Source organism: Bos taurus, chromosome 7 (genome assembly GCF_002263795.3).
Source record: "Bos taurus isolate L1 Dominette 01449 registration number 42190680 breed Hereford chromosome 7, ARS-UCD2.0, whole genome shotgun sequence".
Classification (NCBI taxonomy): Eukaryota; Metazoa; Chordata; class Mammalia; order Artiodactyla; family Bovidae; genus Bos; species Bos taurus.
In genome coordinates, this window is record NC_037334.1 from 103,179,801 (window position 1) to 103,251,889 (window position 72,089).

General features: G+C 37.2%; 1 long non-coding RNA gene across 1 annotated transcript; it reads left to right on the plus strand.

Moving 5' to 3' along the window:
• Positions 1–11,125: 11,125 nt before the first annotated feature.
• On the plus strand, positions 11,126–51,223 carry LOC132345803 (uncharacterized). Its single transcript, XR_009495370.1, has 2 exons — positions 11,126–14,040; positions 48,772–51,223. It is a non-coding gene; the product is annotated as an uncharacterized lncRNA (long non-coding RNA).
• The last annotated feature ends 20,866 nt before the right edge of the window (positions 51,224–72,089 follow it).

Below are 72,089 nucleotides of genomic sequence, written 5' to 3' on the forward strand. Positions count from 1 at the left end.
TGCCAGTCTTTCTCACATTCTTCCTAAGAATTTGAAGGGAAGGAACACTTGTAAAATAATTAATTTTGCAAGGCAAACATTACCCTGGCACCAAAGCCAGGTATGAACACTACACAAAAAGAAAACTGCAGACCAATATTCTTAATGAAATTATGTTTAAAAGTTCTCAACAAAGTATAACAAACCAAATTGACTAGCTTGCTACAAACAGCTTACATCGTAATCAAAAACTTGTCCCATAAGTGGCTGCAAAATGGTTCATCATGTGCAAGTCAATGAAAATCATATACCATATTAACAGAATAAAATATTATAATACAATCACAATAGATATAGAAAAAGCATTTGATAAAGCATAACATTTTTTCATGATAAAAACACTGAAAAAATTGGGTATCAAAGTAAGATATCGCAACAGAAAAAAGGTCAATATAGCAAGCCTACAACTAACATCATACTCAAAAGGTGAAATATTGAAAGATCTTCCTCTAAGATTATGAACAATAATTAATATTGTTGAAATGTTTATATTACCCAAATCCATCTATACATTCAATGCAATCTCTATCAAAATTCCAATGGCACTTTTCACAGAAATAGAAAAAAATGAAATCCTAAGGTTTAAATGGAGCCAAAAAAGACCCCAAACATCTGAAGCAATACTGAGAAAGAATAAATCTGGAGACTTTACATTTCCTGATTTCAAGCTATACTACCAGGTATATACTGATACTGCCATAAAAACACAAGTAGACCAACAGAATGGAAAAGAGATCCCAGAAATAAATTCTCACAAATATACAGTCTTCTAATATTTTCACAAGAGAGCTAAGAAAACTCAGCGGAGAAAGGATAATCTCTTCAGTAAATGACGTTGAGAAAGCTAGGTAACTATAAGCAGAAGAATGAATCTGGACCTCACAAAAGTCAGCTTAAAATGGATTAAAGACTTAAACACAAGACCTGAAACTGTAGAGTCCTGGATGAAAATATAGAGAAAAAGCTCCTTAATGTTGTTCTTGGCAATGATTTTTTTGCATATGACACCAAAAGCAAAAGCAAGAAAAGCAAAAATTAGTGGGACTACATCAATCTAAAAAATGGCACAGCAGAGAGACAATCAAGAAAGTTAAGAGGCAACCTAAGGAATGGGAGGAATATGTGCCAGTTATACTAATATGTCTGCAAAGGGGTTCATACACAACATATATACAGAACTCATGCAACTCAGTACATAAAACAAGCAAACAGTTCAATTAAAATTCAGCAGAGGTACTGCATAGACTATCTATCCAGAGCAGATATTCAAACACCTGCAGATTACGTGAAAAGGTGTGCAACTTCACGAGTCATCAGGGAAATAGGAATCAAAGTCGCAGTGAGATATCATCTCACACGTGTTAGGATGACTATCACACTAAAAAATAGATAACAAATGGTGAGGATATGGAGAAAAGGGAATGCTTTTTATTCATTGATCATAATGTAAATTGGTGCAACCAATAAGGAAAACAGTATGGAGGCTTCTCAACAATTTAAAAATAGAATTGCCATATAATCCAGCAACCCTATTTCTGGCTATATACCCACAGGAATTGAAAACAGGATCTCAAAGAGTTACCTGTACCCCTGTGTCCATTGAAATGGTATTCACAATAGCCAAGGTGTGAATTATGGGGACAACCTAGTGTCCATCTGTCAAGAGGCTTAAGGATATGGCACAATGGAGTGTTACTCAGCCATGAGAAAGAAGGAAATCCCATGGCAACATGCACAGACCGGGAGGGCATCATGCTAAATAACACATCAGACAGAGAGAGACAAATACTGTGCAGTATCACTTACATGTGAAACCTAAAAAAGCTAAACAGTGAGAGAGTAGAATGCTAGTTGCCAGGGTTGATGGTGGTGGTGGCGATAGTGGAAATGGGGATGTGCTGGTCCGAACACAAACTCCCAGTTATAAAATGAGTAAGCTTGGGGATCTAAAACTGCAGCATGGTGACTAAATAATAGTGTATTATATATCGGAAAGATGCTAAGAGAGTAGATCTCAAATATTCTCACCACAAAAAGAAGTGGAAATTATAAGACGTGAGGGAGGTGTCACCTAAGTTATGGCGGTAATTATTTTGTGATATATGTATATTAAATCAACATGTTGTACTTTGTAGACTTCTGCAGTATTTCATGGTGATTACTTCTCAGTAAACCTAGAGGGAAAATGTATGCATTTTCAATTCCAGGTAAAGGATTTTGATTGGTTCTGTTAGGTCACACAAGTAGAGTCCTCTGATTCACCAGAGTGAGTCAAGTGCCACCTGTCTGGCAGAAAAAGACAAGCCTTGACACACACTCCTGCCCGAGGCAGGTGTAGGTCCCAACAATAACATGGCAGTGTTAGCAGACATTCAAGCAAAAATGCCACAGTCGTATTCTGTGTATGAATGTTCTAAGTTTTACCCCAGGTTTATTTCTGGTTAAAATCCTTGTGGTTTTTAAATTTTATTTATTTATTTTTGCTCTTTCCTCTAACTTATACCATAGTGTTTCTAAATAGTTTACATTATTTTAAAATGTATTTGCTGATAGGCTCTTTCTGCAGTTTTTTTTTTTTTTTTTTTGTATTTACATTTTGGAAAATGGCTCATTTCTTCATACTTACTTCTGTCTTTGCATGTTGATTAGTCACCTTCATTTCAGTAAAATCACTATGTCTGATATTAACATTGGTTAGAATTGCCACTTTTTGTGGGTTAACTACTTTTATTAAAATCAGAAGGGTCCTAGAGATAGTGGATAGAATGTCTATCAATCAAATTTTTTTATGCCGTTGATTTAGCCACTAACAGTTCTCTGAAGTTGTCTCTCTGTACACTAGGTGTCAGACTCTTTAGCTTCATTTTTTCTCTTTTCTTTCATTTTTTTAATCTAGTAAATTGTGTATTGGCAATGCTGCTGCTGTTGCTGCTAGGTCGCTCCAGTCGTGTCCGACTCTGTGCGATCCCGTAGACGGCAGCCCACCAGGCTCCCCCGTCCCTAGGACTCTCCAGGCAAGAACACTGGAGTGGGTTGCCATTTCCTTCTCCAATGCAGGAAAGTGAAAAGTGAAAGTGAAGTCGCTCAGTCGTGCCTGACTCTTAGCAACCCCATGGACTGCAGCCCACCGGGCTCCTCCATCCATGGGACTTTGCAGGCAAGAGTACTGAAGTGGGGTGCCATTGCCTTCTCCGGTATTGGCAATAGGTATTAATATTAATGAAAGTGTTACAGGCTGAACGTTAAAATACTTACCTAAGGGGCCCTTTGAATCGGCCCTAATTAACTTTCTCATTCTCTACCAGTGCTCACTTCATATTCTTTGGGATATTCAAGATGTAACTCACATCATATACTTAATGAAACTTGCATATACATGAGATGTTGCCTTCAGTGATATTTATGTTACTAGGAGTTGTGCCTGAGAAGACAGCCTCTTCACCTGTTAAGGTAAAACCCTGTAACTGGGGAGGAGTATTGTGGTTGGACACAACTTTCACTGGTAGAGTTTCTACTTAGTTAGGAATGTCAGGGAGTAATTTATAGAGCTTGTGGCACACGCATGTTGATTAATCTTGAAATCTAGCCACTCATCATGAAGTGAAGTGAAGTCACTCAGTCGTGTCCTACTCTTTGTGATCCCATGAACTGCAGCCCACCAGGGTCCTCTGTCCATGGAATTTTCCAGGCAAGATACTGGAGTGGGTTGACATTTCCTTCTCCAGGGAATCTTCCAGACCCAGAGATAAAACCTGGGTCTCCTGCATTGCAGGTAGACACTTTACTGTCTGAGCCACCAGGCCACTCATCATAATGAACAATATTTTGCTGAAGGGGCAATAAAGAATGCTAATTTATTTTCAAATACCAAATACAGAGCCAGTTGTCAATTAACTGTATTAATGGCAGACATAGAACATTAAAAATTCCCAGCATTATTTTGACAAATAATTGAAATTTGTCCTTCATTATTTATTCCCCTGCAAGAAGCAAAATTGAATGGCTTGAATTGCACAATTTTTAGTTCCTCTGAATTTCCCAATGCTAATGAAGGGAAAATGGACAAAAGTCACTCAGCGGAAGGGAGGAGAAGTCAATGGCCTGGATAATTTGCAAACTGTATAATCAGTTCTTGAATAATCAAGCATTCACTGTCTCCTCTGAAAATAGATAAAAGGAAAAATAATATTTGTGTTAAATAATGAAGCCAGAAAGTACATTTTATGATGTATTTATTTTGTAACTTTCATCAATTTTGCTAATTGTCCTTAAAGTTACCCACATTGAACTTAAAAATTTTGTAATAACTTTTCAAAACAGGTCACATATAAAGGAAGGGACTCTGGCATGGGAAGTTCTGAACTGAAGTCCCAGGGAACACTAGTGTGATAACTTACTTTGAATCCTTCAAGTAAATGTAACCTATTGAATATCAGTTCTGTATATATCATACAATTTATCAAAGTTAGATACACATACAATTAAATTATCTCTCTAGAGGAATGTGTAAGTTTTTTTAGAGGAAAAAAAAATGTATATAAATAAATGTAGTGTGTTACTATAAAGCAATACACTAAGGAACAATAAAAATTACTAATTGCTCATTACTTTGTAGAAGGAAAAAACTGTCAATTTTTCAAGGAAGAAGCAGTATCTAAAATGCCCCTTATGGGAAGTATTAAAAGTTAGGCATCATGAAGAGGGACAATGAAAACAAAATTACATAATGATAATAATGGAGGATGAAATCAGAAAGCATGCTCGCGGATTAGCATACATTACAACTTGATAAAAGATCTGAAGTAATGAAGTTTTGAACATCTTTTTTATTTATTTTAAAATTTATGCATTTATTTATTTTCATCCTTGCTTTGCACAGCTTTCCGGTCGTGGCGAGCAGGTGAGCGGAAGCTCCTCTCGGTGGCGGCGTGTGGGCTTCCCAGTGCGGTGGCTTCTCTCACTGTGGAGCACAGGCTCGGTGTGTAGGCTTCAGAGCTACACCTGCTGTGAGCTGGCTCGTTGGTTGAGGTGCACGGGTTTAGTTGCTCTACGGCATGTGAGATCTTCCCGGACCAGGGGTCAAACCCATGTCCCCTGCATCACCAGGAAAGTCTTAAAAATCTTTTTTAAAGACCACTTACCAAATAAAGTCTACTGCTGCTGCTGCTGCTAAGTCGCTTCAGTCGTGTCCGACTCTGTGTGACCCCATAGACGGCAGCCCACCAGGCTCCCCCGTCCCTGGGATTCTCCAGGCAAGAACACTGGAGTGGGTTGCCATTTCCTTCTCCAATTCGTGAAAGTGAAAAGTGAAAGTGAAGTCGCTCAGTCGTATCCGACTCTTTGCGACCCCATGGACTGTAGCCCACCAGGCTCCTCTGTCCATGGGATTCTCCAGGCAAGAATACTGGAGCGGGTTGCCATTCCCTTCTCCAGGGGATCTTCCCTACCCAGGGATCGAACCTGGGCCTCCAGCATTGCAGGCAGACTCTTTACCATCTGCTGAGCCAAAGGGAAGCCCCCAGTGAAACTGAAGTAGGAAAAAAAAAAAACAAAACACAATTGGAGCCAACTCAATAGAGGGCTTTCATTATCATAGACTTTAATGGGAAATGCCTTTTTTAAAGTTTTATTTTATATTGAGATATAGTTGATTAACAATGTTGTGTTAGTTTCAGGCGCATAGCAAAATGATTTAGTTATACATATGTATATATCTCGGAGAAGGCAACGGCACCCCACTCCAGTACTCTTGCCTGGAAAATCCCATGGATGAAGGAGCCTGGTAGGCTGTAGTCCATGGGGTCGCTAAGAGTTGGACACGAATGAGCGACTTCCCTTTCACTTTTAACTTTCGTGCATTGGAGAAGGAAATGACAACCCACTCCAGTGTTCTTGCCTGGAGAATCCCAGGGACGGGGGAGCCTGGTGGGCTTCTGTCTATGGGGTCACACAGAGTCGGACACGACTGAAGCGACTTAGCAGTAGCAGTAATGTATATATCTACTCCTCAGATTCTTTTCCCATTTAGGTTATTACAGAGTAGTGAGCAGAGTTCCCTGTCCTTTGAAGTAGATCCCTGTTGGTAATCTATTTTCAATATGCATGCTCAGTCGCTCAGCTGTGTCCAAAGTTTTGTGACCCCCATGGACTGTAGCTCACCAGGCTCCTCTGTTCATGGAATTTCCAAGGCAAGAATACTGGAGGGGGTTGCCATTTCCTCCTCCAGGGGATGTTCCCAACCCAGAGATCCAACCTGCATCTCCTGCATCCCCTGCGTAGGCAGGCGGACTCTTTACTGCTGCACCTAGCAGTGTGTATGTGTCAATCCCAGACTCAATCTGTCTCCCCCACCCTTCTTCCCTGGTAACCATGAATTAGTTTTAAAAGTGTGTGGTCTGTGTCTGTTTTGTAAATAAGTTCATTTGTATCATTTTTTTTTTCGATCCCTCATATAAGTGATATCATGTATTTGTCTGACTTGCTTCACTTAGTGTGATAATCTACAGGTCCATCCGGGTTGCAGCAAATGGCATTATTTCATTCTTTTTAATGACTCGAGTGATATTCCATTGTACATACACATTGCATCTACTTTACCCATTTCTCTGCCGATGGATATTTAGGTGGCTTCCGTGTCCTGGCTACTGTAAATAGTGCTTCAAAGACACTGAGGCACACGTGTCCTTTCTAACTGTTTTTCTCTGGATACATGCCCAGAAGTGGTGCTGCTGGATCATATGGTAGCTCCAGTTTTAGTTTCTTAAAAATCTTTATGCTGTTCTCCATAGTGGCTGTACCAATTTCCATTCCCACCAGGTCTAGGAGGGTTCCGTTTTCTCCATGCCCTCTCCAGCATTTACTGTCTGTAGACTTTTTGATGACCATTTTGACTGTGTGAAGGGATAGCTCACTGCACTTTTGATTTGCACTTCTCTGGTAGTTAGCAATGTTAAACATCCTTTCATGTGCTCCTTGGCCATCTGTATGTCATCTTTGGAGAAATGTCTATTTAGATATTTTGCCCATTTGTTGATTGGGGTGTTTATTATTATTTTTTTTAAAATTTGAGCCACATGAGCTGTTTGTAAATTTGGGTGATTAATGCCTTGTTGGTTTCATTGTTTGCAAATATTTTCTCCCAATCTGTGTGTTGTCTTTTCATTTTGTTTGTGGATTCCTGTGCTATGAAAAAGCTTTTGAGTTTAAATAGGTCCCATTTCTTTATTTTTGTTTTTATTTCTGTTACTCTAGAAGTTGGATCCAAAAAGATACTGCTGGGATTTATGTTAGAGTGTTCTACCTATCTTTTCTGCTAAGTGTTTTATAGTTTCTAGCCTTACTTTTAGGTTTTTAATGCATTTTGAGTTTACTTTTGTGTATGGTGTTAGAGTGTCCTAATTTCATTTTTTTTTTTAAATGCAGCTCTCCAGGGTTCCCAGTTTATTTATTGAAAAGCCTGTCTTTTCTCTATTGTATAATCTTGTTTCCCTTGTTGTAGATGAATTGACAATAGGTGGATTTATTACTGGACTTTCTGCCCTGTTCCATTGATCTATATTTGTATTTTTTGTGCCAGTACCATATTCTTTTGATTATTGTAACTTTGTAGCATAGTCTGAAGTCTTGGCATGTGCGGTCCATGGGGTCAAAAGAGTCAGACAGGACTGAGCGACTGAACCAAACTGAACTGAATGGCAACTAAGACAAAGAAACAGTGCCTTCCTTATGCCATTCCCCAGACAATCGCCATGCAGAATGCAGTTACAGTGCGTTGTCTACATCATATAAAAACGAAAACCAAGCGAAGTGTAGTGTAGAAGGTAAGAATGTTTCTAGAAAATAATCTGAGTATCTTCATGATTTTTAGGTAAGCAATGTTTTCTTAAGTGTGACACAGAAATACTAAGTATAAAGGAAAATATTATGCCACATTGAATATAAGAATTATGTTTATCTGAATACAGTAGTAAAAGGGAATAGCTAACCAACGATTGATTATTTTCAATACATGCCACCAAGAGATTTTATACAAAGAATATACAAACAATTCCTTTAATAGGAAAATGTAGGCAACCTGAGAGAGTTACTGCCTTGCATTTTGAACAGTGACATCATAAAAAAAGATACCCAAATGGCTATTAAATGTATGATAAATTTCTTAACTTTTCCATCAGATGAAAATGCACATTATAAGCAAATAGTGCCTGTCATTATAGGTAAAATAAAAAAAAAATAAGACAGTGTGGGAGTATAAATTTTAAAACACATTGGCATAGTCATTTGTTATTATCTATTAAAATTGATATGTGTACTCTATGACCCACCAATTCCATCCCAAGTTATCAAGGTATACATACAACCAGCAAAATCTCAAGCAGTATTTCAAAATACATGCACAGGAAAGTCATGATATAACCTGTATAATAACCCCAGATTCCCATTGACTTAGATGGTAGCTACACAGATTCTTTGTGGTCATAAATGGGCTGTATTCTTATTTCAGTCCTCCTTTCTGAGTAAACACTATACTCCAAAAAGTGTTAATAAAATAGCAACTAAAATTATGACATAACGTTTCTAATTTTCTTCTTACTAAATTATTAATCTGGTAATAGCACACATAAAATGACTGCTGCCTCTCTGGTCTATTATCTTCATGAAAATGAAGAGGGGAAAAAATAAAGTTGCTCAGAGAGTATACAGGTCCACAAAATTATGAATAAAAGGCTACATATTCAAGGCATAGGAGTTAGAAGAATGAATAGAAGGGAAAGAAAGAAGAGTTAACAAAGGTTTCTCTCTTATTTACAAAATATACACACAGAAAGTATCTTACGCCTTCAAAAATTATGCTTTCTGTAAAAAAATACTCTCAAAGTATGTTTTCTGTCTTCTCATTTTATCTTCCTTAGATCTAATTGTTTAAAGTGAACCTTGGCTCTTATGATATCCAGGTAGTTCTGATTCACTAGATTTCATTCTGCAAGATAGATCACTCTTCTAATTGGAGAACGCAGCCTGTATTCTGAGTTAATATCTGGTAGGATTTAGCTGGTGTGTAATGTTCAAATGCTGCTGGAGTGATCTTGTGCCTTAAACTCTTCAGGATCTTTACTCCAATAGTTGGCTATTAACTTAGTGCTTTCGCTATTTTGAGTTTGAAAGAAAAAAATAACAGGGGAAAAAAGATAAACTGTTTGAAGAGTTAAAGATACTTTAAGATACTATTATAAGATTGACTATTTCCAAACTTGATTGTATGAAGAGGTTTAGGTGATACCTACTGACTTCACACTGTCTTCCAACTCAGAAACTCTCTTACACTTGTGAGTAACATAGCTAAACTCCCAACAATATGAAATATAGTCCATTAAGTTAGAGATTTTTCTCTAGGAGTACATCATTTTGATACATTTCTTTCAGGGGCAAGATATCCTGACCCAGTTAGCTGGGATTTATTAATTAAATTATTATATTCATTTCCTGGGGCTGTTGTAACAAATTATCCCAACCTGGTGGTGTATAACAGAAAGAATTTATTATTTTCCATATCTGGAGTTCAGAGGTTTAAAATTAAGATGTAGAAAGGGTTGCAGCCATTTGAGGCTCTCTAACAGATTCCATTCCTTGCCTCTTGCAGCTTTGGTTACTACTGCTGTTCCTTTCTCTGAACTGAGTCACTTTAAATTTTGCCTTCATTTGTTCAGTTCAGTTTGGTTGCTCAGTCGTGTCTGACTCTTTGAGACATCATGGACTACCACATGCCAGGCTTCCCTGTCCATCCCTAACTCCCAGAATCGCTCAAATTCATGTACAAATTGCTCAAATTCAGTCTGTCATACCATCCAACCATCTCATCCTCTATTGTCCCCTTCTCTTCCTGCCTTCAATCTTTCCCAGCATCAGGGTCTTTTCCAATGAGTCGGTTCTTCCCATCAGGTGTCCAAAGTATTGGAGTTTCAGCTTCAGCATCAGTTCTTCCAAAGAATATTCAGGACTGATTTCTTTAGGATGGACTGGTTGGATCTCCTTGCAGTCCAAGGGACTCTCAAAAGTCTTCTCCAACACCACAGTTCAAAAGCATCAATTCTTCAGTGTTCAGCTTTCTTTACAGTCCAACTCTCACATCCATACATGACTACTGGAAAAACCATAGCTTTGACTGCATGGACCTCTGCCTTCATTTGTATATAGTGTTGAACCTCCGTCTGTTTCTCTCTTATAAGGATACTTGCTATGGTCTTTAAGGCCCACTCAGGTAAACTAGGATAACTTCCTATATCCAGAGTTTTAATTGAATCATATCTGCAATGACATTTTTCTTTAAAATAATATTTACAGATCCCGGGGATTGAAGGCAATGGCAACCCACTCCAGTACTCTTGCCTGGCAAATTCCATGGATGGAGGAGCCTGGTAGGCTGCAGTCCATGGGGTCGCTAGGAGTCGGACATGATTGAGCGACTTCACTTTCACTTTTCACTTTCACGAATTGGAGAAGGAAATGGCAACCCACTCCAGTGTTCTTGCCTGGAGAATCCCAGGGACGGAGGAGCCTATGGGGTTACACAGAGTCTGACGTGACTGAAGCGACTTAGCAGCAGCAGCAGGGATTGAAACCTGATGCCTTTGAGAGGACTTTATTAAGCTTCTCGTCTGTTTAAGAGATTTCTCCTGTAGGTAAGAAAGCAAAACATTTGCAGCTATATTTTAATAGGAAAAGTGGGGGAATGGTTCAAATGGTAGATTCTCTCTTGGGAGATGGTGGTTGAAACCACCATGAACATTAAGATGATGGAAAAGAAAGATCTTTAAGTGAGATATATGATAATGATATAGCACTGTTTTAGCATTTAGTGGAAGCCTGGCACTGTCTTTGAAACCAGAAGATAAGAGTTTTGTTTTGTTTTTGTTTTTGTAGAAGGAATTAGAGATATCACTCTATTCTGGTTATAGTTCTGCTCTTTCCCTGATTCCAGTGAAACAGTAGAAATACAGAGTGGGCATAGGTAACTGATATATCTCTTAGTATTAGCTACTCTATAATGCAATGTAGTTTAAAAAATGGATACTTGAGGAATTTTAAATTTGGCTCTTGGTCAGTGATACATTATATAATGTAGGAAGTGTGTTTATGTGGTTCAGTCATGTCTGACTCTTTCTGACCCTATGGACTGTAGCCCTCCTGGCTCCTCTGTCCATGTATTTCTCCAGGCACAAATACTAGAGTGGGTTGCCATGCCCTCCGACAGGGGGATCTTCCTGACCCAGGGACTGTAACTGCATCTCTCGTATCTCCTGCATTGTAGACAAATTCTTTACCCACAGAGTCACCTGGGAAGCCCATGGAAGGAAGCATTTCCATGCAAAACAATTCTAGTTTACTGTTTTATTTGAATACTCATGCAGCTTTTATTTGCTTCTATGCTCTTGTGTAACATTTTGAGTATGCTGTATCTAGTTCAATAGAGCCAGCTGCCTTCAGTATTATAGCAGAAATATTTAATGCATATCCTATCAGTTGGGCTGCACCATGCAGGTGGCCCACAAGCCCAAGAAGAGGGCTAGGGGTCAACAGCAGAGCCATCAGTGGTTTAACGGCTGAGGAAGCCTGCATGTCTAAAGCAAGGTCTTGGAGCAATCCTCCACTGTGTGCTGCAGAAGGTGGGCAGGGCATGGGGGCAGCCTTCGCTCAGGGGCAGGGAGCAGGGAAGGTAAACAATTATATGTGAATCAATGTCAGGTTAGCTCATCATTTTCTTGGGAAACCAGAAGGGGGACACAATCTATCACAGTGGCTGAAGTTAGACCGGTCATTAGTTGGGGTCTGGAGCAAGTATGTAAAAGATTAGTTAGGTGAGTAGGATATAGATGAGGCACTGGAGTGTATAGAGAGCAAGAGAACAGCCATCTTGAGTGGCTTGATCTTACACTATCTGTATGAAAAATGTGGGTAGATAATATATACAACTCAGAAACATCACACTTATGAAACTTCCAGGGTGATTTTTTTTTTCCAGACCAGTGGCCATCTGCTTGGCCTTTTTACTTATTAGAACATGAAATTTGAAGGGGAGACCACTGGAAAATGACTGTGCTACTAAGGCTATCAGTTTTGGACGTTTTGAAACTCGATAATTTCTTTTTTGTTGTTGTCACTCCTTTGATGGACAGTTTGCCTTATTTCCTCTTAATGGTTGTGATATAACAGTCATCAACCCAGTCTTTCAGTTTTTTTACTTACTGTGAAATGCAAAAAAAAAAAAAAAAAGATGAGCCAGGCTATACAGAGTTACAGAGTTTGAGACAGAGTGATGATTTCCCACTGCAGTCCTCATTTAGTTACTAAGATATATAACTTCAGAAAATATGGCATTTCCTCAGAACTTCCCATCTTAGAATGACAGCCAGGACCTGTGTAATTTACTAGAGTCAACTTTCCACGCTTAATGATTTCAGTTCTTTAAATTTATGAGGCAATTTATGATAAGGATATTTCTCTTTAAGCAGCTGGATAGTAAAATACAATGAGATAAGAGTCATACTTTTTCATGTATTTGTTCATGACCTTTTGCCAGGAGTATTTTAGTAGCCTCCCGACTGGTCTCTGTCTACAGTTTTCTACTTATGCACCTGCTCTGTATCTCCGAGCAATACCAATCTGCTCTCACTGTAATAATTCTAAGCCTATATATGTATGTTCCAAATATAGAATTAAACATTGATTTATTAATTCATCAGATTATTAGTACATTAAGACAATTAGCATCACTGACTCAATAGACATGAATTTTAGCAAATTCTGGGAGATGGAGAAGGAGAGGGGAGCCTAGCATGCTGCAGTCCATAGGGTGGCAAAGAGTCGGATACGACTGAGAGGCTGAACAACAAAGAAAATTGAAGACGCTCACCATTTTGACTTACGTATTTGACTTGCATATTGTACATAGGATGTGCACATAAACAGTTATAGCATAAGATTGAAAGTGAAAAGCATGATGAGAAAAATAAAAATAAATTCTAAGGCATTAAGAAGAGGGAGAGATTGTTTCCTAATATGGGGGAAAATGTCAGTTTGGAGGAAGTACTTAAGCTGAGACATGACATCAGAGTGAGATTTGCACACAAAGAGTTAGGAGCTACAGAGAACAAACAAGAAATTTGAACTTAATTTGTTAAATAACTTTTTAACTATTGGCACATTTTAACTGGAGGTATTCCACATACTTTTTAAATAAGATAATATTTCTGAAAATATGACAAGTCTCCATGGTCAGGGGATGGTATATAAAGGAGGAGCAATGAATTATACCCTCTTATTCATTGTGATTATTATTATTCAAACTTATTACAGTAATGAGTATCTACATTAAGAAATTACCCCTTAAAATGCAGAGGAATTAGAATTTTTTAAAAAGTAAAGTTAACAAAATTGGTGAACAATTATATCTGGAATGATGAAAACGAGAGCAGAAGGCAAAGCAGTTTTCTATATTGGTGGATGTGATGAGTGGTAATGACATTCTCTGACAAAGAAAATTAAAGGGGAGGTTTGTGGCAGAAGAAAGAGCAGAGCAAGATCTGAAAACACTGAAAATTCTAATTTGGTAGCCTTTCAGGCATATGTCCTTTAAATACATTTTTTTTTCATCTTTTAATTAGAGAAGACCTTGAGTGTTGCCTTGGGATGGAGTGAAAAGGGAAGGCTCCTTCTGATACTACCTTACCTTTTACTGCCTACTTAATAGAATGAATTTTGTAGTTAGCAGGACATATCCACCTCAGGAGGCATTTAAGAGATATCAGTTACTACTAAAAATGCATCTTCATTAGCAATCTTGCCTCAATTCTCAAATGTTTTATTCAGTTATCACGTCCAATCATAGAATTCTAGACATAGTTACCCAAGGTATTATATTTACAGAGATGTTTCTTATCCCCTGTAGACTACAGGCGACTCCTGGAAACTGCTGGGCAGGCTGGACATTTAAAACAGACATAGGTAAGAAATCATATACTCTGGTGGTTGTGTGTGTGTGTTTGTTTGTTTTAAGTTTTAAAGGCTTGGCAATGGAGATGGCCAGTCTGGAAATAAAGAAGTAGGAGATAATGTAAAAGCTTTCATGGTGTTGAGAGTTAAAACCATTTTTGCTGATGTGTTGGTGAAGTGAAGTGAAATGAAAGTCCTTCAATCATTCCAACTCCTCGTGACCCCATGGACTATACAGTCCATGGAATTTCCAGGCCAGAACACTGGAGTGGGTAGACTTTCCCTTCTCCAGGGGATCTTCCCAACCCGGGGATCGAACTCAGGTTTCCTGAATTGCATGTGGATTCTTTAGCAATTGAGCTATCAGGAAAGCCCGATTTGTTGTTGGTAAGATAAGATAAAATATAGAAAATTATTATAAGATTAAAAGACTTGGGGATACTAAGATTTCAGGGGTGGAAATGGAAGAGCACTTGGGAAATAAAATTGAAAAACACGTGAGAAATGGAAATTAAATTTTTGGTGTTAAGTATGCTATTATGTATATAGAAGTAGAAATGTAACATTATACACAGGAAACTTACATGATGTTGTAAACCAATGTTACCACAATACAAATACATAAATAAATAAATAGGCAGGATAAGTTTTGGGTTCTTACATTCCAAAGTTAAAAAATAAACTGAAAAGCACTAGCCTGAATTGTAGAAGAGGTTAGCAAGATTATATAAGGTTTAAGACTGGGAAAAAGACAAACATTGCAAGACTACAGTGGTAAACAGTGTGGGAAGTTGAGGAGAAATTTTTAGATAAAGACACAGAGGAGGTCATCAAAGCTAATAACTAGGATAACCTGGGGAGAAATTTCAGTAGAATTGTTTGTTTAAGACACCTAGGAAGGACTGTGAGAAGGCAAAGAATACAGATCAACGGATAGAAAATTCTCTTTCAAAGTTAGGAGGTAAAATGAATAATACAAATTATTTAATAGGGACAGGATTTAGAGAGTATTTTGTCAGTAGTAAGATTCAGTTTTGTTTATAGGATTAGGAGAAGGAGTAGGGAGGTAGAGCCCAAGAACATGGGAAAAAAATTTTTTTTTTTTGATATGGAAATCTGAGGAAGTCTACACCAACAAAATAGGAAAGCTAATATTAAAGGAATTTGTTTTGCATATCTAGAGTTCTTTTAGTTTCTAGTTAAAGATAGGTAAGTGCAGGCTATTTCTCTACAGTCTTACTTCCATGTTATTAAGACCAAGGCCACATTCTACTGCACATTTATTTATTAGGTAGCATACTCAAAAAAGTCATTCAAGCTATTTAGCAACTTTGGTGAATTTTCAGTTTTATGTTTTTTAAGATGTTTGATTCAAATATATAAGAAAGTTTCACTGAAGACATAGATAAATATAGTCTAAAATCAGCATTCTTTTATTTTGCATTAGACAACTAAATTGCTCACCTGTATGACTGGATACAGGAATATTAGGGATTAACTCTAAAGTGTTTCTATGTTCTCAATAATTTATTTTAACATAATTCAACATATACAAGTATAATATTCATATACATGTGTGTATATACATATTTATAAAATTTAGTCTCCATTTCATCTCTAGATACAGTTTTCCTGAGCCATATTCCATGAGTGATCAGCTACTATTTTTTTATAAGGGAATTTCCAGAGCCTCTGTTATCTATATCAACATTTTTTGACTTTTAAAATAAAATAAAATCCTAGAAATTGTCATTGTTGCAAATTTGCTGTCGTTCAGTCGCTCAGTCGTGTCCAAGTTTAGTAGCCTATTACTGCTCATGTTGAGTGTGGAACTGTTAACACAGCATCTTGGAATAATTAGTGATATTCAAGATATGTGCGTCGGATACTCCCCCGCCCCGTAGGACCAGGTGGTAAGCGTCCTGAAACATCTGGTACCCGAAGCTTGAGTCCTGTGTGTGCCTGTGCCTCTATCTGTTTAGAAGAATTTCTGGCTCCCTGATGCTTGCCATGCAATGTAATGGAGTTCCTCCTCTGGAATACTGTCTGATCTGACTCTAGAGAATCTTTCATGAAAAGAGTTGATCAGAGAACATAAAAAAAAAAGAGACTGAAAAGTAATATAGCTGGCAGAATATAAACTGTTTGTGTCTCCTTGCTGAGGAGTGATTGTTTAATAAATGTTGGTATGTGTGACAGAATTTGCTTTGAGGCAGCTTTCATTACAGCATAGTTGGGAACTTATAGTAAAATAGCGGAATCTTGCCCTTTTCAAAGTTCTCCAGTGTCTGCACGAGCCATGACTTGATTAGCAGTTTGCCATAGAAATCATTCCTATTTTGCAAGGATGGGAAGGGTCTCTAAAATATTTCAGCCTGTCCACTGTGTTGACCACCATTAGTTCCATGACTGACCATCCATTTGTTTAGGCTTCCAGTAATTCAGCAAAGCCTCTTGTGTTGATAGGAACTAAAGATAACTGACTTTCTGATAAGAAGGATACCTAAAAATATTTGTTGTGTGAATTCTTGATTAATTCAAATGACTGCACCTAGGATTTAAGTGCAAATCATTAACATTACTATATATTATACCATGCTGCCTCTGCTGAAATGTTTCACAGTGAATTACAGGTATCTTAACATGTAATTTGCCTTTTAAGTAAGCTGTTCATGAGCAGTATAGCCTTACATGAACACATGACAATCTGGATAAACCTAAATGGGTTCCTAGGTTCTTGCCTTTCATAGAATTGATATTGATAGCTTTGACAGCATCCATAGACATACCTAGTAACAGTGGTTCTCCCCATTGTTACTGGGAGGTGCTTGGAAACATGAATGGGGGCTTTATGAGTTATTACCATGTATGTCATAATGATTGCAGAGTTCTACTGGAAGCCTAAATTTTACAGTGTTTAAGGAACAGTGTCTAAAGAGTACAGGGAAATCATTCCACCCAAAATACTAGTTGCATTCCTGTTGAAAAACACCTCCCAACCAAGCAATATAATTTCTCCCATAATTTTCTGGTGTTATGAATTTTAGTACATTATAATGACAATTTCGTGTGTTTATATTTCCACTCCTTTGAACAGTTTGTTGGTGGAGTGTCCTTTTAATTTTCATTTGTTAAGAGCTTTTACATTATTTGGCAAACAATAGGTTTTTAATAAATATTTGTAGTTAGTTGGATAAACAGCATCCATGTGGTCTAAGATTCTCAGCTTTTTCTCTTAAACGAGGAGATGCTGAAGTTTGCTTCTTGAAATCAGTGTAGTCATTTACAAGCAATTGAGATAAATAACATGTATCTTTAGATAGCTAAAAAATAAATACGATTGAATTTAATTTCACTACATCTAACAGAATTTTCTAATTGGTGTAATTCTGAATGAGAGTAGAGAAACACAATGAAGCAGAGGACTTCTTACACAAATTGGAGTCAAATTTCTCTAAAGTTAATCCAAAGTGATTTTTTGTTTGTTTCCTTTTTAATTTGTCCAGTACTAAAGTAAAATAAGTTTCAGCACAAATAGGAAAGCTAAATCTTCACCTGGAATTTCTAGAACACTATATTTCTTAGTTTATTTTTTCACGATGTTCCAAAAATAGACCCTTCTGATGCTAATTTTTTATCCAAATTACATTTGAATATACACGTAACTGTTGGGACAAACACAGTTTTCTGGTTAAGCATCCTGATACTTTCTAAATACATTGTATAATCATATTACAATGTTAAATTTTAATTTAGTATCTAATTGTTTTGTTTTTGAAGTATTCAATAAAATATCCAAATTCATATAAATTCATTAATTAAAATCTTTTAGCTCTTGCCATCTCCAACACTGTGGAGTGTAAGTCACATGAATGCCTTGCTAACTTACTGCAGAATAGAAAACCAGTCTCTACTGGACTGAATTTCATCTTTTTCCTGGGTCGTTTGAGATTTCTCCCTTTAGTGCACAATGTTTGGGTGAAAATTGGTTTTCTTTTTCTAGTTTCATAGTGTGCTTGTATGTGTAAGTTTTCCTTTCCAAAAACTACTTTTGATTTTCATCTTCTGTGTCTAAATCAAAAACAACAACAACAAAAAAATAGAGATTGTGACTGGAACTTTTTGCATGCTGATAATAATTTAACCTTTGAGTTTTCTAGATTTTACCTGACCTATTGCACCTCAGCAGATCCAGGGTTAAAGTACAGGTTTTAGGATATCCATCCACTGGATCATTAACCTATGATTATAGGTTATGTAAGGGGGTTGAGATAAAAATAGGTGAGAAGGCACAATTTCAGGAGTGGTATATAGCCCAGGAGAAGGTTTGAAGGTCCACATGGCAGTGATGAGTACAAGCGGGTGAATGCATCATTTGAACAGTGTCTCTGTAGGGCAAATATATATTGGATTCCACACTTCGGCATGTATGTGAAGGTAGTATGCTTGCAACTTTCTATTATATTTCATTGCTACTGTTACAGAGAATAGCTTTGACCTAACTTTACATTCTGAATTCTTTCCTTAATATAATGGTAATTACCAGAAGCTGGGCTAGGAGACCACTGAATTTCAGATTCTCCCTCTGAATTTTTAAGTTCCAGTTCATTTGCAGAATATTAGAATTCACACAGTGTGAACTGTTTCTTCTGCAAGTAGCATTATGGCAATAAACTGAAGATAGATAATTTTTTATGCAATTACTATCAAGAGATGAGAAAAAATGTTTAGTCATATTAATCCAAAAATAGGTCAAATAAATGTGACCTTACTGGTAATGCAGAAAATAATCAGTGAAAATGTGTGGACCATATTTGATGAAGTTCTTATTTTAGACAGGCCATGTAAAACTATCTTCTTTTGGAAATCATTTGGAAGTCATTGTTGTATACTAATCTGCCAACATCACAGGGAAATTCTACTCTAGATATCCAGTAGAAATTTCTACTTTAGAAAATCTCAGTTTGGTCAAGAAAATCTCTTGACCATTATCTAACATTTCTCTGCTCTTATTCCTCATTAGGACCAGTAACTGATACATTTCATATATTCTTGCAAAGTCTTAAACTCTAACATCCAACATCCAGTCAGACAATATGTTTTACAGAAGTCACAGTTCACCCATGTTTAGATAATCTGAGTTAGTAGTGGCAGGGGAGGCGGGGGGATGTCTGTAAAAGTGAGATAAGCTGAAGCCCCTGAACAGAATTGCAATGTCATTCTTGATTTTATTTTTAATAAAAATTAAAATAGTTCAGATAGTTCAGGGCATAGTTCAGATAGTTTGGTTGTATTTTTTTTTTTCCCTTCATTTATACAGGCTGTACAAACCCTTAATCAATTACGTTTTCTTTAATTTAAATGCATGCTATTATTTGGTTGCTAAGAAGGGAATATCCTACATCTAAGTGATCTTGGCCCAGCATTTTAAACATGATTTTTATGAGTTAAACACCTGTCTGCAAAGAGCTGGTGAAGTGAGGTAGCCAGCTCATGGCACATCAATCCTGGAATAGCTGTCACATGCCCTTGACATTTAGCTGCTGCAATGACTTGGATTAAACTAGAACTGGCATGGAAACCTTGCTTGAAGGCTAAGTATGTCATTCCCAGTACCTGAATTCATTCTTTGTTTTACATTTGAAAGGTGATATTCTCATGATAGAATTTGTTGCTGGAGTGTTGGTTTTTTAAGTCAGCACAATTCTTTCATTTTCTATTTCTTTTCATGATCTACTATTAATATTGTCTAATTCATTTTCAGAAAAGGAAATATGCAATGCAGGTTCATACTTTATGACAACTTTTAACTTCCCTTGCTATTCAGTTATCCATATCTCAATTTTTATTTTGAAATAAATAGAATACTGTTCATCTCATTAATAAGATACCCTTCTAATATGTTGCAGCACTAATTATTTAACTCATTTAATTTTTTAGTAATTTATTTTTGCTTTATTAGATGTGCATGCATGCTGTGTGCTCAGTCGTGTCCGACTCTGTGACCCCATGGACTGTAGCCCGCCATGCTCCTTTGTCCATGGGATTCTCCAGGCAAGAATTCTGGAGTGGGCTGCCATTTCTTACTTCTGGTGATCTTCTCCTCCCTAGGATGAAACACACATCTCTTGTGTCTCCTTTGTCTCCTGGAATGGGCAGACGGATTCTTTACTACTGTGCCACGGGGGAAGCCCCACTTAATTAGATGTTAGTGTCTAAACTATCTGCAGGGAGCTTCTGATGCAGTGTTTAATTTAAATATATTGTGAGACACAGTGGCTTCTCGGGGGCTACGTCTATCATGTTGCTATAGTTGGTTTTGCTTTGAGTAAAACCTAAGTTCATTTTCCTCTGCAGGCTGCAGTCCATGGGGTCGCTAAAAGTCGGACACGACTGAGCGACTTCACTTTCACTTTTCACTTTCACGCATTGGAGAAGGAAATGGCAACCCACTCCAGTGTTGTTGCCTGGAGAATCCCAGGGCCGGGGGAGCCTGGTTGGCTGCTGTCTGTGGGGTCGCACAGAGTCGGACACGACTGAAGCGACTTAGCAGCAGCAGCAGCAGTAAAAATGAATTAGCTCAGTCTCCTGTCTCATGTCTCTCTATATGTGTGTGTGTGTGTGTGTGAGAGAGAGAGAAAGAAAAAAAATATATACATACACACATATTTAAATTGTCTTTATATAATAAAATATAGTTTCTCCTCTTTAGTTATCTACCCAACTTATTGATACATGAAAACAATTTTGGAGAAACTTTGTTGTGTCAAGATGCATCCCTATATAACCAATAAAAATATAAAAATCTCCAGTGAAATGCAAAAGGTAAAATGGTGAATAGCTTTTTTGCACCTAAACATCTCCAAGGAAAGTTGAAGTGCTCATAATTCTTTATGAGTAGTGCACTTCACATACACACACACACTCACCCACACAAACCACAAAGAATGTACACTGTTGTTAGTTAAAAAAAAAAAAAAAAGCCTTGGAACATTTGTGTATTTGAAGTACTATTTAAATGGAATAACATCTGAGATTTTTATCCTTGGATAATTCTTTTATCAATTGTTTGATAAAATGTAACAACTATTTATGACATGATGCTGTTGGAATGGATTCACTAGACAAATAATAGTCTAAACTTCTCTTCTTTATTCTAATCCATGACTTCTGTATTTTTCCTTCAGATGAAAAGTTCATTTAGTGACATAGAAGAGGAACATATTCTTTCCTGAATGGAATGTAATATAGAACAGCATCTGAAAGGGAAACAATCATGCTCACAGCAGAATTAGTCTCTGACCACGCTGCATTGTCCACAAAAACACAGAAATGGAGGGGAAATTATCTTATCAATAAAAGAAAGATTGAAGATGGGACATTACTTTAAATGTCCCAGCTTTGTCTCTCGTTTTCTCTATAAGCATTGTTAGGTATATTCCATATCCCACTTCATGGAAAGCATTCTGCCTTACTTGTCATCTGAGTTAGCATGTTCTCATCACAGTTCGTCAGATTCTTCTCGCTGTGGCAAACATCTGCTTATCAGCTTGTAATGTTTTGCTGAGTGCAGACTGTCCATACTTTTCTGACCCAAATCAATTTTATATAAAAAAAGATGTTTGAGAGATGAAAATAAAATAAATTAAGAGGTAGTAAAACAAGATAACTATATAGTAAATACACTAATTATTAGGACTGAGAACACATGACGAGAGTACAGTATCCCAAATCTAGGTTATAACAACAACTTTTTTCTGTCACCAGCTTCCCAAATCTTAATATCATTTTTCTTTCTTCTGCTCTTAATCATTGATGGATTGAAAATAACTCTAACTGAAAATCACATGGTAATGGGTCACATAGAATTTATATGGCTATTATATGCCACAAAATGCCTTCTTCTCATCGTCATCTTCAGTGTAAAAATGTTAGACAGTGAACACATTTTTTTATCCTGGAAAGTTAGTTACTTTTCCATTGTTGAGAGAGCATGAGAGTTTTTTTTTTTTTTCCCCCCCCACTGAATGATTAGCAAACCAAAATTCAAAGTATATTTTTTGCCTTAGAAGTTAGTCTGTTCAAAATAAAGTGGGAGAGTTTGAACCGGTTTTGCTATACTATTATTGCACTTTCATTTCCAGTTCTAATCACATATTACCTATCACCAGTCCTATTAGCTTGCAAATGAGTATGCTGTCTTCAGTCATAAATTTAAAGGAATACTGGATGGAAGTGCAAAACAGAAAAAGAATGAGGATGTAAAACATATCTGATGGCAATATTCATTGGTGCAGCATGGGGAAACACTGCTTATTTTTATTGCAAAACTGTCTTCTGCTCAGAGCTTCTACTTTGTTTGATGTTATGATCTTCACAGTGAGCTTTTCCATAATACAAGCTTGTATGGATATACAGTATCTCTTCCCCTCTCTAGATCTACTGATCCCTAGGGTGTGGATTGTCTGAACTTCATCATTCTGGTGATTTTCTTTCCAATTTTCTGTTCAGTTTGACTAATCAAAAGAGCTAGCAGGAGATGGGAGATAGAGAAGAAAGGTAGATGACTGGATTTTGGATGATTATTTTCCTGTTTCTCTGCCTGGCAGTTGATACTTGTTTTGCTTTGTTTTGCTTTGTTTCGCTATTGCTTTTTCTCTGAACAGACAGCCTTGGTTTGTGCCAGGTAGTTTATGCTATAAAGCCATCTCATTTGCTAGATACTGTGAAGACTTTTTGTTCTTTTTATCCCTAGAGTAACATACTATCCTCTGTAGGTCGCTTTAATGCCTCCCTATGAATCAGTAATGCTTTCTTTAAAGTGCTCTTCCAAACACCCAGTTTCAATGCACCATATAAAGGTCCGTCTAGTCAAGGCTATGGTTTTTCCTGTGGTCATGTATGGATGTGAAAGTTGGACTGTGAAGAAGGCTGAGCGCCGAAGAATTGATGCTTTTGAACTGTGGTGTTGGAGAAGACTCTTGAGAGTCCCTTGGACTGCAAGGAGATCCAACCAGTCCATTCTGAAGGAGATCATCCCTGGGATTTCTTTGGAAGGAATGATGCTAAAGCTGAAACTCCAGTACTTTGGCCACCTCATGTGAAGAGTTGACTCATTGGAAAAGACTCTGATGCTGGGAGGGATTGGGGGCAGGAGGAGAAGGAGACGACAGAGGATGAGATGGCTGGATGGCATCACTGACTCGATGGACGTGAGTCTGAGTGAACTCCGGGAGTTGGTGATGGACAGGGAGGCCTGGCGTGCTGCAATTCATGGGGTTGCAGAGTCGGACACGACTGAGCGACTGATCTGATCTGATCTGATATTTCTTGCCTGGTACCTGATTTATACAAGGAGGAGGATGATAGATGTACTTCTAAACGGAGCTGTTTACAACTGGAACCACGAGTAGGGTACTTACTATGAGCCGTTTTGATACTTAATCTAAGAAATGAGTTCTGAAAAATGTTGTTTTTGTTCTTTGGAAGATATACCAAAAAAATCAATTAATTATGGGGGGCGTACTTGGACAGCTATAGTGACATGTATTTCATGTATACACACATATGTGTGTATGTGTATTTGTGAAACTTGATTTCTATAACAATACCAATTAAGATATTTTCATTTTATTTTTATTTTTTCTTTCATCTTTTTGGACTATGAAACCCTATCTAGAACCAAAGTACAGCCAATCCACTGTCTATTTGAGAATATCCATCTCCTTAACAGTAAGAGCTTTATTAAAAAAGAATTCATGATATAAGGAAAAAAATTTAACAAAGAAGAGAAATTAAATCTGTCTTTACACTTCCTGCTTCTAAGTCTAGCTTTCAGATTTTTTTTTCCTACACAGCTACAAAATCTAGTAAATAGTAGGAGTAGCTTAGGCAATGATAGCTATTAATCTCAACACCCCCAAAATTTAATTTTTTGTTAGAACACAATAGTTTAAAAAGAAGAAAGACAAGTACATAAAACCTACACCCTCATCGTACCTAATGTGATCTAAATTTCTGATTGCCCACAAGTTGAAAAAACTTTCAAAGAAATAAGCAAATAAACTCATTGGTGTGAACCTTTGTGAAATGCAAGAGGAAAACGGAAGAAAAAACTGCATGGAAGAGAGATGGAAACTAAGATAGATTCTAAAATAAATCCCAAACTAAGGCAATCCCAAAGATAGTGCAGCCACTGTGGAAAACAGTATGTGGGGTCCTTAAAAAACCAAAAATCAACTAAAACTACCGTATCATCTAGAAATTCCACTCTTGGTTATAAATGCAGAAACAAACAAAAGAAAACTTGAAACATCGTGAATAGCAGCATTCTTTATAATAATCAAGATATGGAGACAACCCAAGTGCCCACCACAGATAAATGCATAAAGAAGATGTGGTATATATACCTATGCAGTTCAGTTCAGTCACTCAGCTGTGTCCGACTCTGTGACCCCATGGACCGCAGCCCGCCAAGCCTCCCTGTCCATCATTAACGTCCAGAGCTTACTCAAACTCATGTTCATCAAGTTGGTGATGCCATCCAACCATCTCATCCTCTGTCAACTCCTTCTCCTCCTGCCTTCAATCTTTCCCAGCATCAGGGTCTTTTCCAATGAGTCAGTTCTTCGTATCAGGTGCCCAAAGTATCAGAGCTTCAGCTCCAGCATCAGTCCTTCCAATGAATATTCAGGATTGATTTCCTTTAGGATGGACTGGTTGGATCTCCTTGCAGTCCAAGGGACTCTCAAGAGTCTTCTCCAACACCACAGTTGAAAAGCATCAATTCTCTGATGCTCAGCTTTCTTTATGGTCGAGTTCTCACATCCATGACTATTGGAAAAACCATAGCGTTGACTAGATGGATCTTTGTCAGTATAGTAACGTCTCTGCTTTTTAACATGCTGTCTAGGTTGGTCATAGCTTTTCTTCCAAGGAGTTAGGCTCTTTTAGTTTCATGGTTGCAGTCACCATCTACAGTGATTTTGGAGCCCAAGAAAATAAATCTGTCTCTGTTTCCAATGTTTCTCCTCCTGTTTGCCATTAAGTGATGGGACTTGATACCATGGTCTTCATTTTTTGAATTTTGAGTTTTAAGCCAGATTTTTCACTCTCCTCTGTCACTTTCATCAATAGGCTCTTCAGTTCGTCTTCGTTTTCTGCCATAGGGTGGTGTCATCTGCATATCTGAGGTTATTGATATTTCTCCTGGCAATCTTGATTCCAGCTTGTGCTTCATCTAGCCTGGTATTTCGCATGATGTACTCTGCATATAGGAGTTCCCTAGTGGCTCAGCTGGTAAGGAATCCACCCATAATGCAGGAGACTTGGGTTCAATCCCTGGGTTAGGAAGATCCCCTGGAGAAGGGAAAGGCTACCCACTCCAATATTCTGGCCTGGAGAATTCCATGGACTCTATAGTCCGTGGGGTCGCAAAGAGTTGGACATGACTGAGCAACTTTCACACACACACTCTGCATGTGACTTAAATAATCAAGGTGACAATGTACAGCCTTGACATACTCCTTTCCTAATTTGGAATCCATTCCATTGTTCCATATCTGGTTCTAACTGTTACTTCTTGACCTGCATACAAATTTTTCAGGGGTTAGGTAAGGTGGTCTGATATTCCCATCTCTTGAAGAATTTTCCACAGTTTTTTGTGACCCACAGTCAAAGGGTTTGGTGTAATTAATAAAGCAGATGTTCGGATTATTGCTCAGCCATAAAAAAGAATGAAATTCTGTCATTTCAACAGTGTGGCTAGATCTTGAGTGTATTAGGCTTTAGTGGAGTAAATTAGACAAAGAAAGACAAATCCTCTGTTATCACTTACATGTGGAATCTGAAAAATAACGTGAATGTATATGAATATATACAGGTGGCTCAGTGATAAAGAATCTGCCTGCCAAGCAGGAGATCTGGGTTTGATCCCTGAGTTGGGAAGATCCCCTGGAGAAGGAAATGACAACCCATTCCAGTATTCTTGCCTAGGAAATCCCATGAACAGAGGAGTCTGATGAGCTACAGTCCATGAGGTTGCAAAGAGTCAGATATGACTTAGCAACAAAATAACAAGAACAAATATGAATATATGACAGAACAAAAATAGACCCACTGATAAGGAGAACGAAGTTGTGGTTAGGAGTGAGGGAAGAGAAATGGGGAAGGGGACGGTAATGGTATATGATTAAGAGATACAAATTAAGCTTTTGTAAAATAAATGAGAATAAGGATACAGTGTATAGCACAGGAAAATATAACTGTCATTTTATAATAACTTTAAATGGAAGTATACTCTATAAAATACTGAATCATTATGCTATATACCTAATACTAAGACCTTTTATCAGTAAAAAATTTTTAAATTAAAAATAAATTTTGTCTCAGTTCAAAAAGATAAATATCAAAAATTAAATGGAAACAACAGTATTAAGAAATGATATAAACACAAATTTGTGATAGATTATTAATATAAAGTTTAATAAGTTTGTGTATCAGATATTATTTGTTTTAAAAAAGTTAAACTAACTGGTAAGTTAATAAAGCCCAACATGCAAAAAAGCACACATATACAAAATTGAGTAATAAGGAGAAAATAAGCATGGAAAAAGAAGGAAAAATAGCAAAGAATATGATCATATCAGTACCTAATGAAAATGTTAATATATGTTATCAAAATTTTTCAAATGCTTTATTTGCAAAAGCATGTTATTAAGAGAGCTATGTATTTTCTGGATATGGCATCTTACACCTAAGACATATTTAAATTTACTTTTAATACTTAGTGTTAGGAGTAATTAATACTGATTGTTGATAATAAGCAGTATTAATTGAATGTATATGCAGATTGTTTTACTTGGTTTTGCTTTATTTACATTTATATGGCTTAACACATGTGGCTTGCAAATTAAATTTTGTATTCTGTTTGCTTTCATCTGTGATATAAAGGCAGTAAAAATTCAGAATAATTCAATATGCAATAATTTTATTGGATCCAAATAGATTTATTAAATATAAAATATATTTCAGTAAGATGTCACCTTTATAAATGATTAACACATTATGCTATAATTCACATATTGATTGATATATATTATTATTTAGTGTTAAAGGTTAGCAGATGATTACTTATACAGTTTAGTTAAGAATTTTGCAGTGGAGAACAGGTATAAAAATAGACTCTGTGAGTTTGGAGAAGTCCTGGACATTAACTGGAAAGTCAACTTGAATGCCTTCATTCAGAGTTACTAGAAAACTGAAAGCTTAAAATTAAAGAAATTATTATTGCGATTATTTGACTTTGCAAATTACTTTTTCTATTTTCTTTTTCTTTTTTTAAGAATGTAGAGAAATTGGTATAACAAATGCAACGACTTGAAAAAAAAATGTGGTTTATGTTCAGCCTGGCCACTGGCTGAAAATAAGGGTTTGGTGAAGCCGTTCTGCCAAGTTTAATGTGTGGCTTCCATGTAGGCTCCATCACGGTGCTTCTGTGGTCATTGTTTTTCAGGCAGCAAGAAGAGGCAGGTGGATACGGAAGGAAAGACAAATTTTGTTTAGGAAAGTCAACCTATTGTTTCTACTTACATCTTGGAGCCTAGTGTCATGGTCACACAGAGCTGAAAGTGTAGTTGTATTTCTGAAAGGGGTATGTGAGAATTGATATTGGGATGTGTGTCAGGAAGCATCTTTTGAAAGGATAAACTGTCTGTTTCCTGTCATTAAAATATTTAACAATTGATTGCTCATTGTGAAATGAAAATGAACCAGTACACCAATTCCAGACATAGCTTGATCCTGTTTATAATTAGGGAAACCCAACAGATTTTTTTAATGTCTTATATTTATGATATAGTTGATGCCAAAGAAATGCTGGTTTCTCTACATCTTGACAACTGATTTCACTATAGAAAAAAGTTATTCACAGTGCTATATTGGTTCATTATTGGTGTTCAGTTGCTAAGTCCTGTCTAGTTCTTCAGACTGCATGGACTGCAGCATGCCAGGCTTCACTGTCCTTCACTATCTCCTGAAATTTGCTCAAAGTCATGCATCGAGTTGTGATGCCATCCAACCATCTCATTTCCTGTCAGCCCCTTCTACTTCTGCCCTCAGTCCTTCTCAACCTCAGGGTCTTTTTCCAATGAGTCAGCTTTTTGCATCAGGTGACCAAAGTAGGAGCTCAGTTTCAGCTTCAGTCCTTCCAATGAACACTCAGGGTTACTTTCCTTTAGGATTGACTGGTTTGTTCTTGCTTTCCAAGCGACTCTCAAGAGTCTTCTCCAGAACAATTTGAAAGCAGCAACTCTTTGGTGCTTAGCCTCTTTTTCGTTCCCACTCTCACATCCATACATGACTACTGGAAAAACCACAGCTTTGACTGTAATGGACCTTTGTCAGCAAAGGGATGTCTCTGGTTTTTATTATACTGTCTAGGTTTGTCGTAACTTTTCTTCCAAGGAGAAAGTGTCTTTTAATTTTGTGGCTGCAGTCACTGTCTGCAGTGATTTTGGAGCCCAAGAAAATAAAATCTGCCACTGGTTTCACTTTTTCTCCATCTGTTTGCCCTAAAATGATGGGATCAGATGCCATGATCTTAGTATTTTCAATGTTGAATTTTAAACCAGCTTTTTCACTCGCCTCTGTCATCTTCATCAAGAGGCTCTTTAGTTCCTCTTTACTTTCTGCCATTTAATTAGTATCATCTGCATATCTGAAGCTGTTGATATTTTCTCTAGTAACCTTGATTCCAGCTTGTGATTCATCCAGCCCTGCATTTCTTGTGATGTACTCTGCATGTAAGTTGAATAAGCAGAGTGACAATATACAGCCTTAATGTACTCTTTATTTAGTTTATTATCATAAGTCATATTCTGAATGTGAGTAAAATGTTCATTTATTCTGTAACTGAGATGCCTGGTTTACTTTGCACCAAATAAAACTTTGTGTCATGGCTACTAAGCCTAGCTCCCAGAGAGGACAGTCAATGTTCTTTATATTCTAAGCACTTTTGGGCTAAGCTGAGATTTGGGAGTTTATTGACTAAGAAGAAAATAGCTAATAGATCCAAATAAATTAAAAAGAAGTGCTATCTGACTGCCTATGGTGAAATTAGGTTAAAAATAGGTTAAAAGTGTATCTGTGTAATCCTAGAACAAGGTATAAAATCTTATACCGAAACTGCTGTTCGATTCAAAATTCAGTGAAAGTGGTTATCTCTTTCAGCTCTAGAAGATTTTAAAATTGTGTTCTACACTCCACTATTGTAATACAAGTTAGATCCACTGTCAAATTAAGCTTGATTGGACATATAATCTTTGAAAACTCCTTCCACTTGTCTATATAACTTTATGATTTCTCTTTCAGTCCTTTAAACTTAAAGGTTTAAGGGAACAAAATTACTTTGCCTTGAACCTGCAAATGACGCCTTCTAGCAGAAAGAGTGCCCATCAGTGTCACTGATGTCTTTTAAAAGAGTGAAAATGTTGACTAGTGTTCCTATAAATGTGCTTCCAGCCATCTGGCTTCATGTGAGAAAAATATATTTCCAACTGTATTTTATTTCCAAAGCAGCAGCAAACCTTCAGGGCTCTGGGAGGTTTTGTTGATCAAGATAATTCTTTAAAGCTGTTCGTTGAGGAGTGGCCATTTGGATCATCTGTCTTGATATTACTTGTTATTCATTTCTAATTTCATTTTTCACATTCTTTCACATTTTGGTGAAAATAAACTGTCAAATAAATTTTTGTCCATTTCCTAAGTATAGAGATGCACCCTGATTAAGCCATTGGATTTACCTCAGTTTAAAAAACTAAGGAAATTTTATTTATTTTTTTTGCTATATACATATTTTGCTGTTTTTATCCATAACACACAGTAAGGACTTCACCACCATGAAAACATCTATGAAGTAGACAATGGAAATGCAGGCAATAAGAAATGTTCTAAACCTTTACTATAAATTTGTACACCAGTGAGTAATAGTGATATTTTACAAAACAGACTTTGGAATTCTGAAGTAATTTTTCAATTCTTAAGAAACACTTTTTCCCCCACTGCAACTGTTTTATTTTGCTCTGTTGAATTTCAGAGCAGAATCACTTTTGCTACTTAGTAATTAACAGATAAAATCTGTTATAATATGTCATTATAGATCATTGCCAAATAAAAAAGCAAGCACCAGATGGTGTGCTTTATGTTAAGCTACAGTGCACATGCATTAGAACTTTTCTTTTTTTTCTCTCCTAGGAAAGTTGCAATTTATTTTAGAGAGCTCCTTTACAGTATAGAAGCTGTGGAGCAAGAAGCTGTTTTGACTAGCATGAGATCCATACCAAGTGTGGCATCATCTCTGCCTTTAGTGCTCTGTAATAGATCAACTTAAGAAACAAAATAATGTTTTATTTATTTCCCTTTCTTCTTGTCTTCCTCCTCCTCTATCGTGTGGACAGTTGACATGGGGCAATAAGTCTATTGTCGGTACAGTGTTACTAAAAATATTAGAAGATCTCACAGTAGTAGCATTTCTTTATTTAGCTTTCTTTTATTGAAAACAATGTCAATATTTCATCACATCGCTATTACATTGAGAGAAAACATTCCTGTTCTCTACCGCTCAACACTGATGCGTGTCCTGCTCGTCCTGTCATTAATCCAGGCTCTTTTTACGGCCTTTGAACCACATGCCAAGACCTTTCTCGTCACTCATACCGGTCTTGAGTCCTTTTCCCCTTGTCCACTGCTGCGCGGGTCTGAGGTCGTCTTTCCTGCTCATCAGATGGGGCCGGTCGTCCCCCGTGTTAGGGTTTTCAAGCACAAAGCCTCAGCTTTCCCTCCATTCTCATGTCTCGTCAGCTGTCTGGCTCCTTCTTGTTGATTTCTCCTTAAATATCAGGAAGGCCACCCCCACCCCATCTCTGATGCTCGCACTGAAACCTCCTTCCTTGATTTATGCTAGTCATCTATTTATCTTCTGTTAAATTATTGTTGATCTTCCTCTCTATATCCAGAATGATAGGGACTGCTGCTGCTGCTTCCAAGTCACTTCAGTCGTGTCCGACTCTGTGCAACCCCAATAGACGGCAGCCCACCAGGCTCCCTCGTCCCTGGGATTCTCCAGGCAAGAACACTGGAGTGAGTTACCATCTCCTTCTCCAATGCATGAAAGTGAAAAGTGAAAGAAGTCGCTCAGTCATGTCCGACCCTCAGCGACCCCATGGACTGCAGCCCTCCAGGCTCCTCCGTCCATGGGATTTTCCAGGCAAGAGTACTGGAGTGGGGTGCCATTGCCTTCTCCATGACAGGGACTACATAACCTTTATTCACTAATACATACCCAGATCCTTTGTACATCTAATTTTTAATACATATATACTAATTTTAAATAGCTAAAATTAAAAACATAAGAAAATAATAGCTGTGATATAATACTACTAAAGAAACTTAATGTATGGTCAGTGCTTAATTATCAATACAAAGCTGATACATCTAACTCTGAAAAGAATTCAAATTGAACTGGAGTCTCTTCTCCACCCTCCATGGCCAAGGCCATTACTAGATGTAACGGAAGTGTGTGTGTGTGTGTGTGTGTGTGTGTGTGTGTCTGTCTGTCTTAGTCACTCAGTCATGTCTGACTCTTTGTGACCCCAGGGACTGTAGCCCACCAGGCTTCTCTGCCCATGAAGTTCTCCAGGCAAAAATACTGAAGTGGGTTGCCATTCCCTTCTCCAAACAGAAGTGTACAGGAGGAGTTACAGTGCTTTGCATTTGTAGAAATGTTTCCTCTGGTGAGAGCTGTTTAACTTAACGTAGTTTAATGAAACATCATTCACTATCTTTACCAAGAACTGAGTGAAGTAATTATGCAAAATTTATCAGAATGGTTTAGGTAAAAGTTGTTACTGAAATGGAAAAGGTATTCTCTCTCCTTTAAAAAGGTATTTCTTCTGCACTTGAGTTTGGTGAATACTGCATACAAAATGTTCTTTGTGAATATTTGCAACGCTGTGTGCTCTAAGAAATGCACAAAGTTGGCAGAAAGTTTCACATTAACCCAGGTTACTGTTTTCACTTCTTGTTAAAATACGAAAATTTCAGAGACATTTCTGCATAAAGTGTACTGAAGAAAATAAATCCTAACTTAAAGTACCATCGCTCTAAAGCACAGTAAACAGATACGGATCTGTCGCATTAAATGTTAATCTTCTATTTGCTGACTTACCTGCACTATAGGGAAGTGTGCTTCAACTTCCTGGCTGTTGATTGTATTGTGACTATTTTAGAGCTATTGTCTGTGGGGAATTTTAAATGTGCAAACCTTTCTATAACTCTACTTCAAAAAGTAAAATGAAAAAGGAAAGTTGAATACCATTGAATGAATAGAAGTGTCAGAATGGAGATTCGCTATGTATTGTGAATTATCTTGCTTGTATTGGCTGCAGTCAAGCTTTTGAGGTTAAATAAACAGTTCTCTGAGATGGACTGAGTGTGCTTCGTTTGTACATAAACATGCTCAAGAACCATAATGATATTAGAAGTTTCAGAGCCTTGTATACATTGAACAAATGCGCACATTGTATCTGTAGGTGTTATTTATTCAACTCTTGTCATGCATTTCAGTGAGTGAAAAGTCACATGTGGATAGAAAGCACTTCCCTCAGAATCAAGTCAGAGATTCGTGTCTTCTTGCAAGAAGAGACCTGGCAAGAGGAAAGAGTATCTGAAGCGTTCAGTGCCATTCAAGTTCAGTTACGGAATAAACTTGCTGTCAGTCAAAGCTCAGATATATGGGCGGGGGCGGGGGCTCAGTTTGTAAGTAAACTTCAATTCTGTTGGGTTGGAGGAAAAAAATGGAAAAGAGAAGCACAATGGACGAACTCACAATAGCGGCGGAAGGCTTCTGCACCGGCTCCCCTCAGAGACGGGAACGATTTTCATAGGGAAGTGGAAGAGAGAGATTTCTGTTCTTCTACCTTTTACCCCTAGATACCTAGACGGCCTCTATGCTGACTTCAGGAAGGAAGTCTAGATTTTTTGTTTGCTCTTTTGCAGATGACTTAAAACTCTACTTAGATTTTTTCTGTGGTAGAAAGATGACACATTCTTAATATCTAATAATCATTTTGTATATTTGTGTTTGCCAACTTCTTTCTCTAAGTTTTTTCTTTAAGATAGTGAATTGCTCATTATATAAAACAATATATGAAGAAGGAAAACATTTTCAACCCACATTTATACACCATGACCAACCCTTCAGAGAGTTACTGCATGCTCCCTTATGTTGCAAGAATTTTTTGCATTTTATGCTTTCAAAAGGAGAAAAAAATCCATGAGATAAATATGAAAGAATTCTTGTTCATTCCATGACATTACATGAATAGTCCTCCTCTAGTTGACAAATGAATATCTGACAACAGGGTATTCTAGGCCTGGTAGTTAATTTGTAAACATTATTGATTCTTTTTTCCAGAAATGATCATACATTATTAGACTTTGCTTAGTGTAAGTCCCAATCGAAACATATTATTCCAATTCTTATATTTCTATTTGTTAAGCACACTTAGTGGAAATTTATCATCTGCAGTGACCAATTTAAAACTATTTTGGTTCTTAGTGTACTTAGGCTGAGATTGTCATAGCAAGTGTCAAAAGCAGCTAGATATTTTTCCCTATAATAATGTCTGGAAAATTATTCAAAAACAAATTTCTCTTAAAATGTTCTTATAATTAAAATGACTTAACTCTTTATTCTAAAATACTTTGAAAGGAAGGAAAACACATCAATTAGCTTTTATTCTTCTGAAGATGCTAGTCAAATTTTGCTTTTTCATGATAAACATTATCTATATTCTGGTAGACTAAGAATGGACTTCCCTGGTAGCTCAGCTAGTAAACAATTCGCCTGCAATGCAGTAAACCCTGGTTCAATTCCTGGGTCGGGAAGGACCCCTGGAGAAGGGATAGGCTACCCACTCCAGTATTCTTGGGCTTCTCTGGTGGCTCAGTGGGTAAAGAATCTGCCTGCAACGTGGGAGACTTGGGTTTGATCCCTGGGTTGGGAAGATCCCCTGGAGGAGGGCATGGTAACCCACTCTAGTATTCTTGCCTGGAGTATTCCCACGGACAGAGGAGCTTAGCGGACTGCGGTCCATGGGGTCAGAAAGAGTCGGACACAATTGAGCAACTAAGCACAGCACAGATTGAGAATATTTTTGAAAACAATTACATTTCCCCTAGAATTAGCTATCTTACTGAATACCCACAAATTATTTTATTTATATTAATATACATACTTTGCACCTATGAAGCTACAGGTTTTTAACACCAGCCTCATAGTCCTAGCTAAAGATTATAGATATAAAATATATTGCCACTCTGTGCATACGTATATTCTAGGTGAATATCAAAATGAATTTACAGGCTTAATATAATCAAATATAAAAATAAAAATAATAAAGATGTTTTGCTTGAAAACTTCTACTGGAGGGAGGTGGGAGGGGGGTTCCAGATGGGGAACACGTGTACACCCGTGGCGGATTCATGTTGGTGTATGGCAAAACCAATACAATATTGTAAAGTAATTAGCCTCTAATTTAAAAAAAAAAGAAAATAATTTTAAAAAAACACTCAAACTTTAAAAAGAAAACTATGGAATATTTAATGGGATACCTTATGAAAATTTCACTTAAGAATTGATGACATGGACTTTGAACACATCATAAGTTCTTTCCAAATAGCTTAGAAACTTAACGCATTTTAACTGGGTTGCCAGCATCTATGATGAAGTCCTTAGTATTATATATTTTTTCTTAGTAGCATATCGCTTCTCTGTTTAAATATTTTTTTAATTTTCATTGGAGAATAGTTGATTCACAATGTTGCGTTAGTTTCTGCTGTACAGCAAAGTGAATCAGATATCCATACATCCATTCTCCTCAGACATGCAGACGACACCACCCTGCTGGCAGGAAGTGAAGAAGAACTAAAGAGCCTCTTGATGAAAGTGAAAGAGGAGAGTGAAAAATTTGGCTTAAAACTCAACATTCAGAAAACTAAGATCATGGCATCTGGTTCCATCACTTCATAGCAAATAGATGGGGAAACAGTGGTTCACTTTATTATTTGGGCTCCAAAATCACTGCAGATGGTGACTGCAGCCATGAAATTAAAAGACACTTACTCCTTGGAAGGAAAGTTATGACCAACCTAGAGAGCGTATTATAAAACAGAGACATTATTTGGTAACAAAGGTGTAGTCAAGGCTATGGATTTTCCTGTGGTCATGTGTGGGTGTGAGAGTTGGGCTGTGAAGAAAGCTGAGCACCAAAGAATTGATGCTTTTGAACTGTGGTGTTGGAGAAGACTCTTGAGAGTCCCTTAGACTGCAAGGAGATCCAACCAGTCCATCCTAAAGGAAATCAGTCCTGAGTGTTCATTGGAAAGACTGACGTTGAAGCTGAAACTCTAATACTCTGGCCACCTGATGTGAAGAACTGACTCATTTGAAAAGACCCTGATGCTGGGAAAGATTGAAGGTGGGAGGACAAGGGGATGGCAGAGGATGAGATGGTTGGATGGCATCACTGACTCAATGGACATGGGTTTGGGTAAACTCCAGGAGTTGATGATGGACAGGGAGGCCTGGCGTGCTGCAGTTCATGGGGTCCCAAAGAGTCAGACACAACTGAGGGACTGAACTGAACTCATTCTTCTTCAGATTTTTTTTTTCATATATGTTATTAATTAATATTGAGTTGGGTTCCCTGTGCTATATAGTGGTTCCTGGTTGATTATCTATTCTATATATGGTAGTGTGTATATGTTAATCTCAACCTTCTAATTTATTCCTTCCTGTCACTTTTCTCCTTTGGTAACCATAAGTTTATTTTTGAAGTCTGTGAGTCTTTCTGTTTTGTAAATTGATTCATTTGTATCATTTTTTTTTAGATTCCACATATAAGTGATACATAATGTATAATACATATTACATATACATGTATTAAGTGATACATAATATGTGTCTTTGTCTGTCTGACTTACTTCACTTAGTATGATTATTCCAGGTCCATCCATGTGGGTGCAAAAGGCATTTCATCCTTTCTATGGCTTAGTTACTGGAGAAGGCAGTGGCACCCCACTCCAGTACTCTTGCCTGGAAAATCCCATGGATAGAGGAGCCTGGTAGGCTGCAGTCCATGGGGTCACTAAGAGTCAGACACAACTGGGTGACTTCACTTTCACTTTTCACTTTCATGCATTGGAGGGGGAAATGGCAACCCACTCCAGTGTTCTTGCCTGGAGAATCCCAGGGACGGGGGAGCCCGGTGGGCTTCCGTCTATGGGGTCGCACAGAGTCGGACACGACTGAAGCGACTTAGCAGCAGCAGCATGGCTTAGTTATATCCCGTTGTATATTTGTTCCACATCTTCGTTATCTGTTCTTTTGTCAGTGGACATTTAGGTTGCTTCCATGGCCTGGCTATTATAAACAAGGCTGCAGTGAGCACTGGGGTGCACGTATCCTTTCAAACGATGTTTTCATCTGGAGGTATGCCCAAGAGTGAGATTGCTGGATCATGTGATGCTTCCTTTTTAGTTTCTTGAGGCACCTCCATCTGCTCTCCATAGTGTTTGCACCAATTAACAATCCCACCAACAGTCAGAAAGTGTTCCATTTTTTTCAACACCCTCTCCAGCATTTATTGTTTGTAGACTTTTTGGTGAGGGATGTTCTCACTGGTGTGAGGTGAAACCTTACTGTAGTTTTGATTTGCATTTATCTGATAATTAGCAATATTGAATGCCTCTTCATGTGCCTCTTGGTCATCTGTATGTCTTCTATGGAGATATGTCTATTTAGATCTTCTATCCATTTTTTGATTGAGTTTTTTTGGATTTTTTGGCATAGAGTTGCATGAGTTGTTTATAAACTTTGGAGATTAACCGCTTGTTAGTCACATTGTTTGCAAATATTTTCTTCCATTCTGTGGGTTGTCTATTCATTTTTTTATGGTTTCCTTTGCTGTATATAAGTTGTTATGTTTAATTAAGTCCCATTTGCTTATGGGACTATATATAAGCTGTTATGTTTGCTTATATAAGCTGTTATGTTTAATTAAGTCCCATTGCTTATTTTTGTCTTCATTTTCATTATTCCCGGAGATAAATCCAAAGAAATATTGCTGTGATTTATGTCAAGGAGTGTTTTGCTTATGTTTATATCTAAGAGTTTTATAATATTCAGCCTTACACTCAGGTCTTTAATCCACTTGAGTTTATTTTCATGTATGGTGTTAGAGAAAGTTCTAATTTAATTTTTTTTTTTTACATGAACTGACCGTCAATTCATGGGTTTATTTCTGGGCTTTCTATCCTACTCTATTGACATGTATTTTTGCTTTTGTGCCAGCACCATACTTTTTTTATTACTGTAGCTTTGTAGTATAATCTGAAGTTAGGGAACCTGATTTCTCCAGCTCCCTTTTTTTCTCAGCAGTGATTTGGCTTTTTGTGGTCTTTTGTGTTCCCATGCCTGAGTGCATGTTCAGTCGCTCAGTTGTGTCTAACTCACCAGGCTCCATTGTCCATGGAATTTCCCTGGCAAGAGTACTGGAGTGGGATGCCATTTCCCCCTACAGGGGATCTTCCTGACCCAGATATGGAACCCTAGTCTCCTGCGTCTCCTGCATTGCCAGGCAGAACCCTTACCACTGTGCCTCCTGGAAAACAGGTTTTAATATTTTTTCTTCTAGTTCTGTGAAAAATGCGATTTGTAGTTTGATAAAGATTACATTGAATCTGTAGATTGCCTTTGCTGGTATAGTCATTTTGACAACACTGATTCTTCCAATTCAAGAACACGGTATATCTTCCCCTTTGTGTCATCTTTGATGTCTTTCATCAGTGTTTATCATTTTTGGGGTACAGTTTGTATACCTCCGTAGGTAAGTTTGTTCCTAGATATCTTATTCTTTTTTATGTGATGGTAAATGAGATTGTTTCCTTAATTTCTATTTCTGATCTTTTGTTGTTAATGTACAGGAATGCAGGAGATTTCTGTATATTAATTTCATACCCTACAACTTAAAAAAAAATTCATTGATGACCTTTAGTAGTTTTCTGGTGGCCTCTAGGATTTTCTATGTGTTGTACCATGTTATCTGAAGACAGTGACAGTTTGACTTCATTTTCAATATGGATTCCTTTCCCTTTCCTCTCTGATTGCCATGGCTAGGACTTCCAAACCTCTGCTAAATAAAGTGGTGAGGGTGGACACCTTATGTTGCCCTGTATTTCTTTCCCTATTTACAAATTTCCATCTGAGATTATTCATATTATGTTTGAGAAAAGTTCTTTAATGATGTATTTAGTGTTCTTATGCTACTGATAAAGTATCTTAGCTTTTACTCTCCTGAAAATTTTTTAAATGAATGATATTTTTGTTGCATATAGAATTCTAAGTTGGCAATGTATTGGGTATGGAATTTCAAATTGGAAATTATTTTCTTTCAGCACATGAAGCATGCCATTCTCTTATCCTCTGCTTTCTATTATTTCTGTTGATAATTCAGGTTCAATCTTGTTGCTCTTTTGACAAGACTTCTTTTCTCTCTGCATACTTTTATGATCTTTTCTTTGCCTTTGGTTTTCAGTTGTTATACTGTGAAGTTCCTAGTTATGGTTTTGTTTGTATGGTTTTCTTCTTGTGATTTTTGTATTTTGAATATACGTGTTGATGTCTTCCATAAATTTTGCCACTTTCCCTTCCATTATATCTTCAAGCATTGCTTCTGCATCATTTTTTTTCTTATCTTTTGGAACACTGTTTACACTTCTTATGTATCCTGTTTTTGTTATATTCAGTTCAGTTCAGTCGCTCAGTCGTGTCCAACTCTTTGTGATCCCATGAACTGCAGCACACCAGGCCTTCCTGTCCATCACCAACTCCCGGAGTTCACCCAAACTCAACTGCATTGAGTCAGTGATGCCATCCAGCCATCTCATCCTCTGTCGTCCCCTTCTCCTCCTGCCCCCAATTCCTCCCAGCATCAGGGTCTTTTCCAATGAGTCAACTCTTCGCATGAGGTGGCCAAAGTACTGGAGTTTCAGCTTTAGCATCAGTCTTTCCAATGAACACCCAGGACTGATCTCCTTTAGGATGGACTGGTTGGATTTAAGGAGTAAGCGTCTTTTAATTTCATGGCTGCAATCACCATCTGCAGTGATTTTGGAGTCCCCCTAAATAAAGTCTGACACTGTTTCCACTGTTTTCCCATCTATTTCCCATGAAGTGATAGGACCAGATGCCATGATCGTAGTTTTCTGAATGTTGAGATTTAAGCCAACTTTTTCACTCTCCTCTTTCACTTTCATCAAGAGGCTTTTTAGTTCCTCTTCATTTGTTGTATTATTTACTTCATTAATCTCTATGTTTTATTCTGGCTATTTTTTCCTGATTTGCCTTTTGATACTCATTCTCTTTTTACCTACATCTAATATTCTATAAGCAATTGCATATTATTCTTAACATCAATTATATTTTCACTTGTCAGATTTTCATTTGTCCTTTTTCCTTATTTTTGTAGTATTCTGATGATTAATGTAATCTTTTAATTTCTTAAATATATGTAGTTTAGTTATTTGTTTATTTTTAAGTTTTTCTTTTGCCTCAACTTGCAGAATGTGGGATCTTAGTTCCTTGACAAGGGGTCAAACTCACGCCCCTTATAGTGGAAGCTTTGAATCTTAACCACTGGAATGCCAGGGAAGTACCTGTACTGTTGTTGGTGTTCAGTCACGAAATCATGCCCAACTCTTTGCGACCCTGTGGACTACAGCATGCCAGGCTTCTCTGCACTTCACTATCTCCCAGAGTTTTCTCAAACTCATGCCCATTAAGTGGATGATGCTATCTACCCATCTCATCTTTTGCCACCCCTTCTCCTTTTGTCTTCAGTCTTTCCTATCATCAGGATCTTTTCCAGTGGGTTGGCTCTTTATATTAGGTGGCTAAAGTATTTCAGCTACAGCTTCAGCATCAGTCCTTCCAATGAATATTCAGAATCGACTTCCTTTAGGATTGACTGGTTTGATGTCCTTGCAGTCCAAGGGATTTTCAAAAGTCTTCTCCAACACCACAGTTTGAAAGCTTCAATTCGTTGACACTCAACCTTCTTTATGGTCCAGCACTCACATTCATACATGACTACTGAAAACACCACAACTTTGTCTATACAGACCTTTTTTAGAAAAGTGTAGTTATTTTAAAGTCGATAACTGAATTATACATTACCAATGCCCATGTAGTTTCTTTATATGTTCCGATTTGTTTTGCAATTTACAGTCGCAGTTTAGTTTCCTTGTGTGTTGGAATTTTAAGTTAAAAATTTTAAGGTTATTTGAGATTCTCAATTATCCTCCTCTGAACATGGCTGAGATTGACCACTAGAAATCCCTGGTCACCTTAATCCGATAAAAGACTGAGGTGAATTGAAGCTGGATTTTTATTTTGGGGATGACTGGTTTATTTCTTGTTGGACCTTACTCTTAGGATTTACCACTTCAGCTTGCCAGCCAAAGCCCAAGGACTGAATAAGCCTTTGTTCAGTTCTCACCATCTACTTAATGCCATATGGTCTGTTCAAAATTATTTTCAGCTTATTAACCTGCCAGCTACCTGCTATGCATAGTTAAATATCTGTTGGGGGAAAAAAAAAGAGTACCAAATCCTGGGTACACATGTGTGCATCCTTACTCTCATAGGTCTTTGCCTCACAAATTTGTACTGCCCTGGAGATGCCCATTGCTTTCACACACAGACACACACATATATATACAATATATATGTGTTAGATATATATGATGTAAGGATAGCTTATTTATGTTTAAAGAATGATGATTCTAAACTGCTAACCCACTACTTCAGCTTTGCAGAAAGTTGAATCTCATCATTCTATTTTAATACACATTAAGTGTTATATTTTTCAATGTTTACTTTTTCAGTCAAGGTTAGTGTCAGTGAACATTTGCACCCCCCTAATAAAGCCGAATTTCATTCATTTCCATTTTCTCTCTCTTTTCTCCTACTGCTACCCATCAAGTATGTCTGATGAAGATTTTTTTACTGATGCATTTTAACATAAATACTTTTGTAGATTGATATACTCATAGTGGGCTTTGGCTACATGGATCAAACAGAGAAGAATATGCATTCTCTGCCATATTTTAGAACTGTCCCCTTGCTTATGTTTGAACTGAGCCTTCTTTCTATAATCTACTTCTATCTTCTCTTGACCTTTCAGGGATGCTTCTTGATTTCTGGCTCCCTGAGGATACTATGGAATTACATACATTCCATGACATTGTTATAAATATTGTTTTGTTTTTGAGAAGTGAGGGGTGGTATTAACATTTGATCATCATGAATCAGAACCAGAGTTTAAGTTAAAGCAGGTTTGTTTGGTTTTAGTCACCATTTCCTCCAAGTCTAGAAAACCTGGAAATTTCAAATTATTTTGATCACTACTTTATATACAAAATGTAATTTTGACCAAAGAGGGGGTTCCTTTTAACACAGAATCATTTTCATGCAATGAGTAAAAAGACTGTTTCATCTGTACTTCTGAAATACAAAGTGGATTTGCTTACCTTGCGTACATCTGGAATGTTTAGTTTCCTATTTATTGTAGTAACATATCTTGATTTTCCTATTCATTCAAGCTATGCAAACTTTATTGTTCTTTCTACATAAATAGCATTTAGATGTACGGTTTGATAATTGCTTTAGGGATTTATTAGGGCAATTTATTTTAATTATAATGATGCAGTCCTGAGATTTGTAAATGCTTAATAGCAAAGAGCATAGATTATTGGTATTACAGTATACCACATTCACTTTTTGCACATTTAAGACAAAAGTAAAATTTTCCAAGTTTTCTATAAAATTTTGATAATTTTATTTTTGACATTATCTACTAACTACGTTGTGGCTCAGAGGTTAAAGCTTCTGCCTGCAATGAGGGAGACCTGGGTTCAATCCCTGGGTCAGGAAGATCCCCTGGAGGAGGGCATGGCAACCCACTCCAGTACTCTTGCCTGGAGAATCCCATGGACGGAGGAGCCTGGTGGGCTACAGTCCACAGGGTTGCAAAGAGTCAGACACACCTGAGTGACTTCACTTTCACTAAATACCTTAGCCAAGATTTTTAAAACAATGTTATAAGAAGTCCCTATGCCTGACAAAAGTAGTATGACTTTCACAAGGAGAATTCCAACTTTTGCCAGAAATATACAGTGGATATATGATGAACACCAATGTATAAACAATTTTACTGAGTGTTGCTATGGGAAATATTTATAAAAATACATACATAAGGTAATACCTTGGTTATGGCTTATTATCACAAACATTTAGCACAAGACATATTCTTATGAGAAAATTTTAGTTATTTTTCATGTAAATAAGATAAATAACTGCTCACCATAAAATCATCAATGGTATTTCAGAATCTTATTATGTATTTTGACTTTTGATATTGTTTTCTATATGGGTGTTCACACCCACAAACTTTTTGAAAACATGTTACTGTGTAAATATTGTTCATTATTTTGTATTTTATGTCATGCATTTATTGTGATTGATTTCTAAATATATTTTTCAAGGAATTAGAAATATTTTGACACTGTATTTGCAAACATCGGCAACTAAGAATGGTGTCTTTTAAGTTACTCACCTTGAATTGTCCAGCATGTACAATACGAGATATCAGCATCAGCAAAATTTTGCCTCATCAATATACCTTATCTACTAATATATACCATACGTTCTATGAAGAAAGCTGTCTGAAACAATAGTAACTTTTCTTTTAATTTTTCTAAAAGTTAAATAATTTACTATACAAAATCAATAGTACAGAGTTGCTCTTCAATTTTTAAGGCTATAAAAATGGAGACACTGTATAGAAAAAATGCATTATATTGATATATATTTATAATAGTGCTGTATATGATATATTATTATTGTAAAATATTTTAAAATATTTTTCTGAAAAACAATGGAACGTTCAACCATGGCCTCTGTAACCCACTCCCAAAGCTGAGAACACAGGTCTTCTGGACACATACTCACAAGCTGATGAACAGTACAACTGCTTACTGCAACGTGAAAAGGCTGACATTAAAAAAGTAGTTGAAAGTTACACGACGTTAAAGATATGTTGACTGCTCTAATAGGTCTAGTGAGACAGAGGAGCATCTATTAACCCTTCCGTCCTAGTGATTCTGCATGGGGAGGTTAATCGGGGACTCCACCTGCCCAAACAGGAGCCTCAGGAGATGCAGGTCCATCCCTGGGTCGGGAAGATCCCCTGGAGGAGGAAATGACAACCCACCCCACTATCCTTTCCGGGGAAATGCCATGGACACTGGAGACGTGCGGGCTGCTGTCCTTGGGGTCACAAAGAGCCGACACGACGGAAGCAACTGAGCACACATGCACAGATTCAGTTCAGCTCAGTTCAGTCACTCAGTTGTGTACGACTCTTTGTGACCCCATGAATTACAGCACACCAGGTCTCCCTGTCCATCACCAACTCCCGGAGTTCACTCAGACTCACGTCCATCAAGTTGGTGATGCCATCCAGCCATCTCATCCTCTGTCGTCCCCTTCTCCTCCTGCCCCTAATCCCTCCCAGCACCAGAGTCTTTTCCAATGAGTCAACTCTTCACATGAGGTGGCCAAAGTACTGGAGTTTCAGCTTTAGCATCATTCCTTCCAAAGAACACCCAGGGCTGATCTCCTTTAAAATGGACTGATTGGATCTCCTTGCAGTCACGCACATATTAATGAGATGCAAACCCAGCTTCCAATTCAGAGAGTCAAAAACAATAGTACTAATGGCAAGAGGAAACATTATTTCTTCTTAACTTATTCAGTTTTCTAACTAAGTGCTCAAAATGTAGAATACTTTCCAAGTTGATTTTATAATTGTTCTATAAACAAATTTTCTAATTTCCAGTAAATTCATGGCATCTGTTTTCCTCTTTGTTCTCTTGTTTTATAAGTTCATGCTTAATGATATTTTTAAAATAGATGATTATTTCAATGGCTATTTAAATGTAAGCTACCAGAGGCTAAGAGATATCAGATTGCTTTGTCTACTTTGTGTGTGTCTCTCTGGGTGTGTGTAATAGGTTTTCTGATCTGGGGAATTTTAGGAGAAATAAAATTTTTATTTTTCAGAAAATGAAAGCATGAGTATTATCTGGACTGCAAATTGGGGGACAATATTGATTTCCCACTTCTAATATCTCCGAAATTATCACTTTAAGTAGATGTTAGCAGGTTGCTGGCTTTTTTTTACATAGCATTCAGAACAACCCTTGGATTATCATTTTAACCACCAGTGCCAGATGTTCTGTGTGCTTTTTTGGACATGTAAGCATCTCATTGAGCTCATTAAACTCCTGACCAAAATGTTCATTCTTTTTTTGCCATGAAAGCTATTCATCTTGCCAGTCCATTAAACCCTAACAATAATTTTGACAAGTATAGGGCACCAGCTTCTGCCCACTTTATTCAGCTGTAATTTTCCCTCTGTGATTTGAACTTTTTTGTAAAATATCTAAATCAATATTTGAATAGATGTGGAGAGCTAAGTGTAGAGTATTTGTCTTTGCTTCATTAAAACCAAAAATTAAATAAAGTGCTACTGTAATTTCTTTGTTTTCTTCTTCATACATGTTTTCTAATGTTAGAATTAGACTCTAACATTTGTTAGTGGCTCAGGTGGTAAAGAATCCACCTGCGAAGGAAACCCAAGTTTGATCCCTGGGTAAGGAGGATCCCCTGGAGAAGGGAATAGCAACCCACTCCAGTATTCTTGCCTGGAGAATTCCGTAGACAAAGGAGCCTTGAGGGCTACAGTCCATGGAATTACAAAGAGTCAGACATGACTGAGTGACTAACACTTTGTCTTTTGTTAGCAAGTACACTGTGATATTAAAAAATATATATATATAAGCAAAACAAAACATATAGAATTAAAAAAAAAAACTTTCCTAGTATAGCAGGTTTTCAAATTTTAACTGTATGACTTGTTTTTAATTCAGAGTAATACACAGGTGCATAAAATGGAATTGTGCTCAAACACCCTGACTTTACCTGTACATTTTAGCTAATTGTAAGAATAAGTAATAATGTGTAAATGTGTATATATTATTCCATATAATAGGGTGGATAAAGGAAGGAGGCACACTCAAAAACCTTTTCTGTTTCAAATCACAGAGCTTCTATCTTTGTGACATTTTGAGACTAGTGGGAAAAAACACATTTTGAATCTGGTGGTGTCTACAGGATATTATATGAGTTTGTAACACAGGGAATTCTGGTTGATTAGCAGAGCATGCCACCTTCAAACAGAGAAAGCATGGATGCACCTATTATTTTGCATGGCAGATTCATGTATATTTATTTGGAATTTTCCCCAACTTTCTGATACCTGGAATCAGGTAAAAACTTGATCCAAAATGATATTTTTATGAGTTGGCTGGTTGAATTGTAGGCAGTGAAGTAAATGCGCTCAATATTTTTTTTTATTATTATATAGGATCGCAAGCATTAAAACATTCAATCAGTAGTCAAATAAGATGTTAATCTAGAATAAATAGAGACTTTAAAACAGCATTTTGTGTGTGTGTGAACTAGAAGTGAATTGGTATGTGGAATCTGAATCTGTAATACAGTGCTACATTTACAACTGCTGAAGATGTCATATTGGCAGTTCCATAACCTTAATTGATTTGGATTGGAATGGAGAGAAGAGAAATAATACCTAGCCAGTCAACAGGTATCCTTAGGGCGGCCCTCATCAAAATCACTATCATCTCTTTGTGAAGATCAGGCTCAGGTCCTCACATATATATGAGATAGTTCTATTTAACACAATCTGTTAAGATATTGGGGTTCCCTGTATCTTTTTAATTGGAGAGAGTTCATTTTTTTATGATGAATATAGCAAGATCAGTTTGGTGAGGGCAGTCAGTGCTAAATTTTTTATGAAATAAGCACACATTTGAATTCTTCCCACGGCATGTATCTGCTTCCATTTTTTTACGGCAGTCGCTTTTTAAAATAGTTTCTTTTTAAGTGCAGTTTTTCTTCTTTTCCATCCTGGAGGGAAGGAGAAAACAAGCTTGTATTTTTCTTTCAGCTTGGAAAGAGAAAAAGTATTCCCCCCAAACAAAAATATTGACAGTCAAGAGGTCCAGAGAAGATCAGTAAGCCAGAGCCGTGAAAGACATAAATAAGACTTTTTTTTTTTGGCCCAAGGGATGTAAGCAGATATATGCGGTTCATGCTATACGCTCAATTTTATTTTCCTGGGGGTGACATTTCTTAAGGTGACTGACAGAATTGTGTGTTTTTTTTTTTTTTTTCCATCAGTTCTTTTATTATCAGTTAGCTGTATTCATGTGTCTTCTTTTCTCCACCATGTTAGGTCTCCTTATGAAAACAGCAATAATGATATGGTTAATCAGGGGACTTATAAACAAGAAGCGAGACATTATAAGATTTACTTGATGAATTACCTCTGTCTCTATTAAAGAACAAGGGTGATGTGTGCGTGCGGTTGATCAGTGTTTACTTGGGGTTTATATACAATAAACAAAGAAACACACAAGACCCTAGAAAGGGCAAAGTAATTCAGGGGCAACTTACATGATGTGATAATTGTTCCAAAGTTGCTTAATACCAAAAGACATAGAGTTAGCTGGTCAGTGAATATTAAGCAAGTGGTAACTGCCCTCCTCTCATATGTTCAAATGAGGTGTCTGATACTCCCATAGTGAATAAGAAATTTAATATTTTTATCCCATTATTTTGGTGTCTAATATGAAAATAGAGAACAGTTCTCTTGGAGATAAACTCTTAGTTCAGTCCCTTAGTTCCATTCATTGACTCCATCACTCAAAAAGCTGAATGTTTGTCAGGCACTAGAAATACAAAGACAAAAAGCTAACAGAGCATTTGCCATTCAGTAGCTTACAGTTTCGGAGAAGGCAATGGCACCCCATTCCAGTATTCTTGCCTGCAGAATCCCAGGGACGGGGGATCCTGGTGGGCTGTCATCTATGGGGTCGCACAGAGTCGGACATTACTGAAGTGACAGCAGCAGCAGCAGCAGCAGCTTACAGTTTGGGGGGAGAGATGTAATTATCTATAATCAAATGTGGAAAACAGTACAGCATGCTGTGAAAATGCATATATCATATTTGGCTTTGTGTCCCCAACACAGTGCCTAGAATGAAGGAAGCAATGAATAAATTCAATAGTACTGTATTCAAATTGAAAAAAAAAAGACAGGCCTTGGGTATTGCTTGCTGATTTTTTTTCTTATCATCATTCATATTTTATCAATATGATTAGTACAATATTTTTTGAGATATTTGAATATCATTAGAAAATAAACAGAAATATTTAAATGACTGGCTCACTTTTAAAATAGTAGACGCAAAGAAGAAAGTATTCTTTATGAGATTATATACTGAGCAATAAATAAATAAATGTTGCCTGTTTGGTAGAAATATACATGTAAACAGGAATCGCATGAGTTTATTCAGAACAATTGCCAAATACAAACGTATTTGTTAAGTGTTAGTCACTCAGTCGAGTCTGACCCTGCAATCCCATGGACTGTAGCCCACCAGGCTCCTCTGTCCTTGGAATTCTCCAGGCAAGGATACTGGAGCTGGTATCCATTCCCTTCTTCAGGGGATCTTCCTGACTCAGGGATCAAACCCAGGTTTCTTGCATTGCAGGTAGATTCTCTGCCATCTAAGCCATCATATATGCAACTTTAAAAACAGTATCTATATAATTTGTATACATAATTTTATGTATATATTCATGTATTTTGTTGATTAGTTTAATAACATATTACTGGTTCACAAAGATTTCATCCCAAAGAAAAATGAGGAAGAAAATGAAGGTTTGGTTTTTGTACTAAGCTATAGTAAAAGCCTGATACAATAGAAGTAAGTTCAGATTTATGGTTATTTCACCACTAACAACTTTCATAGCCACTGCAAATGATATTTATATATGTATGAATAGATACACTTGTAAACATTTAAAAATTATTAAATGTGTATACTAAACATTTAAAAATTATTAAATATGTATACTTACAAGCCAAGTCTATATTCATGTCAAAAATAAAGGGTAAGGGCCAGTTCCTTCCTAGAAGAATGATTGGGACTAATAGCTGATACCTTTTGGAGAACACTATAAAGACAGGAGGAAGCATAAAAGCTGTATTTTATAAAACAAAACAAAAACTTTTTTTCTAATAATAGAAACCTTTACAAAGTATTTTAACAGATGCATCAAATTTCACTCCAGAAAGCATAGCTTACTAATATTTGGGAATTTTCGAATATTTTAGTGTTCGTTTAGCTGTTTACTTTATCTACCTCTCATGTAGCAGCAGTCTGTATTGCCTGGTGAAATTTCGTTGTTCATTTTTTTCTTGATAGACACAGAACTTTCCTCTTGAGAGAAGCAGGGAGGAATAGACGATATAAGGGAAAATAGACAAGAAAGAAAGGCAGAACGTTCACATTATTTTGTACCGCAATGGTTGCTGCAGTGGCAGAATAGGGTCTAATGAGAACATGGATATTTATTGTTCCCACTTCATACTGTCCGCTTTATGTTCATTCACCATCTCACTCTTTCAACAGGCTAATGAAGCAAGTACGACAGTTACCCACCTTTCGTGACTGAAGACGCTGAAACTCAGCAGTTTTAGAACCCAAGCTCTCTGACTCCAAGCTTGCGCTAGTGACCGTCAGTTTCTCTAGCACGTTACCTGGCTGAGCTTTCAGCGAAAGCACAAACGCGTGCAGGAGCCGGGGGGTCCCTGGCCAGGTTTCCAGCTGGGGCTGCTGGTTTATACTGACATCATAAACCCTGGGATGGAAGTAATTTTGAAAGGTCACCTAATCCATTCACCCTGTCTTAAACTTTCCTGACAGATGAGAAGCTACCTTAATTCTCTACCCCTTCAAAAGAAAGTACAGCTTCCTTCTGTCTCTTATTCCTGGATTTAACAACTCCTAGTGCAGGAAATCTCATCTTTTTTATAGTAAATCCCACTCAATGCTCTTTAAGCTTGTTGCCTTTTGCTCCGCTTCCTGAAAACACATAGTGATGTCTAAATAGCAGAATTTCCTTTGCTTAAAGATGGACACTAAAAATGTCTCTTCTTCAAACTATTTAATGCACATGCTTTTAGCTTTTATTGAAAACACATTTTTGCCACAACATTCTTTGTCTTTTAATTTTCTTCTTGGAATTAGAGTTCTTTTCCGTTTTGCATTAATGGCCTCATATCGGGGAGTTCTAGACAGAGGGTGTTTGACCTTGGTTCTGCTGGCTTTTCTAGACCCTTGTTTAAATCCCTTAAAAAAAAAAAAATGAAAAGCTGCACAGCTGCCCCGTGGTCTTCATCAACGATGTCAAAACATAATGAACATCTTACTTTTTTTCTTCCTTTTTGTGAGTCCCATCCATTCACTTGCTTTCTTCTAAAGATTGAATCATCTGGGAGTATATATAAAACCACTCTTGGTGGGTAAGGAATTCTCTAATTCAGACACCTTCCTAGCTAAACGCTTCTTGGCTAATGATGTCTTCTGAACTTGTAGTATCTTCTCTCCAGCCCTGTCGGTAGTCCCATTTGATTCACATTGTGCGACTAATAGAGCTTCATCTCTATTCAGTGTTTGTCTTAAATTTAAATGGGATTAATGCACTGAAAAGTTCTTTTTAAATGATTAGTTTAATAATCTGGAAATGGTGGCTTACCAAATAAGGCGTCCCCAAAGCTCCTTCATTTTTCAGGACTACATTTTTGCCTGTCTTCAGATTTCTAAATTATTAACGTAATATTCATGTGATTAATAATTCTAAACATGATTTATATACTTGGTGTTTTACTTTGAAAAGAGTAGAGACCGTCTTCTCAATTGAGTCAACAGCTGTAGATCTTTCTAGAGGTCACATTGCAAGATGGCACTTGCCATCAATCATGGTTTTAATTAAAACTTGGGTTATAGCTGACGAAACTTTCTCCTCTGTTGTTAATTTCTCAAGCCTTTTTACCCTTGTCTTCTTAAAAGATATATATTAAAATAATAATAAGGTTTATTATCTTATTTCTTGGCATTGCTTAATATTCAGAGTTTAGAAAAAACAAGGATAAGTTAAAATCTGAATGATGCTTCCCCTATAGCCAGAGGTCAACTTGAAAACTTTCTCCTCTGTTGTTAATTTCTCAAGCCTTTTTACCCTTGTCTTCTTAAAAGATATATATTAAAATAATAATAAGGTTTATTATCTTATTTCTTGGCATTGCTTAATATTCAGAGTTTAGAAAAAACAAGGATAAGTTAAAATCTGAATGATGCTTCCCCTATAGCCAGAGGTCAACTTGATTATATGTACAATATCAATCACTATAATGCACAAACTATCCTAAGGATTTACATGTACATTTATTTGTACTTCTTAATTTTGTATCAGAAAATAAGCTACCGCTACTTTTGCCTTTCTAGTGCTTATTGTAAAACTAACAAACAAAACACCAAACTGTCACTTCACTCATTTAAAACTACAGAGAAATCCAGTATTGTGTAGATATAGCAGCAAGATTTAGGTATTCATGATAATAAAAGTATTCCCCAAAGAAAACTGAGTGCTGAAGAATTGATGCTTTTGAACTGTGGTGTTGGAGAAGACTCTTGAGAGTCCCTTGGACTGCAAGGAGATCCAACAAGTCCATCCTAAAGGAAATCAGTCCTGGATGTTCATTGGAAGGACTGATGTTGAAGCTGAAACTCCAATACTTTGGCCACCTGATGCGAAGACCTGACTCATTGGAAAAGACCCTGATGCTGGGAAAGATTGAAGGTGGGAGGAGAAGGGGACGACAGAGGATGAGATGGTTGGATGGCATCACCGACTCAACAGACATGAGTTTGAGTAAAGTCCGGGAGGTGGTGATGGACAGGGAGGCCTGGTGTGCTGCAGTCCATGGGGTTGCAAAGGGTTGAACATGACTGAGAGATTGAACTGAACTGAACTGAAAAGTATTCCATGAAAAATTAAATAAAGTTGATATTTTTAGAATAATTGCACCATCTTTCCTATCATATGTGCCATCTCCTATGAAATCTGAAAAAGCATACTGTAAATTTATCCTTTCACATAAACCTAGATGGCATAAACTGCCACTCTTAAGAGACTGCCATCTATCTCCAGAAAGCCAAACTATTCAACAAACCAAGTGATTGTTAAGTAAAAGTTTAGACTAGACCCCTGGCTTCCCTGGTGGCTCAGATGGTAAAGAATCAACTTGCAGTGCAGGAGACTGGGTTCGATTCCCTGGAGAAGGGACTGGCAACCCACTCCAGTATTCTTGCCTGGGAAATGCCGTGGATAGAAGAGTCTGGCGGGCCCAAGTCCCTGGGATCACAAAGAGTGGGATACAACTGAGCGACTAACACATCCACTTAGACTAGATCCACTCTACAAATATAAGAATTTCAAAGCCCACCTGTTTTGTTAAGTATTTAAGAAACGGTAAAATAATTTGAGACATACATTCTGGGTTTAAACCCTTTGGAAAAGTATGTAACCATCTTAGATATACATTGTATAAAATATCTAAATAGTTCATGAAGTTAATAAAGTCCACTTTGCATGAGTCAACTTGTTAATCTTCAATTCCACGAAACTACATTTTTACCTTTTGAAATGATATACATCTGGTTCGTTGTCCTCGGACGTTTTGAATACTGTGTTGTTGTCATTCAGTCACTATAACAGTGACAACAACAGAAAAAGCCACAGACCGGGTGGCTCGTAAATAATAGACATTTATTTTTCGTCATTCTGGTGGCTGGAATTTAAGATCTAGAGACCAGTGTTTGGGTGAAGGCGCCCTGTGGCTTGCAGACTGCTGATTCGTGCTGTTATTGTAGAAGGGGCAAGGGACTGTCTTGTGGCTCTTTCCTCAAAGCATTAATCTCATCTATGAGGGTCAGCCCCTCAGCCCTAATCATACTCTGGAGGTTCCAGCTCCTAACACCACCACCTTGGGCATTAGGTTTCAACATGTGAACTTGGGGGAAGGGGGAGGAAAACATTCAGGCCGTAGCATCTATTTTTTAAAATTACAGTATGTGTTCAAAGCCAACACTGTACCCGGACAAATAGTGCTTCATGTGAAGTTTCACAGGAAATTCTTAAGAAAGTTAATAGCAGCAGCTCTATCAAGCATCACATCAAAATTTTTATAAAGAACAGATGAGGCTCTAACTTATATCACCATTTTCAAATTTTTGTTGAAACTTTCCATAAACAAGAAATAGTTTTATTATTTTTTTTAAGTTTGCAGCAAGATTACAAAATCTACCATAAAGGAGTAAGGAGACGTACGGAATGAAAAATGAAAACATATTATAAAAGATTCTTTATATTCCAACAATATCCCATTTGAGGGCATTTTAGAGTTTAAATTAGTAGATAAAATATAGACCTCTATGACTGAAGAGTGTTTTTTCTGATGAAATATTTGAATTAAGATTAACTATTTCAGATGTTTTACTACCCAAACTGTTTTACTAGCCAATGATTTCCTTAAAAGTTTTCATAAGAACACTATTTTTTGGAATTGAGAGAACAAACCCAGGATATTTCCCTCTCATTAACTGTAACTCACTCTGTATGATTTTTGCATGAGAAGACCCTCTAAGAATTGTCTTAGTTTCTGCTACATTATACCTGTGTATACAAGAAAGACTTTATATTTCCAAATGTTTTTAATATTCTAAACTATTTTGATTCCCACAAAACTTTGATGTCTAACTAGTTCTCTTTTCCTTTCTTAGTACATTATGACTTTTAATTTTTTAATGTGTTTTGTTGTTTTTCTTTTTTTTTTCAACAACATTTTTTTTAATTTATTTTAATTTTGGCAGTTCCAGTCTATGCTGCTGCATGGCTTTTCCCTAGTTATGCCCAGTGGAGTTACTCTCTAGTCACGGTGCTCCAGCTTCTCATTGTGATGATTCTTTGGTTGCAGAGCACAGGCTCCGGGGCATGCAGGCTTCAGTAGCTGCGGCACATGGATTCACTGGTTGCAGCTCCCGGGTTCTAGAGCACAGGTTCAGGAGTTGTGGTCCCACGGGCTGAGTTGTCCTGCGACATATGGGGATGGAACCCATGTCTCCTGCATTGGCAGGTGGATTCTTTACCTCTGAGCCACCAGGGAAGCCTGTTTCTCAGGACATGATTAAAATAGCTCTTGCTTTTAAAGATTTGTTGAATGAAAACTCAATATGTTTCAGTTATCTTTAGGTCAAATATATTAGTATTGCCCGATGACGGTAAAAGATGAATTGCAAATTAGAAGACTTCGAGTCACATCGGTATTCAAAACTAGGTGATAAAGCATTGAAAGAACAGATCTGGTGACTTCCCTGTAAACATCCATATAAAGGGAAATAGTTATACAACAAGGAGTCAGTCCTGATGGATGAATGTGTTGGAGAAACACAGTAAATGGGAGATCAACAAGAACCATTTCCAAATTAGATTTTCAACTCAATGATATGGGCCCAAGCTGGTGCACTTCAGGGAATTGTTCATACAAGGGGGAAAATGTGACTGTGACCTTTCTCACTGAATCAAGATACAACAAACATATTCAACACATTTCACCTTACACAATCCGGTGACTGGTATAGGAGAAGTGATTCTTAAATGCTTATCATATGCGAAAAATTGGGCATAATGAAGGATTTACACCAAAAAGGACAGATAGTAAATTTGTCTTATCAATCCAAAAATTATTGCTATACTTAATTGGTTTAGGAAATCGTTTCTTACTAAGATAAAATATTAAGCAAAAAGAGAGAAGCAGTTTACTAATTCTTATCTATAATGCAGGTATTAGCATCGGGGACAGAAGGGAAAATTTTCTATGAATTGTGCCTTACTTGCTACTTTTTGCTATTTTTAAACAAAAGCAAATAATGTTATTCTTCAGTTTGGCTTTACTTTGTAACCAGTAACATTGGTTCTGAGATTATGTGGATCCAAACAGTCAAATAGTTGGTCTAAAGGATATGGATGAACTTTTAAGCTAGATGTAGCTAATTTTAATTATGACTAGAATGAACCTATATTTTAGAAGTGTCTTCATCTCAGAACTGAAGTAAATTCAACTTCTTTTAGAAATTCAGACTTTTAACACCCTATATTAATCATTTGTCCTATAACTTGATATTTATACTGAGCACAGATTTCTGTTTCTATGAATACAGAAAAAAATATATAAAACAAGTAAGAGGCTTTCAGTGGAATGTAAATCAATACTTTGGCAAAAATACAACCTGTTAACTTTTCTCTATTCCTATCCAAACCCCAGGCTAATAGCACTTCAGTATTTCAAACGTTAAGTAAATCTTCTATAACAAAACCATACTTTTGAAACCAAACATGTGTCTGGTTTTGATTTGTTATTCCCACATAAGCACAGAATGTAAACTACTTCCCACTCTATGGCTTTACCACAAGCCTGCTTTCTCTAGTCTGTGAGCATAAAATGTGAAACAGGCTCTTTCATAAAGGAGGAAATCAGCTTTAAAAAAAGTCACCATGGCTTGGAAACTTCACCTCTCTACCTCACAGCCACATACAAGAAGACCACTTTTTTCCCCCAAAGGATGCCTCAAATCAATACGTGTTTCTTTGATTTTATTCTTTTTACCTTTAAGAATAGGAATAACGCTTCCTTGTTATGAGTGGGCATTTAAACATTATATCTTTTGATCATATTTTCTTGGATTCTATTAAAAAATCAAATAGTTTTTGCAAATGCATGGAAATCCCAAATTATTACTTCAACTTTATTTAAGACAAGTCCTATCCTACAACACTTTTTGATTTAACAAGGTTTATTAAACAATATTGAGAGGATCATTTTGCCTATATTAGCAACCCAGTTATCATAAATCCATTTTAATTTGAAACTTTCAATCACCACAGCACTACTTAAAACTGTATGTCTCTTTTTAAACTTTATTGTATTATGGTTGTTATACAGTAAGAAACATTTAATCACAGTCTATGCTCACTGAATCTCCTATCAGTGATGGGACTGACTCTCTGCTGGACTATGTCACTTGAGTCAGGGTGCTAATATGATCTCCTTCAGTTTTCAGAGCAATGCCTGATGGAAAACCTGTCACCGCTCAGGAGGCTGAACAAGCCACTCGATTCCTATGGATTCGAGTCTATGGAAGAGGTTCAAAATCTTTTTATTTATTTATTTTTTTAAATATAACTTTTAGACAGAAGTCAACTTGCCCATATGATATTGTTTGTATAGAAATCAAATAGTATGTAAGATATACATTTGGTTTATAAAAAGACTTAAGATGTTCTGACTGAGTAAAGAAGTAGGGACATACAGACAGCATCTGTGTGATTTCTGCCTAATCCATTATGTAGGACATATTGAGTAAGAAGATGTATTGTGTCTGTTTTTCCTATCAATATTCTGCAACTGAGACACAGAAAAGCCAATAGACTTTTTTCAAAGAAGCCATTTAATGCCTTCCAAGTAGATACAGGACATACCAAAGGGAACACACTAAGATATTCTTTCTTTTGCTGAGTGTAGAGGTCTCTCTTGGTGGATGCATTATTTTTTTTCATGATTGTGACGGGAATTTCCACTTGGATGTATTATTTAGAAGAAAACAAAATAATTTTCTATAAAGAATGACTTTAATTTTAAACTGCTTGTATAGAAACACAAAGCAAAGGGCAGAACACCTAGAATAAAGTCTTGCAATTGTGAATATCATAAAATAACTCTTTGAAATAGTGTAGTGTGAAGCTAAATGAGTGTGATAACCAGTTTTGTGCGTTTTAAATGATGGTGTGTGTTTTTGGCACTTGCTACTTATAAATCATACTCAGTGTAATGTGTTTTATTTTTGTGCCCTTGAATATCAACACAAACGTAAGTATGAAGGAAATCTTGATGATACCTTTTCTACTCTTGTTTCAGTGGTGATACTTTGTTCTCAAACTTCTTCTCTGCAGGAGATAAGGAGGTCAATCCTAGGACTGAGTTGGATATCACATCAGCACACTGACCGGTGTCTTCTCTCTGAACTGGTGAAGCACTGCTTGATTGGCAGCATAGGGCTGTCTCCCATGCTCATTCTTGCTGTTCGTTTTGTTTTTCCGTTTTATGTGATTAAGCTTCATTATGAGGATTTTCAGGTCACCCACAGTTAAATGTTATTCTAGCTGATGGGCACTTTGATCAGCTTGTCTCACAACTTTTCTTTGAAAATTGCATGTTCCCTTTCAGAAGATTTCTCGGCAAAAATGGTTTTAAATTAAGTCATCAAAGAAAAAATAATGCACAGAGGCCAATTAATATGCTCACTGAAATGGACTGTGCTCCTTCTTCTTTCTTTAATCCTGACCCACGCAGTTAATTTAGAGGACACGTATTTGACATGTGACTAACGGAAAAAAAGAGAAAGAAAAAAAAAAATCTTCTAATTCAGAGTGCCTATGCATTGGCCTTAGAAATTATTTTCTGAGTAGTTCAGTGGGATGAGAAAACCATACCACTTGCTGTACTATTGTTACTGTTGAAATGTGTGAACTTTCTCCTATAATCTATTGATTGTTGCGAGTTGTGCACTTGCCAATGAATAAATCAGTCCTGAATATTCATTGGAAGGACTGATGCTGAAGCTGAAGCTCCAGTACTTTGGCCACCTGATGCGAAGACCTGACTCAGTGGAAAAGACCCTGATGCTGGGAAACATTGAAGGCAGGAGGAGAAAGGGACGACAGAGGACGAGGTGGTTGGATGGCATCACCGACTCAATGGACATGAGTTTGAGCAAGCTCTGGGAGCTGGTGATGGTCAGGGAGGCCTGGCGTGCTGCAGCCCATGGGGTCGCAAAGAGTCAGACATGACTGAGCAACTGAACTGAACTGAACTGTGCATTTGCCGTTGATTTTAGCTATGAATATAAGAAATAGAGACCTTGAAACAATAGTTCTTATTTTATGTTCGTGATAAAAGTTTTTTGAGGAGAAAGGTGTCTTAAGGTTTGATATATAAATGACTTACTTATTTTATATGATTATATCATGAGACAGCATTTATATTTTCCTTCTTAAAGGTGTGTTTATGAACGTGTGTCCTCGTGATTGTGATTACATTTTTTTCTTACTTTTTTGCTTTCTCTTACTGTATCACCATTGTTATACTTTAAATAATAGTAGTTCAAATTATCAAATATCCCAAGGGCATTGATATTCTTTCAGTGACTTCAAGATATATTCCCAACTTACAACACACTTGTAATGAATTCCACATCTGTGTAGCTGAAAGGCATTTTATGTATCAGGGTCTCCAGGGCTTTTCAGGTCTGGAGATTATAATGCAGCAATTAAAGCGAGGGTTGTAGTAGCATTCTCATTTTTTGAACAGAGCTCCATCTTCTGATACTGACAGAAAATGTTTAATTCTGGACATTTAAAGATACCGTCTGGAACATTTGCATTAATAAAGGGGGAAACCATGCAGCGGGTCATGTTACTTTCAAACAGATTAATGAATGTATGGTGACAGAGAAACTCAGGGAGCTTCCTCACAACAAGAAAAGTAGGTGGGAGACTCTTACACAGAGCTTTCAATGGATTGTGCAACATTAAGCTGGCAGGTGAGAAAAGAGATTAACTGATGGGATTGACAGCATGAAGCTGCCAGAAAACTAACCATGCTTTTCCCCAATTTCAGTACTACTCATCAGTGTCAGTTTATAAGCAGGAACATCCTAAGGGAGACAGGAGGATTACCAAATATTAAAATGAAGATATTGGGAAAAATCTCTATCAACACTAGATTTTGATACTATCCCCATAAGAAAAAAAAAAAAAAGTAATGTGTTTCTAAATTCCTAGGTTCAGAAATAGAGTTTGCCAACACTTCGCATTACTGTAAGTAAGATAGTATTAGGTAACTCAATGCTACTGCTGCTACTGCTAAGTCGCTTCAGTCGTGTCGGACTCTGTGCGATGCCATAGACGGCAGCCCACCAGGCTCCCCCCGTCCCTGGGATTCTCCAGGCAAGAACACTGGAGTGGGTTGTCATTTCCTTCTCCAATGCATGAAAGTGAAAAGTGAAAGTGAAGTCGCTCAGTCGTGTCTGACCCTCTGCGACCCCATGGACTGCAGCCTACCAGGCTCCTCCATCCATGGGCTTTTCCAGGCAGGAGTACTGGAGTGGGGTGCCATTGCCTTCTCCGTAGGTAACTCAATACATGATTGCAATTTCAAAAATCTAGTGCCTAACTGGATAAAATTGATATTTTAGAGCATTTGTCAAAGAAACGAAATCAACTTAATAATAAAAATGAATAATTGTATAACGCTTGACAGTGCTCTCCACTCGGTGTTAATTTGTGCCTCATAGTAAGTCTCTTAGTAGTAAAGTTGGGTCGTCTTGTGTTATCCATTCGTATTGCTAAGGAGCTTGGGCTTTTTTGCCACTAAATGTCTTCCCTGAGGTTATCAATAAGTTCTGAAAGCAGATCTCAAATATAAATCTTATCATTTCTAGTTCTCTGCTGTCTTGTTTGTGACTTAAACAGACTTTTCAATGATTTTATTTATAAGCGTCTAAAGCCAGACACGTTTGCTCACCTTTATTTTTTTAAGGCTGTACTCATATGCAACTGAGAGTCAAGATCACTCTAATACATTCAGGTTTTCTCTAACTCATTTATTCCCTATGGGAAATGGCAATATGCTTCACGCTATGTCATCAAAATCAAGTTCTAACGAAAATCAAGTTAAAAGTTAATTGTCAGGCTTCTGGTGTAAAATGAACTGGTTCCCAAATCAAATCCTCCTTACCCACTAAAAGACCCATGGACACCCAGGACAAAAGACAACTTTTCACAGCATCAAAAGAAACTAAGCTTTACAGACAAATAATTTTCCAAATCTGGGAAGGGTCTCCAGAAGATGGAATTTCAGATACTTTGCTTTAGAAAAAACAGCCTCAGAGGTTCTGTTTCCACATAGGACATAAAAGAAGGTCACAATAATATATTGGTCCAAAGTTAACCATGAGAATCTGGATCAACTACAAAATTCATAGCTAAGAGTGTCTATATTAATATCAGACAAACTAGATTTCAGAATATAAGATAGTACTGATAATCGGATCATGACACAATGACATCAAGGGTCAGTTCACCAAGACATACCAGTCCCAACAGCAAAGCTTCAAAATACATGAAGAAAAACGTGATAGAATTGAAAGGAAAAATAGAGAAACTAAAGTGATAGCTAGAGACTCGAATCCTGCTCTCTCAGAAAATATACAGTACATCAATTATATCATAGAAGAATTGACCAACATTATCTGCCACGTACATGGGGTCGCAAAGAGTTGGATATGACTGAGTGGCTAAGCGCACACACATCTACCAAGTAAGCCTAATTGATGTTTCTAGAACACTCTATTCAAGAGCAGCAAATACCTGGCATTTTAAAATACACTAAAGATATATTCTTTCCAGCCTACAAAATAAACCTCAAAGAATATAAATCATTTAAATTATGTTCTCAGATTAAAACAGAGTTAAACTAGAAACCAATGACCAAATTATATTTTAAAAAACCCTAAGTTTTGGGAAATTAAACAGCATAATTGAAAATATCCCACAGGTCAAATAAAACGTCTGAGGGAAAAAATTTAAAATATTTTAAACTCAATAAAAAAGAAATCATTTCAAAATTTGTGGAAGGCGGCCAAAGAGCTGCTAAGAGTAACATGTGTAGTATTATTAAACGCTTTTGTAAGAAGAGAAGAGAGGTCCCCTAACAGTCATGTAAACCTCCCCCTTGAGAAACTTAAAAAAAGAGCAAATGAACACCACACTAATTAATAAATAAAAGCAGAGCACCCTGGCATATATATTTCTGAAAGCAAGCCCATGAGCAATTATCTGGACAGTTCTTGGTGAAAAGATTGAATGGGGTAAATAGAAGTAAAATCGAGATTCTGAATAAAAAATGGTAAATTCCTCCTCCATGCTAAGGCATTTCTTGAGTTTTTCACAACGGTTTTGTCTCCTACTTGACATCAACTGTACTGTTGTCATTAACAATATAAGCTTCAGGTGTGTGTATGTATTTATTCTGCTGTTTTCTTGGATGTGATTGGAACACGGTGATAGATTATAGGTAGAACATAAAGGGAAACCATCCAAGGATAATGACTGCATGTAATGCTATTACAGCCCTCACTCTCTGCCACCACTCTTCTAAACACTTCCTGTGTATTATGACATTTAATTATCTTAACAACCCTGAATGATTATTGTTATCACCATTTTACATATGAAAAGCCTGAGCCACAGAGGATATAAGTAATTTTCACAAGGTCCCTGAGCCAGTAAGTAGCAGTGCAGGATCTCACCTCAGGCACCTTTTATCATTATGCTATAAAACAAGAGCTGTAATGCTTCAAAGTTGTTCATAAGTTTTTTTTTCCCCCCATATAATTTTTCTCTCGATCCATACTTGAAAGCTAAACCTATTTAAGTTGTGGCAAAAATACACAGAGCTGGTCTGACACTGAGCTCACTGAATGTTACAGCAGCAATTGGCTGAGAAGATGACTTCTCATTTGGAACAGGATATGAACCACTGATTATTTTTGGGATCCAAATTACTTGGATTTCAACATTTTTCGAAGTAGATTTAATTTGGTTTCCACATTTTTATGCTTCCCTTTTTAAACTGTCATTCACATTTCTAACTTTTAAATTCTTATCTAAAAGTTTTAGCAAAAACCAGTTTATAAAATCCTATCAATAACATCTAAAACTAAATTTCACAGAATGTAAGTTGCAATGATAGATAGTATCCAAAAATAATTTATTTTGGTGCCTTCTGTTCTTCTTTTAAAATGCATCTTTCATATAACATGTTTTCATCACACTACTAGGTTATAGGTTACATACAATTGTTTCAGTTACCAGTTACTATTTACAAATTTACAATTTTTTCAGAAATTATAGTGGGTTACATTGTTGGGTTACATATAAAAAGGGTGTCTTTGGAAATTTGGACATAGTAATGATATGTTTTTAAAAAGAGAATCAAATTAACATTCAGAATTGGAATAATAATAATAATTGGAATAGTAATAATGGCTTCTATGGTGGCTCAGTTGGTAAAGAATCTGCCTGCAATGCAGGACACATAGGAGACACAAGTTCAATCCCTGGGTTGGGAAGATTCCCTAGAGAAGGAGACGGCCACCCACTGTAGTATTCTTGTCTGGGAAATAAAGTACATATGCAAATATATTTATTCATTTTGGGAGTATTTTGGAACAGGTGTATAAACATTTTCTAAAACAACTTGAAATATGATTAAACATGGCTGAGTCCACAGTTTCCTGAATGATAACTATTTGGGAGCTTTAATAGTTGGTGACTTTGCCTTAAGCGATTAACTTTGGAAATGACCCTTCAAGCTGGATATGATTGATATGAATGACATTAATGCATTAATATTGCCAATGTCACATTTGTCAAAGTTACTATAATCAAAAGACTGCCAACTCTGAGAAACTGCAACTGTTGTTATATACAAGAATGTCTTTCTCTGTGTAGAAATTTGTGCATATGCTTTGAGAAAAAGATGATATTGTACTAGAACAAAGTCAGTAAGTACAGGTTGTTTGATATTACGAAGACTGATTTCCAGTGGAGGTCTTGACTAGCTGCTCCTAATTCGTACTCCTCATGTTCCTATTGAAATATTCATGAAATTATGTAAGAGATATTTTCAAACTGCGGTGCCACTGAAAGCGTGAAATAATACCTTGTAATCTTTCAGATGTCAGGAACAGTTTATTAATTTCTACAAAGAAAACACAAAGAGCACTGTGTAACTGAACAAAGAATCGTAGGCAAAGATTTATCTAAATATTTGTTTCTAGTCCTGTGAGTTATAATTGTGAAAGTTGCAAATAACATAAATGGCCAAAAAGAAATAGAATGGGTAAATAATCGTGACACATCTATGTGACAGACATTTATGCAGCTATTAAAATGGTGATTTTTGAAGAATAATTTGGGATCATAAAAATAGAAACTTAATACACACAACATAAGCTCAATTTTTTAACCTTATAAACAAATGTTTTGGTATTGAAATACCACAATAGAAGGAAGTGTATCAGCATATTAAGAGTTATATTAGTTTACTAGTGATTGTTTGACCTTCATATTGTTCATAACTGCAAGTATTTTTTGTATACTTTATAATTTATTTTATGTATGATAAAATATAGGGAAAATATTGTAATTTAACGTATTTTGAATCCAGTTTTAAATTGTTTTTGTGTCTTTCTCCATAAGTTTCATAAAGAATATTTTCTGCATAAATAAAAATGTTTACACCCATAGGGTATTTTATATTACTCTTGGGGGCTTCCCTGATGGCTCAGTTGGTAAAAAATCTGCCTGCAATGAATGAGACCCCAGTTTGATTCCTGGGTCAGGAAGATCTGCTGGAGAAGGGATAGGCTACCCACTCCAGTGTTCTTGGGCTTTCCCTGTGGCTCAGCTGGAAAAGAATCCGCCTGCAATGCCGGAGACCTGGGTTCGATCCCTGGGTTGGGAAGATCCCCTGGAGAAGGGAAAGGCTACCCACTCCAGTGTTCTGGCCTGGAGAATTCCATGGACTGTGTAATCCATGGAGTCACAAAGAGCTGAACGCGACTGAGAGCCTTGCACTTTGCACTGCACTGAGAACACATATCCCTTCTAAGTACTGATTCCTATTTGTTCTTATTTTGCCTCTTTTTGTCAGAGTGCTACTGGACATCTACGTACTAAGAGAAATATGTTAGAATCATAGCTTATTTTTTCTAGTAGACAGGATTATCAGAATAAAAACAAAATAACTATGGTATAATTTTAGTCCTAAGATTTGCAAATTAGCCTGATGTGTAGAAAATAAAAGCTAAAATAAATTGCCACACAAGTTTGAAATGGCTATTTATAAAACTATTTCCCCAAACTATATTGTTCTTGTTGTTCTTCAGTGACTAGGTCATGTCTGACTCTTTGTGGCCCCATAACTGCAGCGTCAGGCTTCCCTGTCCTTCACTCTCTCTCAGAGTTTGCTCAAACTCATGTCCATTGAGCCAGTGATGCCATCCAGCCATCCCATCCTCTATCACCCCCTTCTCCTCCTGCCCTCAATTTTTCCCATCACCAGGGGCTTTTCCAATGAGTCAGTTCTTCACATCAGGTGGCCAAAGTATTGCAGCTTCAGCATAAGTCCTTCCAATGAATATTCAGGGTTGATTTCCTTTAGAATTGACTGGTTTGATCTCCTTGCTGTCCAAGGGACTTTCAAGAGTCTTCTCCAGAACCATAGTTCAAAAGCATCAATTCTTTGGCACTCAGCCTTCTTTATCATCCAGCTCACACATCCATGCGTGACTACTGGAAAAACCATAGTTCTGACTATATGAACCATTGTTGGCAAAATGATGTCTCTGCTTTTTAATACACTGTGTAGGTTTGTCATAGCTTTTCTTCCAAGGAGCAAGCATCTTTTAATTTCATGGCTGCAGTTACCATCTGCAGTGATTTTGGAGCCAAAGAAAATGATTTTGGAGCCCAAGAAAATGAAAATGATTTATAGGAGGATCATAAAGAAAATTTTGATAGAAGGATATGTATCAGCACATTAATGGTTATATTAGTTTACTAGTGATTTTATGACCTTTATATCTTTCATACCTGCAAGTATTCTTTGTATAGTTTATAATTTATTTTATGTAAGATAAAATATAAGGCAAATATCATATTTAATGTAATGTATTTTCAATCCAGTTTTAAGTTGTTTATATGTCTCATAAAGAAAGAAAATTTTCCTTATGATCCTCCTATAAATCATTTGATAGGTGAGGAGGCTGAATCTACTCTCCAGAAGATAAAAATCTCTTCAAATCACTGATCCAAAGTAATCTTGAAAGCACTGTCCACTAGAGCCTAGAGGGTTTGCATGCACATAAGGTAAGATTTTAGTCAGCTTGGGCTGCCATAACAAAATGCTACATACTGAGCAGCTTAAACAATGAACCTTTATTTCTCACAGTTCTGAAGGCTAGAAATCAGGGTGCCAGCATGGCTGGATTCTGGTGAGAGCTCTCTTCCTAGCTTGCATATGGCCACCATCTAGATATGTGCCCATAAGGCCTTTCCTCTGTGTATATGAAAAAGGTGGAGAGAGAAAACTCCCTGGTGTCTCCTTACAGAGACACAAATTGTTTCAGATCTGAGCTCCATCCTTTCAACCTCATTTAACCAAAATCACTGGCTCCAGCATAGCCAGTGACTTCTGGGCAGTGGCCAGTGGCCATGGTAAGGCCAGGGTGTCCTCCACTCCTGGACGCCTTCCAACATTGGCTCCAGCCTCCCCAAGACCTCCTTCCCAGCCACTTCAGCAGGGCCTTTTCCTCAAACCCTGGCTTCATGTCGACCAACACCCGATGATGGTGAAGGTTTAAACGCTCATCAGGGACCAGCAGTGGGACAGCCAGGACACTGGGCACGTCATCCAGCCATGCCGAGCTGCTGAAAGGCATATCCCTGCTAGTTAGGGCCTGACAACGTGGCCCACTGGAGAAGGAATGGCAAACCACATCAGCACTCTTGCCTTGAGAACCCCATGAACAGTATGAATAGGCAAAATGACATGACATTTAAAGATGAGTGCCCCAGGTCGGTATGTGTCCAATATACTACTGGGGAGGAGTGGAGAACTAGCAAAGCTTTCAACATCACAGTAATCCAAGCTGCATAATGAAATGGAAAAAATAAAATTAAAGCATATATATACATACAGAAAGATATCATTGTGTGTACATATATTTATATACACACAAGCACACATATATATGTAAAGATAGCCCTTGCTGAATGTCAGTAGCATATTAGCACATAGTTCAATTAGAAAGTTTCTATTTTTTCTCTAGACCACAGTGGGCAAAGGATATTCCTCACTTGGCTGCTGTGAAAAACTATTTTTTAATGATTTATAAAAACATAACAAAGCAAAAGAGAATTTGAAGGGCTCCTGAATCCCCCTCTGTTGCAGTATGATTGGGCATAAGTCCATCAACAACCATAATTGGTAATGTCTGCAAAATAAAGAAAAGCTGCTGCAGCTTTTATTATAATGAAGAGGTCTTACCTTCTTTTTGAGAAACTCATAGGCTTATTTACTCCATAGAACAGCATAAGCAAAATTTTCACACAAGAGTACATCATCGTGTGAAACACTGTAGTAGTAGAATATGATTCCAAAAGCTGGAGGTGGGGCCTTGACCTTTCCCCTCTTAAATCATGAGGGTGAAAGTGTGAGGAGAGTCACTGGGACGAAATGGAGGTGGTGACCACGAGTTCATACTGCTCTTCCGTGATGATTTAGGTCATTGCTGTCTTTTGTACATTAGAAATCAGGGGCAGGGGGAGGGACATACTGTACGACTAAGTGGAGGGACTGAGGGTTCTAGTTTGCTGTAGAAATGTCTGCATGTCCTACAAGAGTTTGTTCTTGTTTTATTTAAAAGACCTAATTCATAATCACTGAGGTTTGAAGTCTGATTGTTCCTGGTCTACTTCCCGGTGAATTTTGATAGGATAGTAGACTGCCATTCTCAGACTTTAGGAGCTTTAATCTTATCTATGCAGACAAAGGTTACTTGCTTCATAGTTATTATCAGCTATAATAATAAACAGGGACACAATGAAAATCAACTTTATCTCTTCTTTCCTTCATCTGTTATTTTCTTCTACTCCTTCCTTTTCACCACTTCTGGGGCTTCACACCTCATTAGGAGATCCAAGATACCTAAAATTAACAAGTAGAGCTCTGTTGGGAATATTTAAAATCAAAAGTCCCTCACCAGATTTTTAAGGTATATTAAAATGCAGACAAGTAAATAGTGAACCAAAGCAGGCATCTTGTTATAAATGAGTGCCCTCTCAAGCCTTTGGATCAGAGTCAATCATGGTTTTCAAGAGGTCTAAGGAACCCCATTAGAGTTTTGCCAAGAGAACGCACTGGTCATAGCAAATACCCTCTTCCAACAACACAAGGGAAGACTCTACACATGGACATCACCAGATGGTCAACACCAAAATCAGATTGATTATATTCTTTGCAGCCAAAGATGGAGAAGCTCTATATAGTCAGCAAAAACAAGACCAGGAGCTGACTGTGGCTCAGATCATGAACTCCTTATGCCAAATTCAGATTTAAATTGAAGAAAGTAGGGAAAACCACTAGACCATTCAGGTATCAGTTCAGTTCAGTCGCTCAGTCGTGTCCGACTCTTTGCAACCCCATGAATCGCAGCATGCCAGGCCTCCCTGTCCAACACCAACTCCCGGAGTTCACTCAGACTCATGTCCATCGAGTCAGTGATGCCATCCAGCCATCTCATCCTATGTTGTCCCCTTCTCCTCTTGCCCCCAATCCCTCCCAGCATCAGAATCTTTTCCAATGAGTCAACTCTTCACATGAGGTGGCCAAAGTACTGGAGTTTCAGCTTTAGCATCATTCCTTCCAAAGAAATACCAGGGCTGATCTCCTTCAGAATGGACTGGTTGGATCTCCTTGCAGTCCAAGGGACTCTCAAGAGTCTTCTCCAACACCACAGTTCAAAAGCATCAATTCTTCGGTGCTCAGCCTTCTTCACAGTCCAACTCTCACATCCATACATGACCACTGGAAAAACCATAGCCTTGACTAGAATGGACCTTTGTTGGCAAAGTAATGTCTCTGCTTTTCAATATGCTATCTGAGTTGGTCATAACTTTCCTTCCAAGGAGTAAGCATCTTTTAATTGCATGGCTGCAGTCACCATCTGCAGTGATTTTGGAACCCCCCAAAATAAAGTCTGACACTGTTTCCACTGTTTCCCCATCTATTTCCCGTGAAGTGATGGGACCGGATGCCATGATCTTCGTTTTCTGAACGTTTAACTTTAAGCCAACTTTTTCACTCTCCTCTTTCACTTTCATCAAGAGGCTTTTTAGTTCCTCTTCACTTTCTGCCATAAGGGTGGTGTCATCTGCATAGCTGAGGTTATTGATATTTCTCCTGGCAATCTTGATTCCAGCTTGTGTTTCTTCCACTCCAGCGTTTCTCATGATGTACTCTGCATAGAAGTTAAATAAGCAGGGTGATAATATACAGCCTTGACATACTCCTTTTGCTATTTGGAACCAGTCTGTTGTTCCATGTCCAGTTCTAACTGTTGCTTCCTGACCTGCATATAGGTTTCTCAAGAGGCAGGTCAGGTGGTCTGGTATTCCCATCTCTTTCAGAATTTTCCACAGTTTATTGTGATCCACACAGTCAAAGGCTTTGGCATAGTCAATAAAGCAGAAATAGATGTTTTTATGGAACTCTGTTGTTTTTTCCACGATCCAGCAGATGTTGGCAATCTGATCTCTGGTTCCTCTACCTTTTCTAAAACCAGCTTGAACATCAGGAAGTTCACGGTTCACGTATTGCTGAAGCCTGGCTTGGAGAATTTTTAGCATTACTTTACTAGCATGTGAGATGAGTGCAATTGTGCGGTAGTTTGAGCATTTTTTGGCATTGCCTAAATCAAATCCCTTATGGTTATACAGTGGAAGTGAGAAATAGATTTAAGGGATTAGATCTGATAGATAGAGTTGCCTGATGAACTATGGACGGATGTTCATGACATTGTACAGGAGACAGGGATCAAGACCATCCCCAAGGAAAAGAAATGCAAAAAAGCAAAATGGCTGTCTGCAGAGGTCTTACAAGTAGCTGTGAAAAGAGAACAGAAAAGCAAAGGAGAAAAGGAAAGGTATTCCCATTTGAATGCAGAGTTCCAAAGAATAGCAAGGAGAGATAAGAAAGCCTTCCTCAGCAATCAGTGCAAAGAAATAGAGGAAAATAAACAGAATGGGAAAGACTAGAGATCTCGTCAAGAAAATTAGAGACACCAAGGGAACATTTCATGCAAAGATGGTCTCAATAAAGGACAGAAATTGTATGGACCTAACAGAAGCAGAAGATTTTAAAAAGAGGTGGCAAGAATACACAGAACTGTACAAAAAAGATCTTCATGACCAGGATAATCACGATGATGTGATCACTCACCTAGAGCCAGACATCCTGGAATCTGAAGTCAAGTGGACCTTAGGAAACATCACTATGAACATAGCTAGTGGAGGTGATGGAATTCCAGTTGAGCTATTTCAAATCCTGAAAGATGATACTGTGAAAGTGCTGCACTCAATATGCCAGCAAATTTGGAAAACTCAGCAGTGGCCACAGGACTGGAAAAGGTCAATTTTCATTCCAATCCCAAAGAAAGGCAATGCCAAAGAACGCTCAAACTACCGCACAATTGCACTCATCTCACACGCTAGTAAAGTAATGCTAAAAATTCTCCAAGCCAGGCTTCAGCAATATGTGAACTGTGAACTTCCTGATTTTCAAGCTGGTTTTAGAAAAGGTAGAGGAACCAGAGATCAGATTGCCAACATCTGCTGGATCATGGAAAAAGCAAGAGAGGTCCATAAAAACATCTATTTCTGCTTTATTGACTATGCCAAAGCCTTTGACTGTGTGGATCACAATAAACTGTGGAAAATTCTGAAAGAGATGGGAATACCAGACCACCTGACCTGCCTCTTGAGAAACCTATATGCAGGTCAGGAAGCAACAGTTAGAACTGGACATGGAACAACCGACTGGTTCCAAATAGGAAAGGAATACATCAAGGCTGTATATTATCACCCTGCTTATTTAACTTCTATGCAGAGTACATCATGAGAAACGCTGGAGTGGAAGAAACACAAGCTGGAATCAAGATTGCCAGGAGAAATATCAATAACCTCAGCTATGCAGATGATACCACCTTTATGGCAGAGAGTGAAGAGGAACTAAAAAGCCTCTTGATGAAGGTGAAAGTGGAGAGTGAAAAAGTTGGCTTAAAGCTTAACATTCAGAAAACGAAGATCATGGCATCCGGTCTCATCACTTCATGGGAAATAGATGGGGAAACAGTGGAAACAGTGTCAGACTTTATTTTTATGGGCTCCAAAATCACTGCAGATGGTGATTGCAGCCAGGAAATTAAAAGATGCTTAGTCCTTAGAAGGAAAGTTATGACCAACCTAGATAGCATATTCAAAAGCAGAGACATTACTTTGCCAACAAAGGTTCGTCTAGTCAAGGCTATGGTTTTTCCACTGGTCATGTATGGATGTGAGAGTTGGACTGTGAAGAAGGCTGAGCACCGAAGAATTGATGCTTTTGAACTGTGGTGTTAGAGAAGACTCTTGAGAGTCCCTTAGACTGCAAGGAGATCCTACCAGTCCATTCTGAAAGAGATCAGCCCTGGGATTTCTTTGGAAGGAATGATGCTAAAGCTGAAACTCCAGTCTCAGTGAACTCTGGGAGTTGGTGATGGACAGGGAGGCCTGGTGTGCTGCGATTCATGGGTTCGCAAATATTCGGACACGACTGAGCGACTGATCTGATCTGATCTGATCTGATAGTAGCATAAAAGGTAAGGACATTCAAAGTGGAGAGAATAGAAAAATAAAACTAGAATGATTCCTGATAATTTATTTTCATTGTATCTTTGAAAGTTTAAATATTATTCATATACTTAAACAAAGCTTGCTGGTCAGGATTATCGAGCCTGGTATAGACTGTAAGTATTAGAAAGCCTATTAAAGAAGTACTAGGAATCGAATTTTTTAAAATCATATAAGAAACTTTTATGTATATATACGATGTCGAGTTCTTTACATCTAGGTTTTTAGATCTGGACACTGAAGCTCCAGAGATGCGTGTTTGTGTGTGTGAGTCTATCTCAGGTCACACATTCAGGAGGTAGGAAAAATACCTGTGAATGTGCTCATATTCCCTCCCTACATCAATTCTTTTCTTAACATTAGTCTCATGTCTTCTCCAGTATTGATTTGTTTATGTCATGAAAGAGAGAGGAGGGGAAGTGGAAACTGAGACGCAGCAAAGGTAAGTTTTCTGTGGTGTTGTAATCAGAATGGCAATGATGTCTAAGTTACGGGGTAAAGAGAAAGGAGAGCAGTGGAGAAAAAATTGCTTTATCTCCTCAGCATGATCATGATCACCAAACCAAAGCTGTGGAAGAACTTCAAAGTGAAAACTTTACCTATTGACAGAGAAAACACCAAAATAGGAAATAGTGAAAAAGCGTGTTGATTTGTTTTCTCTTTTGATTTACTTTTTTAGTGCTCTCTCTTGATGACTAAAATTGCTTAAGGAAAGGAAATATATTTTATTGTACTTAAATTCAGTTCAGTTTTGAAGCTTAAATATTTGAAAATTAATGACCTAAGGAGAAAAAAAACAGTGCTTGCCTTTTGATCTTTGGCAGTCAGTCTCTCCAGTACAAAGTGTGAATACCATTTTCATATTTAACACACACATTTGTGTGTGTGTGTGTGTGTGTGTGTGTTACAAAATACAAGGCAAAACATTAATGTCTAAGTCAATCTCTGATGTATTATGAAATATGGTATTCTACAGATATTATCCTATGAATTTTCATTTGTTGTCAAAAATGTATGTATTTATATAGGTTAAATATATACATTATATATTTTTTTAATTATCTGAAGAATTTCATTAATAGTGTAATGTTTTTAATGTAGTTTTAAACTACTTGGCAAAATAAATAAATTGAAAACCTTTCACATCAAATCATTTAAATATGTTATTGTGTAATAATGTAATATTTTCTGGCACAGGATTAGGAATCAACAGAGAATTAATGTCTACCTGAACTTCTCTTATATAAAAGCCAAATTTGCCTAGAGCACATACTCTATTGACTAGTGTTAAGAATCAGGAGAATGTTTAATAACACACAATACTGAGGCTTTGGAGGAATTCCCCAGAAGACTAAAATCCAGTGTAATTACATGGACAAAGTGACAATGTTTTTCAATGTACAGATAGATAAAATAATAGAGGATTATTTGAGTGGTTACAGAATATAAATTGACCAGTGGATGGGTAAACACACCACACTCACACACAAGCATACATATGTATACACTGGCCTTCCCAGGTGATGCTGGTGGCAAAGAATCCACCTACCAATGAAGAGACACAGGTTTGATCCCTGGATTGGAAAAATCCCCTGGAGAAGGGAATGACTACTCACTCCAGTATTCTTGCCTGGAAAGTTCCATGGACAGAGGATCCTGGTGGGCTGAAGTCTATAGGTTTCAGAGAAATAAACACGACTGAGTGACTGAGAACACACACACACACACACACACAAGAAAATACACAAACATATATGTATATATCATATGTCTTTTATTCAGTCTATGCTTATTTAATTCTCTTTTTTTTCCCTATAAACCCTTAAGGATTTTCACTTATATTCATCCTTGGGTAACTTCTCATGAAATAATTTTTCTTCCTCCACTCATTTTTTCATCCATTCATTCACTCAAGATTCATTCAGAACCTGCACTTATTTAGGTATTAAGAAAATGAATATAATTTGGCTATAGTTCTTTCCATACCCTGGAAAAGTGCAAAAATCATATATAGATACATTACTGTTGTTATTTAGTTACTAAATCATGTCTGACTCTTTTGTGACCCCTTGGACTGTAGCCCACCAGGCTAGCTCTGTTCATGGAATTTTCTAGGCAAGAATACTAGAGAGGAAGATCCAGGGGATCTTCCTCACCCAGGGATCAAACTTGAATCTCCTGCATTGGCAGATGGAGTCTTTTCTACTGAGCCACCAGGGAAGCCCATATAGACATATAAAGGCAATTAAATATTCAT